Genomic DNA, 72,089 nt, shown 5'->3' with positions numbered 1-72,089 from the left:
AACTGGATCTTGAACGAGGATTTGAGTTTGAAAGGAAGCCCAGCAGCTTGTGTTAGAAACCTGAACTGTGACGGTGTAACGTCCTGCTTTTGGAAGAGACACATTAATGCTCCAGTCTTCAGTTGTCCTGTTTAATACAACTGCGTCGTCCAAACTCACAGTCCAACTCTTTGACCCTGTGCAACTGGTATCACTGGCAACCCCCAGACTGAACTCTGCTGTTGTTGAAGCCACTGATGTCCAACTTCTAGAAGGCCTCAGGATGCACATGTCGGTCGTGGAGGCAAAAGATACTACCAGGTGATACTGTCCTGCAGTGGAGGGGAGGTGACAGTGAAGACAGAGTGGCAGATGGTAGCTTGAGTGATTGAAGGTGTGGAGGATGTGGGTATGAGGGTGGTGATGTGAGATGGTGATCTTCTGCTGCTTATGTGATATGTTTCTGTTATCTTCACTGCTGAAGTCTCTCTGACTCTCACAGCTGTGGTTGTGATCTGCATTCTGTGAGGGGACAAGTCTTTGCTTCAAGGTTGTAAAGAGCTCCAAGTGCACAAAAACACCATGTCCACCAGGCAGCTGATCTTCAGATACATTCTCAGAAACTACACAACATGTAACCACCTACAAGAGAGCACAGACAACAGGCCACACACACGAGTGAGATTTAGGAATAAATAGGGTTGTGTTTTATAGTTACAGCACAATGGAACAAATATTGTCTAATATATATGTTATTTCATGAAAGTAATTAAACAGCCATTTTCACTTTAACATAACATTTGCTAAAGCACCAAATAGGAGTTCATCTTTACCTGGAAGTGATATATACACATAGTGCACAATTTCTTTTTGTTTTTACACGAGTACCAGCGTCTGATTGGTTTCTGGTGTGTCTTTGTGTGTAAATGGTGGCTGTAAAGCATGCTTTCACATTGCAGCGCGTGTGTGTTTGGATTATATAACAACAAAGATGTTTAAATAAATTATAAAACTTTATATTTACAAAATTTCAATTTTTATATTATATTTTTATTAATAATCCTGCAAAATAATATATTTTAATGCTTAAACTTCCCGTAAAGAAAATCATTATTCCTCCAGGGACATTAATGGGTTAAGCTATAGATCTACGGAAAATGTTTTGCTACATTTACTTTCCTCTTGTTGCTTTGATATTAAGAAACAAAGCGAGCTATTGTGTTTTTTTTTTAATTGCATGTTTGCATTGTGTTATTGCATATTTCATACTCCTGGAGGACCATAGTGGGTGTCATGCTTGAATTACCAGATTTGTTATGTGCTCCTCTATAATAATAATTTTGATATCAATTTGATTGATTTGATTGATATAAGAAAAAGCAGCTCACAACGACCTACAATTTTTCACTATTTTCACTTTTTAAAAATGTCTTCGGTTTGTTAGGTTATGTTGATTTATGACAAATCCCACACTGAAAAAAAAAATATGTGCTTAGGTTTAACTCACCACAGTGCTGTTCAGACAGTCTGAGCTTGAAAGAGAGACCAGCGTGTTTTTTAGTTTCTCCTTGTGAGTACACCACCAGTCGAACTCTGTTGCCAGACCTTCACTCACAAAGGCCTGCAGTGTAGCAGGGTCACGGTGTGCACAGTGTGCTGCTTTGGTAGTTACGTTAGTGTCAAAGCGTACAATGGGGATGCATGAGGGGGCGTTGAGGGGGATATGGAGCAGAGAGATCATTAAACTGCCTGGAGAATGTTGCAGGACGTACAGTGGGAGGGTGGAGGAGAGTGTGGAGAGAGGGCCTGAGACAAGGACATCTAAAGAAGAGAATAATAGGAATAATTTAAAATAACAGGCTAAAATAACAGATAGGCCTTTACATGTTGTGTTTTACACTAAATAAATAAAATAAGTCCAGTCTTACTGATTTTATATTTGGCTGGAGATTTAAAAACCCCACCAGTCCTCAAAGTAAAGGATCCGTCCTCCAAAACATTGACACGATGTGAACTTTGACCCTCCGAGGTCGTCTCCAACAACTCCACAGTGACGTGGGAATAGTCCCTCCCTCCTAGACCCACAGTCCCGGGAGATCACAGGAAAAAATGACATGAAACATAAAAAAGGACTCTGATACATATTTCTTACAAAAATATCTTAATACTCAAAAATCTTTATATTATTATTTGTGTTTCATCAAATTAAACACATTATTCAGATAGTAATATCATCACAGTATGCCTTTTTTTAGAGTAACATAAAATTTTAATACAGAATTAATTTTATGTTGTAATATAGAAAATAAACCAATTTGTATTTTATGCTTTTTTATGTCATTGCACTTTTTTAATATTTTTGACATATAAAGATCAACTATTTTATTTAAATGCAATAATTCTAAACTTCAGTAGAAGCATGAAATACTGCATTATTAATGTAATTTAAAACAATCACAAATAAATGCAGTAAAAAATGTTCAGAAGTAAATGACAATGTAAATTTTTCTCATAAGTTAAGTATGGAGCATTTTCTCACAACAAACATCTGTAAAGGCAGAAGGTATTTATAGCACATCTGTTCAGTAGCAGCTGACCTGTAGGCTGTCCGGGGCGTCCTGCCAGATTTCCAGCAACCTCTAAGACAAAACTCTTCTCAGACTGTCCTCCCTCTGAGGACACAGACACACTAATGTTGTGCAGAAAGGGTCCTTCGGTTCTGTAGATTGCCATGGCTCCTTCTGGTTTCTTTCCACGAGGCAGAGACGATGCACTATATCAAAAACAAGGAATTCACAGAGCAGGTCAGTGATGTGCTGATCTGTTTTTTTTTTTTTTTTTGGTTCAGCACGTCTCACCTTTGTCTCTCACCCCCTCCACTGACGTCTTTTGTTCCTTCACTGGATGTGTTAAAACACTCACTGACCACCAATCCTTGAAGCTTGTTGCCACAGTAACACATTTCTGAAGACAATGCTGCAAACTGGTACCTGCATCAACAACAGTGGAAATGATCATAAAACAGAGTTTAAAATACTGAGCACTCAGTCTGACACATACACAACCAAAGCATGTCTTATCATGCTGATGTTAGAGCCCACAGATAATGCACTGGAGTGAAACTCTTTGCTTGAATATCATCGCAAATGACAAAATATTATAACATCTCTCTCTCTCTGAATCTAGAGGAACCGAAGTACTCACTTTAAAATGTAAGTCAATTTTTAAAAACGTAAAAAAATAGCATGCCATATATTTAATGTTGTAGTTTGAAATTAAATTAAAATATTTATAACACCGTGGCTTCACAGTTCCAGCACAGAACACTTGTGTGAGGAGTTCTGGTTTTGTAACCGTGTTCTCGCTCTGTTCAAGATTCAAGAAGTTTATATTCATCTGCACAGCAAAGGTTACTTCTGTGCGAGTTCCCTTTGAGTACAGAACTAAACTAAACCGAGATAAAAGAAATAATGCAATAAATCAGAAGTAAACGTACTTAAAGCTTAAACGGCACAGTTCCGTTCTGACTCTAAAAGTGATTTTACTTTTACACACACACACAAAAGTCCCCGCTTTACCGGCCCATGAGTTCTTCTTTTAAACTTATGGTACACAGATTTCCCTCCAACTTACCCCTGTTCCAGGCAGCGCACAGAGCAGGTTACCGGGTCAAGGTCAGGGGCAGCTTTAGGTGCATAAAGTCTGAGGGAAGATGCGTAACTGGCGCACCCGATGAACCACGGTGAACTCGCCTGACCCGGACAGGAGGCCGCCGCAGATAAACGATGAATATAAGGCTGGAAAGTTATGATCGTGAGGAAAAACACACGGAGCATGTCTGCTGCTGCTGCTGTCCCGGGACAAAGGCCGCAGCTGAACTGCATCAGACAGAGGAGGGGGAAAGTAAAACAGGTGCAGCACAAGGTGTGTGTCTGTAAGGTGAGACAAGAGAGGGCAACTGTGTGCAAATGATGGAGGCTGTCAGAAACTTCAGCACCCTGTTGATACAGAAAGACGCCACGTACATTAAAACCGGATATCATGACCCTCACAGTTAAATATAGCAACAAAGGCTCAGTGCTGGCTGCTTTTAACCAGACGTCTGTAAAACTGATGGGGGTGTAGCGGTTTACTGGTCGTCTGTTAATTTGGCATAATTATGTTTGACAATTTTAAGTGTGCATCTGACCTGTAAGTGGGCCTAGAAAAAAATATGACTTTAATGGAATAGCTAGTTTTATGATACCTCCTCAGCTCCTGAATTGAATAAATAAAGCGGCGGCCTTCACTGTGGTCTCAGCTGTTTGTTCTGCGTCCCAAACTCTGCAAAATAAAATCACCTAATGAGGCAGAAAGTCCTGACCATCAATCAAACTCAACACACTCGGCCCCTCAATGCGCACATTTTTAATATAAAGATCACAGAGCTGGCCTGCGTGACCTGTTCACGCACCTACGTGTAGGTTTGTAAACTATATTTTTTTAAGTAAAATTACAGCTTTGATCCACAGCCGGTTAGGGCACAGATGGCCGAGATTTCTATTAAAAAAAAAACAAATATCTGGACAAGGATAAAAAAAATCTTGATGCTTAATGTTTCACTGTATCTTTAACAACCTGCTGTCAAATTTTATTTTGCAGGGCCAGGTTTGGATCGTTCTCCAGTCGACCTGTATGTGCCATTCTGTTGTTAAAATAGAATTAACAAGTGGCAAATATCAATGTCTACCAATGTCTATTTTTTCTGACAGTAAAATGACAACACGGTGACGCATCTGTTGGCTAAGATTGATCTGTAGAGTTTAAAGTTGTCCCTCCTGTGTCACGTATTTGTGTCATTTAAAAAAAATGTTGACATGCGTCATTTTAAACTGGAAATGAGAAGGGGATATTTCACCAAGTGTTGTTTTTGGCTCGCTGTAAAACATGTGGCTGCCATCAACTTGGAAAACCTTAAATATTATCTCAGTGGGTTTTTTTCGCAGACAGAGTTCTGTGTCAGGTTTTAAACAAAAAACGCCCACTAACACAACGGAACCGGGGCATCTAACTTGCCCCGTGAACCCTTTGCTAAAAACACACGTCCTCGCTGTGCAGCTAACTCCACCGGTCCACCTTAAAAACTCTTCCGGTTTCCTAGACATCCCCTTTAAGAGCAGTTTCCACGCCTCCCTGCGATCAGCAGGGGGCGCTGTCAGACCGCGCCATCTCTCCGAGCTGACTGTACCAGTGAGGGGCACAGCGGGGGAATCAAGCACATTTTCTCTCCTCATTTTTATACGGAATACGCGCATATTTTGTCGATTTCGTTTCCTACCCCCACCTAAGAATCCTCAGACGTTTTCACGCAATGAAAACTCACAGTAGATACGCGTATAATCGCACAAACCCAAATTAAACGTGTTGGATTTCCCCCAAAACTAACCGGGGGGATATTTGTTGTTGATTTAATATCGAATCAGCTGAGTGTGACAATAAAACATCTGTGGGAGTGGAACCTATAACTGAAGCCAAGGCTACGCATCAAATTAAGATATCTCCGTGTAAATTAATTCACTTTGAAAACACCATGTACTTCAGCACCGGGACCCCCTGGAGCCCCTCCAAGGACCCCTGGTGTTTCCCGGATCACAGTTTGTGAAGCATTTTCCAACCAAACCCCTCAGACATCAAACTAAAGCGCTGCTGTCGTGACGGTGCATAAAAACCCACAGTGGGCCTACTAAGCTCGAAAACCTGATTCATTCGTTAAGCGCGTGCTGTGGTTTCCACGTGTGCACGCGCCGGTGCAATTAACAAACGATCAAGTCAACGAAATCTTTACGAAGAAGCCGCCGGGTCCGCGTTACGGCGCTGCGTAACGGAGAGTCAAGGAGAAGCGTTATGTAAGCGCCTGCAGTCTGCGCCCCTGCCGAGGACGCGGAGAGAGTATAACACGACTGACTCCGGGAGGCTGTGAAGACGAGTGGGTGGGGGGGGGGGAGCAATAGTGAAAATAAATATGAATGATTTTTGACATATTGATGCAGAGCAGTTTAAACATCGCACAAAAGCAGGTTGATCATTTTTTTCTTTGCGTAATTTATCGACTTTAGTGGCTGCAGTCAATCCTGCAGAGGGAAATTTAAGGACAGGAGACATGTTGATGTGTCAGAGAGGAGGGTGTATAAAAATGAAACTACAGCTGAGCTATGTGTTCCGAGTATAAAGTTAATGAGACCTATTCTTCTAAATATAAACCTGTTACAGAGGGCTCCACATGAAGACTTCCCCTTTTTTAACCAAATGATGTTTGGTTTTCTGGAGGAATTTTAACCTTTAACAGACGTTCTTCTGGACAGTCTGTCTTCACGGTGATTTTTCTATATTAATCTTGAATATAATAAGACCTGATATAACAGCTGCAATAGTCCATTGATGGTTTGGTGAACGTTTTTTTCCAATAGCCTACGTTTTCATGAAATGAGCCAGTTCCTTAGAGCCAAAATTGAATCCTGAAGAACACATGTCCCATCACGAAATAAGAATAGATTAAGAATGTGGGAATAAATCATTTGATGCTAAAAAAAAGGTGACAGTATATGATCACACTCGTCTCTATGCGACAACTTTCTGGCTCTTGGGGTGAAACTTTAGAAACATTTGAAGCATGCAGTGCTTCCTGCCCGTTTATCTAGCAGCAAGGAAATTTTGAAGATTTCCAAAAATCAGTGATGGCAGCGATATTCATGAGAGCAGTGACGCAAAATCCTTATTCAGGAAAACTGATCGATGAATGAAAAGTGAAGTCTGAAGTGCATCATTTGAGTTTAATCAGCAGAAGTTCTTGTTCCTTTCTGTTGTTCACCTCTATCGCACATTTTTCGGTCTGCTGTAACATGTTTACTTTGTTATGACACTGTTCTTTGGCATAGTGCTGATGTCATTTTTTGTAATCTCTATATTTTGTAACCTTCATTTTTTGTGTGGCCTGAACACACTTAAAAGTAAACAGTCAGATTGACTCTGCAATATAAATTCTTATTATCTTTAAATTATTCATATTAAAAAACGCGATAGTTTTGTGTCCGTTAATAAATGGAAGGCATACATTAATTTATTAATGTCTATCATGCAGCTTTCTGCGCTAAAGCTCTTCAGATGTCCTCCTGTCCAAAAACAGAACAATACCCGATTCTCTTGCGCGCTGCAGCTTATTAAAGGGTCTATAGGCTGCTGGTTTGTTGTGTTTGCTCCAAACTCCCTGCATCTGTTCCTCTGGTTCGTGCATTCATTAATTCATTTACACGCTGCTCGACCTCCAATAGATAAAGGAGGCCTGAGAGCGCAGGAAAAATGTGACCAAATCCATCAGTTAACCACAGTTCTCCATCTCCAGCGTGGTGATGTGCACAGAAAGCAGCCACATTTATCGATATATAGATTTAAGAATCAGAACTTTAATGCAATTGAGCAAAGAATCACATGAAATAATCCAGAAAAAAACAGTGCATTAATTGTTTAATAGGTCTGTTGGGATTCATGGTTCTATTAGACCCCGGTGCTTTATCAAAACCTGAGCATCATTGTGCTCAAACATATACGTTAAACATTCTTATTTAAAAGCTATTTGCCGGCGCTCAGTCCTGGGGGAGAGAAGGAGAAGAGGAAAGATTTCTTCAAGCTCATATTACTCAGCAAACAAGCCGCCAGATTATTAATGAAGATCACTGTAACATGCAGATCTGGTCAGGTCTCATTCTGCAAATTAGGTTTTACAACTGACTCACCAAAATGTGGAAGCAAACAGAAGCTGTTTGAATTCATCAGCTGTTGATACTCAAATTCTCCATAAGGCAAGCTTTCTGAGATGCTGTAAGATTACATAAATAATAGAAGAAATGAATGCAAACTGTTAAGCAGCAATGTCTACTATTACCATAGATTGATAAACAATAATATGGCAGCAATGTAGGAAATATTGAAGAATAAGTGCTATCACTTTCCCCTTTGTCCCACATTCCGAGCACCCAATATGAAGAAGTGGGTGAAAAATGCTGCTGAAACCTTATCTGCCAAAGGCCCAGACACTCCAGAAAAACTGTCCTATTATATTTCTCACCCGCCCAATTTAAGAAACTTCACTTCAAGTGAAGAAGAAAGGAAGCTCATCCACTCAAATGTGTCTTTGACACATGGTGTCTCCTGCCTCTGTGCCCTGCAGCAAGGCAAGAGGCTGTGTTTTCATCTGTCTGATGTTTGACAAATAGGTGAGAATATCTGTCGACTTAGGCTCTGACATACTAATCAATAATCTAACAAGCTGTGGCCTGAATGCATTTAGGCCACTGGTAGAAAACGTGCTAATTTTGGGCTTGTAGTATTTTCTGTGTGTGTGTGTTGTGCCTGTGTTCCTTGTCCCATAACTCCCTGGTATGAGGGGGGTCAAAGGTCACTACTGCTTGTGGCCATGTTCAAATCCCTCTATAGTGTGTAACGTTCTCGACTGACCTGTCATTTTATATAAAAGGGGGAGCAGAGTGTCCACATATTACTTTTCAGACCGTGGAACATTTTAATCAGCTGATCTGGGCCGGCTTTAAATTTCATTTAGGCCCCTTGCTTCAGGACAGCAAACATGTTCACCCCAATTTGATTAAGTTGAAATGCAATTTATGTGTTGAAAATGTCTAAGGTAAAAAAAAGTGCTGCTCATAAAAATGGCCAGATGAATAAGTTTAGTGTAAATGCATTGTGAGAATAATTTTCTAGTAATATCCTCAGGATGATACCTGAAACATGCTCAAACATGAGGTGTGTTCAATCATTCATGTGATAGGATTAGGATAATTTTAACAGTGAACAGGAATTTATCTTTAGACTATATGGGTATTGCTCAGTTAGCTGACAAAAAAATAGATTTTTTTAACATGTCACAAATATATTTTTTAAAAGATGCCTAAAAAGTGATTTTTGGATCAAGAGGGTGTTTATTAATTTCCATTAAATACCCCCCCCTCCAAAAAAAAATACGAAAATGTTTTACATAATGTGAACAAGTTAAATAAGGCATGCTTTATTTATTATGCTTTATTGTTTTTATATTTTGAAAAAAAAACGCGCATGGAACAACAGAAATGAGATGAGACCTGTTTGTCCTCATGGTTCTGATCATAGGGTCACACGCCTCCACACAGGCCTGTATACTTGAGGCCATCATCGAACCGGTCGTGGTGATTAACTGATTGAATTGTATGTTAAATGTTACTCCAGACTCCACTCTTCAGTCAACGTTAGGCTACATCTGGCTCTCTCCTGTCCCCAGAAAAGCCTTTACAAATGGAGTTGAGCTCCATGACGGAGCAGAAGCCCTCTGGCGCTGGTTTTCCCCCCCTCTGCCCTCCTCTTCCCCCCTCCTCCAGCGCCCCATACACCCTTGTCCCTCTGGCCAGGGAAATCCACCAGACTTTTTAGCTCTTTGGACTCCCTGTGTCTTTTCTAAACACGTTTTTAGCGCTCTAGGGCCAGTTATTAACTCGAGAGCATTCAAATTTAATTTACACACACACACACACATGCTGCAGAATACACATGTGTCCTCACTGAAAACATCAGGCACACGGGCACTGATAATAATAATAAATTCCAGTTAATTTTTCATTGTTATTCTGATTGTTATAAAGAGAAATTCAAGTAAATATGTAACCATAACGACTAAATTTAAAAGCTGATCTAAATGTGTGAGTCCCCAATGTTTTTTATTTTATTTTATTTTATTTTATTTTTTTTTTATAAATTCCCGTGGCAAGTGACCGATCTTGTACTTATAAATAAAACACACCACTGCGTTTTCAACCAGGAAAAAGTGGCACCACTAGCAGGAGCAGCACGATTCCCATCTGCTCTCCACACAGGCCGCCGTCCCTCCCTCTGACCCCCGGGTCTGTGCAGGGCGATGTCGGGTAAAGCAGGGCAGAGGCACCGCTGTTTCCCCCGTGTTTCCTCCTGCGTGTTGATGGAGGCTGAACAAGAGTGAATCAACGATGGCGACGTTTAGGAAGAGTGTTATCAGTTGTGTATTGTGAGACACGGTGGCTTTAGCTTTGTAATCTGAAAGATGAGGGAGATTAAACTTTTTTAGTGATATATTTATGTGGGACCAGCATGATTTACTTTATTTTAATTCTCAACGGTTTCAAGCTTCTAAATTATACAAACATACACACATGCTGAGAAAAGACTGTGGCTTATTTCTTTAAAATTAACAGTTCAAAGTACTTTGGCATAAAATTAGTGATGTGAATATGGAAATTTTGTAAGTGGTAGAAGAAAAAGAGAATTTTTCTCTGCACAAAAGGGTTAAGAGAGAAAGTTTTTTTATTTATTTAATCCTTACATGTCTGTGTACACTCATATCATTACCATTATATTACACTCTGTGAAGTCAGTTTCTCATGATATTTGACTAAAGCCTGTATTTTGATATCACATATAAATGTTATCCACTTATTCTCTGTTACGCCCAGCCTCTCCTAGGTTTTACACAAGCTTATCTACATGTCCAGTTACGCACAACTGTGAGTGTTTACATAACGATGCTGTGTATTAGAAGCCAGCCCAGAGACTGTGCTATGATCATGATCAACACACTAAACCCCTGCAACGATAATGGCAGCACTATAGTAGCCTAATTAATTGCTTCACATCTAAAATACAGGATTATTTTAACTTTTGGTTCTCGGTGCAAATGCCCCCTCCATCTGTGGAGGTCTGTGCAGCACACACGCTGCATGTCCAAAACAAGCGATTCTGTGCTTGCATTCACCAAAGTTTGAAGCCCGGCCTGGGCTGCTTTATCATGCAGAGCCCTTTGGGGACTCTTCTGTTCCCTGACGCTCCCCTGCTTCACCACAGCTCACCAACTCATTCAGAAAGCGCAAGACCGCTGAAAGAAAGAGGACCACGGCTACAACGTTATTAATACAATAAGATCCCCTTTCTCCGAATGTTCTCAGAGTTCGCACTGATTTGTTGTTTGTTTATATTTTACCCTCGCGTGATCTCGTGAGTGACCTTGTGTAAAGAGACGAGTGACAGCAAATACTTTACAGTCGAGAGATTACACATAAAAACGTCCTGACAGCTTTTATCGGGCTCCGTGTATTTAATTGTCTCAAAGATCAATGCATAGTGCTGACCCCTAACGCGGCATGTGTCTGTCAGCATTACCCATAACTTAGTTTTCCCAAACATGCAGCCACTGACAAATATCATTTTGAGCGCAATGAACCCGGCCGTTTGGAGAATGCTGTTTTCTTTCAAAGAAACAGACTTGTTTTGTTCTTTTTTTATGTATTCTTTCTATTGTTATTCTATAGAAGTTACAGTCTACTGGTTCCCAATCCGCACTGGAATTTAACCCTGAAACGCCAGCAGCAGCATAATGGCTTGTCTCTGCTCCTAGTATGGCCCCTCCAGGCTTCAGCAGCAGCAGCAGCCTTAGCCGGGGCCAGACAACCTGCGAGCCCCCTGTTCCCCTCTATCAGCCCTTATGGAGCTTTGGCCTGGAACTTATACCGCAGGGTCTCATTAATCAGGGCAGCATCGCGTCAAACATGGCAGATTGAGTGAAGGGCAAGTTTGGTCAAAGCTTCTTAGAAAAGTTGCAGGGTCCTGCGCTGCACACATTATTCTGAATCAGCCTCTAGGGAGGTTTAGCAGTTTTCTCGGCTACGAATTGTTGGTGTGTGTTGCATTATATTATAATCACATTAACTATTACAGTTTGTGGAATCGTCTCTTTCTATCATGTTCTGTCCGGTTTTCTGCTTGTGGAATGGAACAATGGCGCTTTATTTGGCACATTAGCTATCTCTGCCTCTTTACGCACATGCGTGTCAGTTATAATACCTACTGTTTTCAGTTCCCTGTTAGTGTTATGTAGGCCAGCTCACTGAGGTTTCTCCCAGCTCCATGTATTAAACCGAGGAGGCTTGCATCACCTCATGTGGTTGGAAATGCTGCATGCGTAAATGTCTGCGGTTTGCCTCGTGTTATTATTGCAGGCTTCAGAGGCCTACCATTTCTTCCGTCCCACGCCCCCCTCAAATACACCGGGAAGGGAATCCCTCATACTGTAAGAGTATTAAACGAGATTTGGGGTTCCCATAGAAGAATATTTTCCCTTAGTCATTATTATTTCTATTGTTAAATGTGCACGATGTGGATGTGGCCCTACTGTGCTTCCATTCTTTCTTTTTTCAAATCGTCCTTTGCCTCAGGACAAACCACTTATCTGTTATTTAATAGAAGACTGCAGCCCCTAAACGTTTCTGAAATTACTCATTTGAGTGAATGAAAAGATGGAGTACATTGTATAACACAATATCACAAATATATCAGAAGATAAAGAGCAGCTGCGTTCCCCAAATAAAAAGAGAGTTTGCAGAATCACTGTTTTCAAAACGCAAACCCCAGTGAAAATTCTCCACCATGAAATCTGTTTAAACCCCCATCCAAGCAGCAAATGACTGAAAAGAAAGAGAAGCAGTCTGATAATTACACTCAGTCCCGTTTAATGAATGCTTCATAATTAAAAAAAAAGAAAGGGAAAGTGCTTCAAGATCCACCGTTCAAGTTTCCATTTTGAGTGCAGTTGCATGAATATTCACAACAACAACAAAAAAAAATCAATGTACAAGAAACCCCATAAAATTCACAAAAATAAATATTCAGTTTCATATAAACAACCAGTGACTTCAAATTCCATGTCAAAAACCTGACCTCAAGTATTGTATCAAAAAAGCGAAGTAAATGAGGAGGGCAGGGAAGTATGGGGGGGAGAGGAGGAGGAGGAGGAGGAAGAGGGGGGGAGAGTACATGCAGCCTCTAGCTGCTGCACGATGCAATTGTTTACATTGATAGCGTCACTGTCAGAGTGCTATTTGTCTTAACGGTGGAAAGGCCCTCCCAACAGGCCATTACCACCATCGCCGTCACTCAGTCCTGCATTGTGAGCACTGTGTGAGAATAGGCTGGTGCGTCAGGGGGGCAAAGCCGCGCAAGCTTTGGGCACACGGGCTTTTCCTCTCCTTCCTATGCCGTGCAGCCTATGCTTTTGACATGCGGATTAAAGGTTGAAAGCTTCGCTCTTGCAACACAGCTACTCCCCCAGCTCTCAACCTTGTGAAACACCCTCTCCATTTTTACTGCTGTATGGCCTGTCTGCTTGTGTCATAGCTTCAAGGGGGAAAAAAAACACCTACAGGCTGAGAATATAAGTTCAAGTTTGAATTGTCGTTCCAGCCTCAGATATAAGGCTCATGGTGAGCTGGGGCTTCATGGCTGCAGAGTGGTGCTTTAATCACATGGCTAAACATCCACCATATGTATCCACACCGGTGTAGGCAGACGGAAACCCACTTTTTGTACATTTTTTTTTTACAATCACCCATTACATAGTTTCTACAATCCTCTGAATGAATGCACCCTTTTGCTGAGCTTGTGTGAGGAGTCTGACATCATTCACGGGCTTTGGGTTTGTTGTGATCTGGCTCGCCATAAGCTGGGCCTCTTCTTTGTCGCAGGCAGAAAAGCATGCCAATTAGCGGAGCGCGTCCTGCACTGCCATTAAAACACACACACGCACATACACACATCTACACATCCACTAAAAAAAATGCCTATACGGAGGTGCAACTTCAACCACTTGATTTAAAGGCGGAGGTGCACTGACGTCTGCTGGATTCAGAGGCTACATGAAACAGGTCTGGGGTTTTACTACTACGTTGAGCGGCCATGTTCCAAAGGCTACATTCAGGATGGTGATGACACATAAAGAAAGCAACGTTTGATTGTATTTTAGGGAAATAATAATAGTGTATAACTCTTAACCAGTTGTTTTAAAGTGATGAACGGGGAATTAGTACAAACTGACAGAATCCTAAATATTCACAGGACAATCATACGTTTGCAGTTTGGCTTTTGTCTACATCCAGATTCTCATCTTTAGTTGGTCTCCTTTAGTCAACATTTCACAGGTTAGTCAGGAAACCCTAAAGCTGGAACAAGACTATCAGTGTGCAATGCATTTAAGCATTTGTCTTGTGCTTTGTCGTGTTGTTTGAGTAGTCAGGTGGTGTTTTACGCAGTTTTGGTGAAGCTTTTCCAACTATCTTGGACGAAATGTGTGTGTTTCAGATATCTATGCGTATTGTGGCCTACAGTATGTGCTCTTAAAGCACACACACGTACCCTACAACAATAAGGAGGAGCAGATGACAGACCCAGAGGGGACACGAAGGTGATACCCTTATTAAGAAGTAGCCTTATTCCTTTTGATTGTCTGTACATAAGGCCTGTGTTGTGTCTGGGCCTGCGTCTATATGCAGGCACACACACTCACATATACACACACACACACTCTTGCAAACCAGGAAATACTCGGCAGAAATAAAAACAAGACTGAAAACCAGATCACAAGCACCCTTAAAAAACCCACAACCACCAAGAATAAATTCCTGTCAAATCTAATAAAGGCTTCACTGTGAGCATATAACCAGACATTAATAAATCAATGTTCAATTCTGTGAAACTGCAACATTTGGGCACAGAGATCACTGTGGCCAACCTGGTTTAGCAATACAGTTGTGAGGAAAAAAATGCAGCGTATATACACAATGGGAAACCCTGATTTTTTTTCTTTCTTTAATTTATGTCACACTTGTTCTCAGTTCCTGTCAGATTAAAATAGTAGGGTCCTCACCAGGAATGCTGGGATTTTTTTTTTTTTTTTTTTAAACAAACCCTTTCCTCTTTCAGACAAAGCACACACCACTGAAACCCTGGCACCATACAATCCAACAGGTCGAGCATAATAGGAAAAAAAGCGAATACAAAGCGAAACAATCCAGCTCGGAAAATAGTCAAGTGAACATTGAGCACCTAACGTATTGCTAAGGATTGATAGCTTATTTTAAAACAAATGTTTTTAAGCATAAATCCATGAGCGGTGTCTCAGAGTCCTGTGGGCGTTTTCAGAGGCTCCAAAAAGGGGATCTTCTCGATCAAACTTCAAAACAAAGCGGAATGTAAATCCATTCTCGGGGGGGGGGGGGGGGGGCACAGAAGATCATAACAAACACCGACTAAAGTTGCAGTCGGACACGCTGTGGGCTTTTGTTTTGTTTTGTTTTTTGCTTTAAAAACCCCGGCTCAATATTTCCTAGTTCTCTGAGCGTGTGGGGGAGGGAGAATCTGGCCGCCTGGCTGCCACCTCCACACGGGGTGGGACGGAGGGGGAGGCCCGGGGCCCCTTAGCGAGTTCAGGGAGTAAGCAGGGCACAAATCCCCGTCGCTGCCAACAATCAACGACGGCGGGGATGGGAAATTTGCCATCAGGCTGAACGGCTTTTTAGCAGGCGATGCTACTACCGTGGTCGCGTTGCTGCGTTTACGTCGGCTCGGTAAATCCTCGGTGGCTACCTCCTCGTAGGCCGGGGTACGAGAAGAGGAGGAAGAAGAAGAAGAGGAAGATGAGGAAGAGGCAGTCTTGTTGACCCTGGGCACGTTTTGTTTTGTTTGCGTCCTGGAAACTCTGGGTTTCTTATTCACCAGCACCGGAGCCCTGCAGGTTTTGTTCCTGTGCTCTCCCTCTTCCATACATGGGGTGTCCTGGCTGCTCCTGCATTCCTGAGGACCACAGGGGGACCTGGGGGCCTCATCAGGGCTCTTCTCTGTGGCTTTAATCCCGCTGTTGAAAACGTCTGCTTGTTTGATGGCTCCGCTGGGGTATTGGCCATAGCTGCTCTCTGCCTTATCTCCTTTACATTTGACCACAGTGGCCTGGCTGTGGTATTCATATTCATCACAGCTTTCTTCCACTTTAACTTTCACATTGTAGAGGTTGAAGGGTGGTGTCCTAGCCGTCCTACCACTGTCCAAGTAGGGGGTGGCGGTCACAGAGGGTTCCTCTGACTCCGTCTTTATTTTTTTTAGTGGAGTGGGCAGTTTTAGACTGGTCGCTTCCCTTTTTTCGACACATTTTAGGAGCTTGGTGTCTTTGTTGTGGCCACACTGTGCGCTCAGTCCCGAGAGGCTTTTAGTAGGTTGTCCCAGCGTCCTGCGTGAGAGGTGAAAGGCCTTACTCCAGTTATCCACAGTGTTATCCCTGTTTGGGTCAGCTTCACGCTCGGACTCGGTGAAAAAGCTCCCCCCCACTGAGTTGAATTTCGGTGGCTGTAATGGTCCCAAGTCCTTCCCAGTTTCCCCGAATTCACATTTCTGACGTTTGTCCTGCTTGCTGTCCTCTGTATGCGAGGCGGCAGCACTGCCCAATGTCCTGTGCTGTTTGTCTTGCTGCTGCTGTTGGTGGTTGTAGTGAAACGTGGGCTGCAGGACCAAAGGTGCTTTGAGACTTTTGGCGAGAGAACCGACCCGAGCCCGTCTGAACCGAATGCTCTGGACCGAAACACGACTCGAAACAGAGCTGGAGTCGGACTGAGAGGAGCTCTCCTCCTCCTCTGAGCTGACCTCTGAACTCTCTGACTGTGTGTCATCTTCATCATCGCCCTCATCTTCCTCTTCAGAGCTACCGGAGTTGCTGCTGGTGGAGAAACCGGACCCGAAGTCCGAGTCCGGATACGCACGCTCTGAGTAGGTGCTGGATTCGGTGTCGCTGCTGTAACTCTCCGGGAAACTCGCCTCGTGGTGATGATGATGATGGTGATGATGATGAGGGTGCTGGTGGTGGTGATGGTGATGATGGTGAGGTCGAGGGTCAAGATAGAAATCCGGACTGAGGTGGAAAGCGCCAAAAGTCGTCCCGTGACTGCTGGACGATTTGGGCTGCACCAGCAGCACCGGTGGTACATGGTGGTGCGCGTGTCTGCTCCTGCTCCACGAGTGCCTCGCGCTGTCCTTGCCGCCGCCCCCCTCGCGCCTCCTCTTCCTTTTGTGAAGTAGGTCGCCGGCTGAGCGCGAGAGCCTGGACTGAGCAGCTATGGCGGACTGAAGCACCACCGGCTGCCGGCTCACCGCGCTGCGGAAAAACGAGTGCCTTTGGCTCCAAGTAACGCGGTTCCCTGTTATTTTAGCTGTTTCATAGTTTTTAAAGTGTTTGTGACTGGACTTAGTCGCTGAACGGTAATCCCGTCCGTGGGTTTTGTGATAAAATTGAGGTAGTTTGGAGTCGGTAAGGCAAGTAGTCAGCTCTCTCCTCTTGCCCGTGTTGTTGTGAATCGCAAGAGTCTCCGGGACACCGTGCAAACTAAACCAAACTTTTTCTTTCCATAGTTCGGCGTCCGCACGCAGGAGCCCCGAGGACGCATCGTCACCCCCGGGGGAACACACCGCTTTCGCTTTCCTTTTGTTGGACTTCAACACCCGCTCCGTCTTGCAGGAGAAATACAGAGCCTCCACATCCTCCCGCGATATGAGAGTGCATTTAGCGGCATGGAAAGCTATAGAGTTTATTGCTTTGAGCTTCCGCAGCTCCTCTAGGTCGCAGTGGTGCTTCTCCACCTTCAGGTGGTCCATGCGCTTGTGCACCGTGGTTCGAGGAATGTTCTTCAGCAGGTCTGTGAAGACCTGAGACAAAGCAAACATTTGCTTGCCTTTGATGAGCAGGTATCCCAGTCTCACTCCTTGCATTTCCTCAAAGCCACACTCCAGGTCTCCCATGTTTTCCGCTACAATGTATTAATCCATGTAGTCACTCTCAGTATATTGTGGATTACCAGTAAATGGCACAGGGTCGCGAGCTCAAGGCATCCTGATCATACCTTTAATCCATTCACGCTGCTGCTGCGTCATGGAAATGCAAACTTTGACATGCGGAGTCTAATAAGTTGCTATGAGCCGACAGCATCCACTCCTCGCCTCTTGCCCCGGTCCGGCATGGTGGAGGAATGCGACTGATGCGTCCTCCAAACCGGGGCTGCTGCTACCTGCCTCTGCCGACTCCACTCCCCTCTGGTCGGCAGCAGGGCGAGGGGTAGGTGTACACCACTGCTTCAGCCAGAGGGATAAAATAGCGAGGAGAGAGAGACAGAGAGAGAGAGAGGGAGAGAGAGAGTTGTGAGGGTGGGGAGGGAGGGAGAAAGAAAGAGAGAGAGAGAGAGAGAGAGAGAGAATCAGAGACGGAGAGGAACAGAATAAGAGCTAAAATGCAGCTGCTATTCTGGCTGCTGGTTGAGCCACAAATAAAATGAGAGAGAGAGAGGGGAGGTGGGCCAGTCTGGAGACACCTTCATCAATTAATGCCCTCGGAGTCGACGCCCATTGGACGCCACTGACAGGTGATGCAATAAAAATGGATATTCCATCCCCACCCCCTCACACACCCTGCCATTATAATAGTTTGCAATTGTGCACACTGACTCTGGTGTTTGAGTAAATAACGCAGTTTTGACAAGTTCATATTTCAATCGCTGAATAAAGTGCGAGTTCACACGTCTACACGGAATAATGACCTGCAAATTGTCATGATAAGACTGGGATGTATTGTTGTTTTACCCTTTTTAGTGTCCACATCAAAATGCACGCGACAGTGGTCCTACATTATATGCCATCGATTGCATGTTGGTAAAATGACTCCACACTCCGGCTCTGTTGGTCGGGCGTGTTAACGCAGCGCTGCTTAAACAAAGACTCTTGCTTTTTACACTTGGCAAGCTGCTTTTCCATCTACGTTTAGGCTGCTTCTCTGACCAGAGATCAAACTCATCTGCTCCAGTATGACACAGAGCCATTTTACTTATGGTTTTTCCGCGGTGGTAGGATGACCTACTTATTTGTAGAGACCATAGGCCTGCGTGTTGTTCCCTCTATACCGTAATCTAGTCCTGAGCATTTTGAATACATTTTCCTGTGTGTGTGTGAGAGAGAGAGAGAGAGAGAGAGAGAGAGACAGAGAGAGCAAGAGCGTGCGTAAAAATAACAATAAACTCTAGAAATACCATTAATGTGAATTTTGTGGGGTCATGCTCAAATTGCAAATCCCCGTTAAATTGCACCGTATTTTTTCACCCTGGTAAAACAATGTGAACACTAACTGGACGGACAGGATGAAAGTGCAAAGTCAGGGTTGCTTTTCCCACATGCTTTTCTAGACAATGTAGGTTAAAGCTGTAGCCACTTCAAAAAAAAAAAATCCAGCATCGATCCCCAGTTAAGACGCATTTTCAGGACATCTTGGAACAATTACTCAATAATTTGTACAAATATTAAACAATAATATGCATAAATAAGATGCTATCAACAAGTAGTTGTGTAGAAAAAGGAAGATAACAGACACACAAGCCGGTTTTATTTGTAGGAGTTGTGTTGTGTCCATTTTGTGCACATTTTTTTGCGCATGTGTCCTTTTGCATGTACACCAACTGCATATATATGCATACGCTTTAGGAAACATGCACGTGAGCATTAGCGCACGCGCACACATACACATACACGAGATCTGACACGCGCACGTCTCATCCACACACACACGCACGCACACGCCGACAGACGAGCATAGAGCAAACGTATCTGAAGCCCCCACCCACACTGCTGTACAAATAATGTGACTGTGTAGTATAAAGGCTAATTGTTTGAAGCAGCAATAGGTCTACAGTAGGCTGTGTGGATTAACTATGTGATTCGCCCCTAAGCCACATTTTTCCAATGCTGCGTGTGTTATGTTCCATGTTTTTATCTACAAAACACGTGGATCCTTTGTGGCCCCGGTGCTCACGATGGGGTCAAACTCATGCTCATCTGCACGCCTGTTTGCTTATTTACAGACTTGCCACTGATGAGCATCGACGTTACCTCGGTGTTACGTCAAACAGCGTGTCAAATATGTAGGCGTTGTTGTTGTTATTATAGCTCTGAATAATTTGGACACCATGTCCAGGATGTCTTTAGTTCATTAATAATCGCCAACACGATGATTACTGACTGACAAGATCATGCATTAATGGAATAACCAAATTAGGAAAAAAAAATTAGTGTACAACCATCTCTCTCTCTCTCTCTCTCTCTCTCTCTCTCACACACACACACACACACACACACACCTACCTTCGTTTCTTTGCCTGTAGCAGGTAAAACTATTGTTTTCTCCTAATGGCGTTGCTTCTATTTTAATAGTGTCATTATAATGGCTGCGCGTAATAAAGCCATAAAGCTCACGTGTAATTATATAGTAGTTGTGTGAAAGGTCACTTTCCAGTTATTTGATTAGCCACAGAATGGTGTGATTTACGCACAAGTTCGCGCATGTTCACGCTTATCTTAGGAATTGCAGATAAAAGACTACGAGAGCCCACTGTTATGTTTGCCTGTGTGTTGGTGCAGTTTTCTGTCTTACAAATGACCAGTCTCTTTAGCTCACCTCGGGGTCACTTGACCTGGATTCTCGTCGCTTTAAATACAGCATAGACATGCATGTGGAGTTATCTGTTCCCTCTGTTCGCAGCAAAACTCGTCAGTGCTGACTCACATACATTAAATACATGTACCATGCGGGATGCGGAGGGGGTGGATGTGAGAGGGGGGGGGGGGCAGCTCGTTGAGATCTAGATCCCGAGGGAATAACTCGGATCCCTGCGCCTCTGCGCACCGTGCCCGGCTAGGGAGATGCAGGGAGGAGCAGACAGTCGTCAAGACTCGTTACATCCCACGTTCTGACCACTGCACGTCTTGCCCTTTGAGTAACCCGGGTCTCTTTTGTTTGACACTCTCATTGTCTTTTCCTCTTATCATATTAACAGATGTAGATAATTTAGCGTAAACTCCAGGGCAAATCCCCTGGCTTTGAATTAAAACTGACCATTTTAAAACGTAAAATAAAATCAGTCTGCAGCCACTCAGACAGAAAGTGTAAAAGGAAAAGTTGGAACAGTTTTGTTTTTGACTTTTGATTTTGTCACGTGTCCTTTATTGATGGACTGGACTATTAATTCATGAGAAACTACAATCCCACCACGCACACACACACACACACACACACACGCGTGGGTGATTTAATTATACGCAAGAGCAAGCAGTATAGCGGGTAAGAAAATTACTAAATATCAAATTATTATTATTATTATTATTATTATTATTATTATTATTATTATAGTGGTGATAAAAACTTAGGTAATTTAAGTTAATGTTAAATTTGCAAACACATCTTAAAAGTTTTTTCCACAGTTACCTTAACCCAGGACCCGCGTCCTATAATATAATTTTCAAATAATAAATGAAACAAAATTACCGTGTGTGTAACTATATATATATATATACGTATATACACATGCATATTGAGTATTTCCAATTAAGTCCAGGGACTCTTTGTTATGCACCAGATGCCACAGGGCACTTATTCCCCCCTCTCCTGCGCCTGGTTGTCGGCCGGGACTAGAGGGAGGAAACAAGAATCGAGTGGCTGAGGGAGAGAGACCTCAAGTACGGTGAAGGTTTCTTTACAACAGTCTGCTGTGTGCTGGTGGAGCAGGGTAGATGCTGCAGACCACCAGAATCTTGTCCTTCGGGTTCATTGCTAGTTTTGAACATTAAGATACTCTTGAATAAATAAGGTATGAGGTACAGCCAGACTTCTTACACTTAAGGTACCACCAAAACCATCTGTGGGATTATATTTAGAAAGGATGATGCTTCTAAGGAGTCATCGCCATTGTAATCCAGATTTGGCATAACATGCACGATTAAAAGAAACATTCTATAAAGTCAAATATATATATTTAAAAAAACTTTACTTTTATTAAAAGCGTTGCACATGGTGGCTTTGTGTTGCCTGAGGCTGAAAATGTGAACATTTTAATTTTCCACTACTTCACAGTGGAAGTCCGAGGCTTTATATAATATGGACGAATTGCGGTGAGGACACACACACCTGGTGCTGAATATTGTGGTTTTTGTTGTATACAGTTTGGGTTGTCCCAGGTGTGTAACTGGGTAAGGAGGTGAATTTCACCACCAATTTATAACTTCTAATTATCGATTATATTTAATAGGCTTACAAAATATTCAAAAGTGTAACATGTTCGTAAAAACAGTTTCTTGGACATGCATGAACTTTTGAATTTAGTGGCTTTTTTATATTATGACCATAAAAATACGCCTGTTATAGACACGCTTCGGATCTCTTCCGAACACTCGTCAGACCAAATGTGTCAACGTGTCGCTGCTGCAGCTTCAAGTCATTTGTTTTGCATTGAGTTTTATGGAGACACTTGGTCAAGGAGGCGCATGCACTTGTAAGAGCATCGACTTTTATGACAAAAACCCACTGCCCCATGCCAAAACAATGAATTCCTCTCCACCCCAGCACAACCACCGCCACCCCGGGAGAATGTGATTTTACATGCAATCCGAGCCTAAAGTATGTGCGGACAGTGGTGGGGGGAGGGCTCTCTTCACCTTTCACCCCGCCGTGTTGGGACTGTTTGTATTTTTTTCCAGGGCCCCTGTGCTACTCGCAGACGAGAGAAAAGACTATATGATGGGTCTGCACACGGTGGACGTGTTCACGTTGGTGATTTCTATCATTCATATATATATATATATGTGTGTGTGTGCGTGTGTGTGTGTGCTGAGCACAGCAGCGTTCACTAGAAAATGACCATACATACAAAGAGTTGGTTAGTGCGCCCATCTTTATCTCCAGGTGTCCCCAATACATTCTACACACACTGCTAAAACCACATATAATAAAAAGTGCATGGTCTGCCACCACAGTTACAGCCATTAAACGATATTAACTGCCATAAACCCCTAAAACAGACTATACAATATCAAACAAAAGAGATTAAAAAAAATATTGTTACCTAAAATCACTCCAAAAACTAACATCAGGCCTATTAAATTTAAAGATGCATTTAGTGGGATGCTACAGGTGAATAATGTTTACACATAATTCATGAATTCAGGGATCCAACACTGCCTTGGAGACAAACTGCATGTGCTGGTAGTTTTCATTGTTAATAAGACTCAAGCTATATTTATATATCACAAAGCTTTTCTTAGCATAAACAATGTTATGTTGTAATTCTGTATGGCAAGTTCTACAACCCATGAAAAGTACCCACTACTTACAATAAATGGATGCAAAAACATATGGCATCTGTTTGAGAGCACAATGGTTTGAACATAAAAGTCCTATCAGCAGTCATTTGTTAAAGCTTATGAGCTCAGTCTGTGAAAACATTCCTCTCAGAGTGCTTTGGTTTTTCTACCCCCTGAGTTACACACACACACACACACACACACACACACACAGGAGATGCAATATGTACAGACAAATTCAGATTTCATTACCACCGTGCTGTTTATTTGCTCATGTGGTCTTTTTTTTTTTCCCTGCCAATTTATAAATGCCAAATAAACAAATGAAGTTTGGAGTTTGAAAAGATGGAGCCAGGCAGGCAATCTACAGGACAACAGAAACTAATAACTGCCAGGCGGTGAAGTGTATGTCCAACATTTGCGTATGCAGTGCATTTATACAAAGCTATTACATCCATGGTTGGTGGGTGTGTGGCGGCTGCTTTTCCGATACTGTCATTCCTGATTCCATTCTGCACAGAGAGACTGTGGAAATTCACCCAGGCACTTACAACATAAACCAAAACTATTTTTAAAGTCTTTCTAAAGTCAACTGTCTGACAATATGAGTACACACATTAAGTTTTTAATTGTTATATGGAATTTTTTTGGCACTCTACAAAGTTGTACACGTTTCAAAGATGTTTCTTAAGTCTTCTGTTTATTTCAGCTCTGTAGCAAAAATACACAACTGCTACTATAAACAATTAGAGAAAATATCAACAATTAGAAATAAATGAAAAAAAGAACATCTTGGGAATTTCTTTTCAACCCCTGAAAGTAAGAAGGACATGATAAAAATTGATTTGCCACCTCAGCATCTTTTATGTATCAAAATAACTGTGGCAGACCTACAGCCAGCATAAAGCTGCAGTGAGTTTCATCCCAACTGATGTACAGAGTGAACAACAAAGCTCCAACATATAGCATCTAAGAGGCTGGCTTGGTTATAATCATAGAACACCTTAAATTATATGAAAGCTCTGAGTGCTATATATGCACTTGGAGGTCACCAGCAGTCACTGGGAGCAGACAGTGTCACTGCAATTTTCTACCACAGTGAAAGCTCCTCTCTGACAACCTGAGGAACATATACATGATTTGTGCAGACTTCAAATTAATCAAGTGCAAGTTGTAAAAATCATTTGCCATTTTCAGTTTTTCAGTAGCTATATGGGCCCCTCCACAACCGCTATAGCCCCCTCCTTCGCCTCCCTTTGTTCTCTCCAGCTCTAATAGGTTTTCCCCTGCCACACACAATTCACTTTTTTCCCTTTTCCCTAGCCCCTCACCCCCTTTTAGTGCAGTGCCCAGTGTCGACCGGAGCATTTGAGCAATTTGAAATTAAAGCAAACAATGGGCAGGCACTCCCAGGGACCTCTCGCTCACCATATTACACGGAGGACGCTCGTGTGCTCTTGCGCATTATTGGCAAGTCATTACGTTTCTCTGGAAACCGAGAGCGGGAGCTCGCTCAGAGGAATCGGTGATGCAAGCAGCAGCTGAGTGCTTGGAATAGTGTGTGTGTGTGTGTGTGTGTGTGTGTGTGTGTGTGTGTGTGTGTGTGTGTGTGTGTGTGTGTGTGTGTGTGTGTGTGTGTGTGTGTTCTGGAGCATCCTTGGCAACAGCATGGGGAGCTGTCAAAACAAAACTGTATATTGACAGGCTGATATGCAGCGTGATGGGCTTCTCAAAGCACAGCTAATATCTTTTTGAAAGATAAAGGTATTCCTTCATCAAAAGGCATTTCAAATTACTGTCTCAATCCTACCGACTCTACAGTCTGAAGGTCTAAATCTTTTTCATCTTATACAATTAGTAGAAGTGGAAAAAGTATGGAGAAAAAGATGTAAAATATTTCTCCTACTGAAAGTGACAAAATTTCTCATAATTCAAATACAATTGAACAGTAGGCAGTGGACAGAACATTTAAAGCTAGAATTTGGTAATAAACAAATAAGCAATGGTGTTGTTTGGAATTAGTTTATTAAAAGACCACCTGGAAAACATTGCATAATGGTTTTAAAATGATTACATGTGTGTAAAATTACAATATGTAAAAAATATAGTACCAAAATAATGAGTAAAAGTGTGTGTGTGTGTACGTGCATGTGTGCTCCATAAAAGTATTTCTGTCGGTGTAAACACACACCATTTACCCAAGGCTGCACTAACCTGACAGATGTACAGCTTGGTTATAATTACAGAATACCTTAAATGATATAAAAGCTTTGAGTGCTATACGTACTTTGAGAGGTCAGCAGTAGTTGCTAGGAGCACAGTCACTGCAATTTTCTACCCCAGATTGAGCTCTTTGACCATCTGACAGCAGTAACATGATGATTTTTTTTTATCATTGATTATTCTACAGTACCACTGTGTTCCTTGATTAATAAATCAATTTGTTTGATCAGTGAAATCAGCTAAAGAATCAGCGTTGCCCCCACAACCCGGCCCCAGATAAGTGGTTTGAAGATGGATGGATGCTAATTTTTGACCATCACAAGCATGGTGAGAAATGTTCTTTTTTGCCAGAACTTCATGTATTATTTTGCCTCACATACCCAAAGAATTTCATCCTAGAGTCTGAATAAAATGTTCAGATGTGAGATGTATACATCAGAACTACTTTTTTATTCATGTTGAATAATATGAAGCTCATATAGTTCTGACATATTTGATTTGATACAGGAAATATTCACTCCAGCCCTTGATGGAAACAATTTGCTCAATAAACCTTCTGCTTACGTTGTCATGTGTCCTTAATTTTGCCCACCTCCGTGTTGCTAAAGTGTTGACAGTGAATCTAGAATGAAGTCTCTCTCGCTTCAAAAGTTTGAAACCATGTGGAGCCAAAATTCAATGTTGCTATCGGCTGTCCAATCACATTCATCTTTTACTTCCTGTTGGGGGGCACGCACACACGCGCCTTGCGTCTTTACGTACTTCCTGTTCTCTACGAAGTTCCCCCTCTCCTCACCATCGCGCTGTGACGGGGATGTTTTGGTGAAAAAATACGACGTCGAAAAGGGACGTAAACACGTTTAAAAGATGACATTTCGACCGAGTGGGACCTAAAGAGGCGTAGCAGGGGAACGAGGGGCGTCTTCGACAAAGGTTTTGGTCAATCTTTATGTATTCCTCCGCATGTCCGCTTTCTTCGTAGATGGTCTCCGGCGAGCGTTGTCTGGCGGCGGACTACGAGTTCTCGACTGATAACATGAAGGAGATGATTGGAGGTTGCTGTGTATGCTCAGACGAACGAGGCTGGGCTGAAAACCCGCTGGTGTACTGCGACGGACACGGCTGCAACGTCGCTGTGCACCAAGGTAAGCTTGTAATGTTGGTTTGGCTAGGAGTTAGCAGTTAGCTTACAAGCTAGTTAGCGTTGTCTTGTTGCAAGGTTATGGAGCCTCCTCCTCCGCCTGCCGTTGCCAAGGCCATGCTGAGGTCAGGCTCGGCGCGTGTAGCCGGACACTGCACTACTTCGGCTTGGCAGCTATCTGAGCCTACATGCTCCACTGTAGACGAATGTGGACAGCAGCTTTCTGAACACGTTTCTGGCTGCGACTTGTGCTCTGTTTTCCTTGACAGAAGCTGTCACGTGGGAGTTAAAGAAGGTGGGATGCTCACCTCGTGTCTAAAGGGGCAAACATAACAGAAGCACTGTGCTCACGTCATACAACACGATACTTTTCAGCGTATTTCTCTGAGTGTTGTCAAACGAACAGGCAAAACATTTTATGGCCAGTTCTATTGGCAAAACACAGATTTCTGCATGCCAGCCTCTTGCTCACCCAAGATGACTCTGATGATGACGTTTCGTGTTTACATTTTTAAGAGCTGGCCATGTGTCCACTTGGCAAATAGTGGGAGACTGGAAGCTATTTAAAATGTCAGCAACTCTGAACTCATGCCGATACACATCAGTGTATTTTGGACTTCTCCTTCTTTAACCTCGTTTTGTTTTTACGAATTTACTACACTGTTACATAGGCATGTCTGACAAGAGCATGTTTGTAAATAATCGCAAGGAGCACTTAAATTATTATGTACCTGATGACACTCAAGTCAAATATTTAAAGATATTTTTCTTTCTCATCATGTCAAATTGAATTAAAATACAGGAGGCATTTATAGATGTGAAGTTGTTCCAAATCTCACAACTGTTACTAGCTGTTACAAACTTCAGTCTGTCAAACTTAGTTTGCATGTAAAATATACTGTTTGTCTTAGAGGATGTGTATTTTATAACATTCAAGAATGCTAGCACATCTTTATTTCAAATGTATCACAGCAAGCATCACATGTAATATGTGCTCCTTATTCCTCTTATGTATATGTCACACTGTCCAGCTCTTTCCCTGACAATCTATGCTCCATCTGTAAAGCCTCTGTCAGGTGTAAATCTAATTGTTACTGTAGGTGTTTTGCAATACACTTACAGTAAGAATCGGGTCAGAGGACTTATGTTTACATATTTAAATATATTAACACATCCCTGCATGAGCTCTTCTTTGAAGCTTCAAGAAAAGCTAAAAATAACAACATAGGGTTAACACACTGTAATAGTCTGCCTGGCAATGAATAAAAATAGCACACTAGTGTTTGGATCAGCCAACTATAGTAATTTACCGTGTGCAGAGTATAATAACCAACAGGAACTTTTTTGTTTTGTCTGCAAGTTAGGTCATCGATCTCTTCGTTTGAACTCAGTAACCTTTGGGTGTTTTGTTCCCAGAAATCTGGATTATAGCTGTTTATTCCAGTGGATTATGGGCTCTGGTCAGATCAGAGATAATCTGAAAATGTGTAGAGGTAGGCTATTTAGGGTAGTGCTGCTGTATTTAGGGTTGCACCACCTGTACAGCTTCAGGTCTGTTGCTTGTAAGAATCCGTCTGTACAGGTTATGTTCAAAGGGAAAGCAACTTAGTGGGGTCCACCTTGTAAAGCTTACTATTTGCCTGTGCTATACCAAAATATAAGAAATGAAAGAACTACAAATCAAAATGCCCTATAGCTTTCCATGCTAATGTTTGCCAAATGAAAAAAATAGAAATGTTACCATATTGATGCCTGTATTTCCTGACAACAGCAATGTTTTCCCATTGATCTGCTGTTGTCCCAAATATATTGGAGCACAGCCAACACTGTCAGTGTCAGAGTGTTAGAACAATAACAGTAGTAAAAGCAATGTGTTCATCAGTCTGTCTGATCAAAACAGTGTTTTGACCTAATAATCCACTTTAGTCTAAGGTTTGCTCCCAGTGTATGTAAAAAGTAACTGGGAGTGGAGATAATGTGATACTTGTAGAGATGTTATTAAGCATTGTCAGTTTTGGTTTTGTCATTAGCATATAAGTGTGTTATGTTGTACAAGATGTAGACTTTGTTGTGGTTAAGATTATTGACAGTATTTCTCTCTCTAATGTTCCTACTCTCCACCCTCTCTCCTCAGCCTGCTATGGCATTGTGCAGGTGCCCACTGGTCCTTGGTTCTGCAGAAAGTGTGAGTCTCAGGAGAGAGCAGCCCGTGTGGTGAGTCACCAGTCCATCTACTCATTTATCATTTATTAGTTTACTCTTGGAATAACAGGGCAGACCTGCAGAGAGATCAGCATCACACATTGAATAGAGCGTCTGTTTATAAACACACTTCTTGGCACCAGATTTGGTCTTACCTGTCCCGCATGTACTGTTGTTTTTTTCATTAGGAAACATGAAGTAAGGAGAAAGTCATTATTTAGGACAACCGGTATTTCATTTGTTTTCAGCCTCTACTAACTATACCTCCTAATTTCCATGTTAGCTATGAAATGCAATATCATTAAGTCCAAATTCATTTATTGGGCTGTTAAAAAAATATTGTATCTTTTTAACATAACGATATACCATGACATAACATGGTAATTCAACTGTGGTGCAGATAAAAACATCTGGGCTGTAATAGTTTGAAATTATGTTCTCAGTCCATAGTCAATGAATTAAAAAGCCCTTTGAGCTGGTAAATAAGTTGTTGCAGTATAATTCAATGGTTAACATCTAATAAATCCATCTGCCTGTGTAAGTAGTGCTACTGTAAATCATCTGGTGGACATGGTAATGCATGTGTGTCAGCATGTTAGTTTTTTGTGATCAATCAAATTGTTCGTGCTTTTATAGTCTCACTTTAGCAGTCCGTAATTCCATTAAAAACAGTCCTACAATATATATCCCAGAAGAGCTCTCATTTTTTGTCCCGTCTTTTACCAATTTGTCATTATTTGCGAAAGGCCAATGATTCACAGCACAAACATTAGTAATGTTTTAATGATGCTCATTGCCAGTTACTTCTTTGTGATGGCTTTACGCTGCTAGAGAACACAAATAAGGAGCTTTAAACTCCATCCAATGATAGTTATTGAGCCCTGTACTAAATTCTGAATGCACTGATGTTCCAGGTCACAGAAACTGTGAATGCAACTTTCTTTGCATGCACAGGACAGCAGAACAAAGTGGTGAGTGTGTGTGAGAGGGAGAGGGGATTTAATTGGTTGATTTACTGAATATCAGCATGACGGAAACAGACAGACTGCAACCTGCATTTTCGAAAAATTACAACATTATTATAAGATTATTTAATCGTTTTCCGAATGCATATCTATTTATAGAAGCTGTCAGAATGCCGTACTTTAACGTTCTGGCCCACTTTAACCCCGGTGTATCGCTGTCTTTCTTTTCTTTCTCTCGTCTTTTCACGTGTGTAAACTGTCTGCAACTTGTATTGTAGTCGCACATTTTACCACCTGAAATGCCCAGATTTGATTGGCTGAGAGTTATCACGTGGGATAGATAAACTCGTATGCAATTGGTCTGTGCGTTTCCTCATGCGCTAAGCCACTACCGTAAAGTCAATGAAAGCTGCAGCAGTTAAAATAGAAGCGCCCCGTCAGGTTTTAAAGAATAACCGGCTATAGGTTTGGGTCCGTGTAGGACGGCTTCTGGGTCCGGACCCGGACTGCGGTCTGCCATTTGGTGACCCCTGTTCTATAGACTTGTTTGTTTCTAAAAAGTCATACCACATCACACCAAAACAACACTAAAAGGGTTTTTTGTAAACTTTGGTCTACTTTGGTAATAGTGATTTGAAACCCCCTCATTCTGAAAAAAACTTAAGGTTACATTAATAATAACTTTTATACGCTGTCTCTTTTTTGTTTATTTTTCACAACAGTTTTTTGGCAGTTAAAAAGTAGCTACTTTATTTCAGCTGCCTAAACCAGCAAGATTTTCTGTCACTTCTCCCACTGCCCTTTGCTTCATGCCAGCCTTTTAGCCCACCATCGTTATTCTGTACCAGTTACCATCACATTTTACCACCACATCCTGATTGAAAGTTTAAAAAAGATTATCAGGAATATGGGTTCAGTGTGGCTGCTTTCCAGCGGTGCCAAATATAATTTGTTTTGTGTCTCACACACTATAGTACTCAAACATGAATTTGTCTAGTCTGTATCATGAAAATGTTACAGTTCCAGAAACAACAGAGCTTCGGTAAGCCCTGTAGCTCCAACAACTGCTGCAGGACCTCTGAGCTGACCTGCTCTCTACAGACCTCTGAATCATGACACTTAAGACTGTGAAACATGGTGCAGCACATGAACTGGTATGGCTTGCTGAGGCTCAACTTAATATGACCTCGGCAAACTTCTAAGGACCTGTCTAGATTTTGTCAGGGCAAGATTTACTTGATGGAGCTGTTGATACAGGTGCTAGAATGATCTGCCTACTTTCTGTACATGTGCGTGTGGATAGCACAGATGTTCTCTAAGAGATATTTATCACTATAACATAGTTTTTCTCCTTACCCTCTGAAACTGATGGACACCAGGTTTTTCTCATAGTGGATGTTTAAACTATTGTTTAGGTAGAAGTTTGACAGTGACTTGGTTACAGGGGTAACTTGTGATGATCTGATTGACAAAGTGCATTGACTAAAGTAAGGATTAGGTGCATTAAATGTTAAAAAAAACAAACAAAAGTTTTAAATCTTCCATTTTCCAAATAAAGTATCTACTGCCTGACCTGACATCCAGAGTCTTAATCAATTAACCTGTGAAGTCGGCCTGCCATGACTGATCTGCCAAAAAAGACTTATAGAGGTAATTGGACCACTGTTAGAGGATTAAGAAATACACAAAAAATTGTTGCACATACAGCCCACACATGCTAAGAAAAATATAATTGTATTGTAATATAATAAAGTTAATTTGAAAACAGGAATGTGTAATAGGAGCGCCTTCCCTGTTACAGTGGTGATAGAGCAGCACCAGCTTATTTATCAGTTGAGGATGAGCTAAATTGTCAAAACGAGAGCAGCATAAAATATTGCCAGAAGACTTGCATGTGCCGATAGATACATGCATTTGGAGATCCTTGGTGGTAGATAGTGTGGTGTTTTCCCAGAGAGTTTCTGGCTGTGTGCCCAAGACTGGGCAACTGGCCAGCTTGTCTTGCACTCATATTTGTCATACTTCTGTTTACCTCACCCTAAGTAGATGAGGTTGACCCGTCGTTGCTGACCTGATGTTTCTTCTTTACCCAACAGAGATGTGAGCTCTGTCCCCACAAAGATGGAGCCCTCAAGAGGACAGACAACGGAGGTATAATCCTTCTCGGTTATACACACACACTCATTCACACCCACATCTGTGGTTAGCCTCTTGTGTATTTTGTCATTAATTGCATGTCACCAGCAAGTTTAAGGGGTGTGAGCGTGCTGGGAGAGTTATGTTGCTGTTTGTTGTGTGTGCTGCCTCTGTACCGTCTTTGCCAGTCAATGTTTTATGAGTGCGTGTGAGTGTGTGTGTATGTTTATGAGGGGGCGGACCAGGATGGGTATAGTGCGTGGCCTGTGAGGAGTCTCCTCTCTGGGTTCATTGGGAGGTCAGCTTGGTGGAGACTGTAAATATTCTGTGTGCATGTGAGTGTTTGTGTGTGTGTGTGTTTGAGTCAGTCAGAGAGAGGCACAGCTGTGGGATTGTGTCCAGGCCTGCAGGGAGGCATCAGGACAACACTAACACTCACCGTTTTACTACTTTCTCTTTTATTTTACCCTTCCCATGACCCCTGTCTCTCTTTTTCTCTCTCCCTTTTCTGCCTATCTCTTTCCCCTTCTTCGTGCTTCTCTGCTCTTGTTGTCACTTGTTGATCTGTGTGGTAGTTGCTGTTATTTCAGGTGGGACAGTAATAAAGCAGTAGAAAGGGATTTGTGTGAAATTGGGTGTTCGATTCAATATCTTACAATATAGAGGTCAAGAAGGAAAAAGAGCGTTGACAGTCTTCATCAGCCTCCCTTTATTATCTTATTTTGGTTATAAGTTGTATATTTATGTTCTACTTAAAGCATAAATGTTGCTGAAAGATCATTTATATATAATGGAAATGTATTTATTGACAAAATGACAAAGGATGTTCTTTATTGTAGAGTGTATTACCTGAAAGTTTGTGGTGTTTATTGTAATTATCAACAACCGATAGCCTCATTGGATATCAGCAAGATTTGGCTGGTCTCAACATGTTGGACTTAAAAACAGGAAAACAGTGCTTTGTCAGGGATAAAAGTGTAAATGCTGAGTTTTAGGAGGAAGGTTGTGCCACTTTTATAGTCCTATTTTATAGGCCTCTTCCAGATTCTTGGAGGGACTTCAAAACAACAACATGCCCCTCGTTTCACACTGACTCCCTCCCGTCCGTCCCGCCCTCTGCCCTCCTTCCCCTGTCCCGTTCACCAGGTCAAAGGCAGGTCAGGGGTTCAACTGTAAGTTTAAGCCTGTTTTTGTTTCCGGTATGGGGAAAAACAGACACCTCCAGTGTGGCAGGAGACTCCCACCTCCATTTGACCTCCCTTTCACCTCCTCCAACTCCTCCTCAGCTCCTCGTCAATTCTTCTGCCACTCCACCATGCCCCACTGTCATTTTACTGCCCCCAGTTTGTCTTTACTGACAGGCAGCTGTGTGTGTTAGGGCTCAATAAATTTGGATAGTAATGCATTAGATATGCAACATTTAAATGCTGCAGAACTGTAAGTAAAGTATTAGTAAATATGTCCAAAGCATATTTAGGTTGTTGTGGTTAGTGAACTTTACTCATTGCCTTTTGGTCTGGTTCCTTTTGAGTTCACACTGACTTGTTGCTTTTAAAAACTCAGAAGATAAACACTTGAATACATACATTTTTCTAAATGGGCTGTATTTCATTGAGTTTATAGACTTTTTATTTGATGCTCTCATGGTCACAAAAGCGTAAAGGTTAATGCTTGGATGTGAGCATTCAATGACTATATGTCATGGGTTTGCACCACATTCCATATAATAACAAGCAATGAGGTATAAAGTGGAGCACATGTAGGGTGAGAAGGGAGTATGGCTCAATTATTTGAATTGTAATGGAGAATTAACACTTTTTGATTTGAACAATAGAGCAGCTGATAAATGTGTCTTTCCCTCTTGGAATATTTCCATGTGCTGATGTTCTTCTTCTGTGTGTCTTTACAGGCTGGGCTCATGTAGTTTGTGCCCTTTACATACCTGAAGTGGAGTTTGCTAATGTGTCGACTATGGAGCCCATAGTACTCCAGTCTGTGCCACATGAGCGCTACAACAAGGTAATAATAATGATGTGCAATTTCACAAAAACACAAGCAGTGTTAACCTGTAAAGAACTAAGTCTTGCTTTGAATTAAAATGTGCTCTTTGTGTAGACGTGTTATATCTGTGAGGACCAGGGCAGAGAGAGTAAAGCAGCGACTGGAGCCTGTATGACCTGCAACAAACATGGCTGCAGACAGGCCTTCCATGTCACATGGTGAGACACTTCCACATTCACATGACATCAACCTCATTTGACAAAGGCAGACATTGTTTCCTTCAGCCATTATCTCAAACTCAAGACTTTAAGATTTGATATGCTGTTGAGCAAAGCAAATATTCTCATGCAACCAGAATTTTCTTACACAGAATATGTTTCACATTTTACTAGTATTTAACATGAGCTGTCATGGTCCTTTTCTGTTATATCTATTTCTTTATGCATTGGGTGTTATTTTGAAGCATAATCTTTACTTCTCCACTGCAGTGCCCAGTTTGCAGGGTTGTTGTGTGAGGAACAAGGGTCAGATGCAGACAATGTCAAATACTGTGGATATTGCAAATACCATCACAGCAAATTGGTAAGTGTCTTCTAAACATTTTTTTTGGGATTTTTAGTCAGAATGCTTGCGTAATAATATAACCCACACTTTCACACACCAGGTAATATATCATTTTTTACATCAACAGAAACAAAAATTCTGGTATTATGCATTATTATCTTAAATTTGGTACTGGGACTGGATTTAGTTTAAGGTTGCAACCACTCTGGTGTGTGAAATGAGGGCTGTTGCAGTGTGTAGTGTTTGCTGCACATGATTTTAGGTAGTGGACATGCATGGATCTCCTAAATGCTGCATGCCTGTTAACAGTTTGAATGAAAATTGATATATTTTTTGTTCTACTAACTACAAGCAAGGATCACTGTGTAGACATAAGTGTGGATTGCCTTCATCTTGTGAACTTCTCTGCTGTCTCAGGGGTTATGTACGTTCACCTTTTCACTGTTATTTTTCTCCAGTGTCCATCAGCCTCATCACCTCCCATGCCTTTCTCCTTCACTGTATATTTTTCCTTTTCCCCTCACTGTCTTTTCTTATCAGTCTTTTCTACTCATCCCTCTCTCACTAAGCTCCTGGTTTGTGCAGGTGATTTCTCTCTCCCTCTCTCTCTCTCTCGACCTCCCTTCATTTACCTCCACCATTTTCTTTGCCATCTATTTCTCCGTCTGTCCATCATTATTGTTATTCTTCCTGCATTGAGTTATCGAGTTCTCTCATCACTCCAGCATCACACCACTATCACTAGGTTTATTCCTATTTGCTAAGCCCAGACTGATCACATGAGGTGGAGTTTTAATGCAGGGTCAAACAGGGTAATTTTGGCTTAATTTGTATTTAAACATTTTGAAAAATTCCATTTTAATTATTTAATTCTCAGGTCTTTCATACCGCTTTGCCCGCTGTTTTATTATATTCAGTGTACAGTTGGCTCTCACTCTTCAATGGCAGATTACTGGTTCCTTGTCCACTGTCACAGAGCTGCCTAGTCTGTTTTCAGTTGGAACAGAACCTGCTCTGGCTGTACTCCTCACATAAACCGACAAGTGAATAGCCAGTTACTGTCAAGCAGGTTTTAGTCACACAGAGATGAAAAAGCATATCAATGCAAAATACAACAACTTGATATGCAGAGGAGTTGTGTTTTCAACACACACATTCTCGTAAGAGATCACCTGTTGTGTTCCCTTCAATAGATCTTTTCATGCAAATATTTAAAATATAAATGTGACTGAACTATTATGATTTGTTGAATGATAGAAAGACAAGACAGGCTTTATAGTGCCAACACACACACACAAGACAACATTTTGCAATGTTAACAAATGCTGATGGAAAGACTCATGCTGTTACATTGATGACATTGATTGCGTATGAATTGCTTTGGATGCTGTGGCATAATGTCATTAAGGTGGGACTGTATGGATGGCAGAAATGTACGGCGGAGAATCAATGATGAAGAAAGCAATGTTGTTAGCTGAATGGGTTTCATGAAATACCACTAGATGGATGTTTACGCCGTGTTAGCACCGTAGGGTGGATTCAAACTTAGATTATCCTCATGACGTCTGAACTGCATTGAAGTTTCTGTTGGGATAGAGATTTTAAATGCAGTTTTAGACTGTGCTTTTCCAGTTAGCTGGTCTGGGGATATGTGGCTCACAGTTGCATCTGATTTTTGGGCATCTTCTTTGCCAGTAATTGGCAACTATTTTGTACAACTCTCTGTTATGAGCTGTGAAACCAGGTAGCAGAATTGAGCAATGGAATGGTACAAGTTAATTCTGCAAGTTAACTTGGTATAGGTCCAGGTCTGTACATTTTGAGCAGCTTTGTGTGTTAAGTGATTGCATAAAATTTTGGAAGTCAAGTAAATGGAAGGTTTGTCAAAGGGATACGTATTTGAGGGTATGAGTGCTAGAAGAAAATATGTTGCACCAGGTTGCCTTTGAGTGTTAAAAGATGGAAATAATCTATTTCTGGTCTTAGAGCTGTGGAATACATGCTGGAAGAATACAAGTCTTGATTAATTTCCTGAATGTAATATAGGTGAAATTTGAGGATTCACTTTTATCACCATGACAACAGGTGATCTGAGTAAGAGTAAGTTGACTCAGACTCAGTAGTCAGAGTCATTCAAAAATGTCTCAGGCCACTAAATCCTAGTTCAGACAAAGAAGTCTTGAAACGACAATAAAGTGTGAGGTATGGGTGTGTTTCTTCTGTTGCCCTTGAAGTTAATCGGTATGTCAGAAAGCTGTTTCTACTCGTAATTGTCTTTGCCTCATGGTTACTTTTGGTCATAAAAGGAAAGGCCTTTTCAACACTGGAAGGAATACCAACTGCCAAAGCTTACTCCTATTACCACAGCTTATTGATGTTTTTGACTGATTTTGAATTTTGAGTTATCCTTGAGTTCAGTCAGCTTTTTTTTATTTGGGTAATTTTGTCTTAATTTTAATATCTATATTATAGAGTTCTTTTAGACGATTTTTTTCTGTGGACTTCATCCAGTAACTTGGAGTTCCTCTTTACCTTTTAGCGAAGGAGCAGGGGCCGTGGTAGTAGGTCTCAAAGCTTAAGTGACTCTTCCTCTCAGTGTTTGGATAGACTCCCAGACAAGGACAATAAGGTAAGACAGTCCTTACAGATCTTACCCCCTCTATGCCAACCATGACTGTGACTCCACCAGAAACATGCTGTAACGCCCTCACTGCTACATGCTTACACTGTGAAGGAACAGGCAAATATGCACCAAAACCATGAATTTATAATACATGTCTGTGGTATAAATAAAAAGGCAGGGCTTTAGTTATATAACAAAAATATAAATACCTAAATTACTAAAGCAAATGGAAAATATGGGTGTGGTCTACTGAAGAATTCATGGCAAAGTTAGCTTTTATTTGGGTATGTCTTTGCTGATATTTTGTGTATGACTATAGAGTTAATTGTCTGAAGAAAAGATCATCTTAACTTAATAGTTGGTAATGTAAGCATTTATCACAAAACACATCAGTGCATTTTTACATATTTATCTATTTTTCTAAACAAGGCCTTTTTCATTTATAATCCTTAAACATGGAGGACTTTATTTATTACATATATTATATAGTATATATAGTCCCAGCAGCGGTTTTTGGATTGACTTTCAGCTGCTAGTGTGGCGGCAGCCCACCTGTGCCCCCCAGTGATCACAGCCTTTAATGAATGCTACATTAGTGTGACTTAATAAGTCATGCCCGTTAGCTGAACATGTAATCACAGGCTGTGTGAAATCTGAATTTAGAGGAGGTGTCAAGTCATCGGTTCCACTTTTTGTTTTCTGCCATGTGCATCAAGGACTTGTCAGAATGCAGGGCAGAGCTCACACTGAATTTTCCTGCATTTGAATTAAGCCAATGGTTCTTAAAAAAAGGGTTGCAGCATTTATCATAATTTAATAGGTAGATTGAGATGCAGTATAGCCCAATATAATGCTCAGAAACATCTGACTGTCCCTTTACAGTTGAGTTGTGTAGAAACAGCGTAGAGTTTTCTGTTCGCTGCCATTGATTTTGCCCACCAAACTCTCCAGCAGTGTGTCCATATTGGACAACACTTTTAACAACATCCATCCTTACTCTTGGGTCATAATCACTGGGAAGAGTTTAAATAATCAAATCTAAATAATGATAAATGTAATATTAGTCTGATTTATGTTGATGTCAACTTCATCTAGCACTAGATTGAGGGCACTCAAACACTGAAATGAATGAGAACAAATACCGAATACACCCATTGGAGGCTTTTGTGTGCAGCTGTGAAAATATTTTTGTCAAGGTCATCTTCTTACAGGCGACATAAACTAAAAAGTAAGTGTTTTTCTCTGTTGTTCAGCAAATTTAAATCAGTGTCTGACAATAGTAAAATGATGAGTTCAGGGATGCCCCAGGTCATCATACTTACAATGGAGCTGCATAGATTGCACCTGGTAATAAAACTGATTCAGTGCTACCTAAATAAGACTTTATTATGTATTTAAGTAGTTCTGCACTGTTGGGAGAGCTTGAATACATTTTATTAACAGTCATAACAGCCTCACCAAATAAAGATTGTGATCCTTGAACCTTTATGGTGTAAGGAAAAAAAATCCACGTATTCATGTATAACTGTTAAAAAAACTGGTTTCAGCGTAAAAGTCTTTATCAAGGGAGAAGCAAATGTAGTAAATGATTAAATATTTTTCAATTGGCATTTAGAAAAATGCAGGCAAGTTGTGGTGCTTTTTTCTTTTTCTTCAAGGGTGCTATTGGAGTGTATATACATGCGTGCTGAAAGGGTTTCTTTGCCCTGCTGTTAGTCCCACTATTCTAAAATCAGGGAAAGTCAGGTCCTCCAGTGTTTTTTGTTACCTGAATGGCGTGACAAGTAATTGAATTCACACATAATGAAATGTTCTGATTAGATGTTTTTTTTTTGTTGCACACACGGCTCAGTTATGATTTTATTACAGATGCTCTTACAAAAAGCTTTCTGAATTTTTTTAATTTTATCTTTTTGCTGTAATTTATTGTATTTGATAGAAAAAATATGAAATAAGACAATACAGTTTTACTTCTGTCATGAACTGCGTCGCGGAATCCAAATTACCTTTTCAGAATATTGTGAAATTTTATGTGTCTATGCTTGGTCATTGTGTGACATTGCCAGCTCCAGGATGTGTGTGTGCATGCACTCTTTTGTTAATACTGCCTTATTAGCATTAGAGTAGCTCCCTCCTCTCTCACTTACACACATGCACATGTATACACACTCCATCCCCATTCTTGGGTCAGAGATCAGTGTGTTCAGCTTCGTGTGTGTAAGTGTGTGTATCCGCACATGCATTTATTATGTGGTTTGGAAGCTCAGATGTATACCCACCTCATGTTAGACCCTGCAGTCAACCAACAGCAGGGGTTTAAAGATCCCCCACACCGGCCGCTTAGAAAGGGCCTGCAGGAAACGCACACATCCATACATACACACACAATGGCTGGTCAGAAATCCTGCAGGAAACTGCACAGGGGAATTCCTGCCAGGCCAGGGCGGATTATTTTCCCCTTTACTTCCTGTTCCTTCCTTTCTACCCGTCTTCCCTCGCTTCTCCTCACCCCCTCTCCGTCTTGGTCGGCACCCCCACCATCGTTCTCTTGAGGCCATTGTGTTGAATGGTGAAAGACTGAAAATGTGTGCTGTATGAAATCATTAATGGACAATGCTTTGTTTTTCCAACAGTGGTGCAAGCATTTGAATAGTAAAATACCACATTGATTGCTTAATTTACAATCCTCCTTAGGTACAATAACTAGTTTATATAAAGATTTTTTTAAGCAAAATCTTAAAGCCTTAGCCTCTACGTGTGAGGATTTTCCACTTTTTTTCTAGTTTACTTTTGTTTCATGACATGCATCGCTTGACAAAAGAATTTAAATTTAAGATGCCTGCTATGTACACTAGGAGAGTATGAACATTTTTAGGGTGTGAAAACATTTATACAGACAAGCGTTAATATAAATCCTGAAAAGTGAGTTTTCCTTGTCTGGGGCCCGTGGTCAGCATGCGACATAGACAGAGAGGATTTCAGCTTGCTGTTGAATTTCTCATTGTTTAAGACTTTGTTGATAAATAGATGCGGTCATCATTGCGCGGCACCACTCATATGTACCCCACACAGTCTCAAAGACTGCTCAGACATGTCAAATGATCAGGCTGCTAATGGTCGGCAACAGAGAAAGAGGGGAGAGGACACGCTGAAAGGCTTTGTCTCTGCCTGTATAATCAATTGACCTGATTGATAAGAGTGTGTCAGGGTTACATTGTGTGTGTGTTGTGTTTCCCACGGCCAGTGCTGTGGGTCTTCTGAGTGTGTGTGTTATCCGACACTCTCAGCTCAGCTTCTGTCCATCAACACCTACCTTTGGAATGTTAATGAAAAACAACAAGGGAATCCCAAAGAATTTACCTCTGTCACTACTCCTTTTTTTTTGCAAAGGAAACAATGTTTGTAAAATCCACCTTGTACTTTGCTTTACCCTTCACTGTATCTGGTATTGTACATTTTTTGAACATACTTCTAAACAGTGTATTGATCAAGAAAACCTCAGAATATAAATTGATAATTCTTTAGCCTGCCATTTTCACTTAGTAAATTGTAAAACATATTTTTGCTGTTTTCTGACATGCTATAAGCTAAACTGTTGTTCTTATTTAAAAAGTAATTTAAACCCTTACTCACTTGTAAGTCTGTCAAAAAAAAAAAACACTGTGCATTCAAATGGTTTGACATTTTTAATTAATGTCTAAAGATTCAATGAACAGTTGACACGTGCTGATAGACACATATAATATAAAAACATAATAAAAATTAATGGTTTCAGTAACTTAATTTAATAGAAAAAAATGAAAAGGCAAAGCTTTGCTAATGCATAGTGAAAATAATAATTATTGTTGCCTAATTTGTTGTCTGACTGTATTTCCTCTGTAATACACAGACAGACAGAAGCGTTAGCCTTAGCGGAAGCCAGTGGGTAGTGAGGCCACAACAGAGCCTGATTTGGCTGGTGGTGTCTGTTAACTGCCACTCGTAGAGGAAGTCTAGCTAAACTGTCACAAGTCTCCATGCAATCACCCCTCAATGAAACCCTGAGGGTAAAAAGAAGAAGAGGGGGAGGGGCAGTTTCTGGTTTTTCAGAGTTGTCATGACACTAAGCATCAGAAGCATGTGGAGTCCCATGTCTTCTCTCAGGATCGCTGCATATTTTCTCTGCGTAGCTCCAAGAGTGTGTATGTGACCGTGTGCAACTGAGTGTCTATGTAAAAGTGTGGGTACATGCACCTGATGGCTCGTGCACACGTGCATAGAGGTGTCAGGGCGTACATGTAAGGTGTAAATGCGCTGGCACCCAGTCACCACCTCAGGGGTGCGAGAGGAGGGTGGCAGCGTGTGTGTGTGTCAGCGAGGGTGTAAATTGAGCTGTGATGGTCCAAGAAGAAGGATATGATTGGATGAAATGAGACCTTGCGCGCTTCAGCACGAGGCACTTAGGGGCACTCTGCTCTATACAGCAGCATGCTAAATTCCTGTTGCCTCCTGCCCCCTTTTTATCTCTCTTCCATCTCTCTTTGTTTTTGTAGCTCCTCAGGCTTTCATCTCAGATTGAGCCTTTGAAATGCAGTGCTCTTTCTTTCTACCACTCTTTCTCTCAACTAGACAAATACTCCATGTTTATATTCTAATAACTCACACATCTCTTTGGTTATCTTCCAGAGAACATGTGTGTATACGATTCACAATGTCTTCATATTCTGTTTTTCCTCTTGTCATGTTCAGTATTTTCATCCAGTAACCCAAGGATTAAAAAAAAGAATGTATTTCTCTGTTTGTTCTTCTCCCTTTACCCATGTGTTAGGCATCTTCACTTATCTCTTTTCCCCCCCTCTCCATGGTCAGAAACACAAGGAGCGCGACAGACACAAACCAAAACACAAGAAAACCTCCATGGACATGTCGCCCTCCCTCATCCTTCCAAACATCATGGTCCCAGACAAGGTAAGGGCACTTGCCAGTTCTTTGTTTTGGTGAAGTGACTGCTGTTTTTGTTCAGCCTTAATCATTTTTCATTGCTTCTTCCTCATTTTTTACCTTACACCTCCAGACCTACAACAGCAGCAACTCAGGGGGAGGTGTCACCTCTCTGCCGGCATCCTCACAGAAGCGAATAGACGATAGCTCCGCCCGGTTCACCAATGCCAACTTTCAGGAAGTGTCGTCTGCTCATTCTGGCAGCAGTTCCAAGGACGGTTTGGCTTCAGACACAGGCAAGGCAGCATCAGAGGTGAAGAACAAGAAGAACAGTGGCGGAGGTCATGCGGTGGGACAGAGGGGCGGTCGCAAGTCTCTCACCTCCTCAGGGAAACCCCTCCCCTCTGCTGTGGTCACCATGGCAACCTCCTCTACATCTGCCTCTGCTTCCACAGGGCCTTTCCATCAAGGTAAATTGATGGCTGAAAATGGTCCTGTATGTTAATTTTCCCACAACTGGGAATTAACCCAAAAGCAGTTAGAAAAATGGAAACACAATGACAAATTCTCTGCTGTTACCACCTACCAAATACAGCAGTCCCATTAAAACCCCCAAAAAAGAGTTTGATCCATGTGTTTTATGTGTGCTGTACTGTACATGTGCTGTGTCATTGACTGGATTTTGGCCAGACACCAGACTTTTGTGTGGCCGTGATAGCACTGTTTCGTCTTGACTGGCCTCTGGCTCCTGTAATCTGGGGCCCTGTCTGGGAAGAGACCAACACACACAAACACAGGCAGAGGAAACATGTGGAGAGGTCACGGCCTGAAAGGAGTCAGTGTTCACATTGTGCTCCTGTGTTTTGAACCATTGAAACCTTGAAGCCCTTGTCAGGTGGGTGTGTTTGTTCCTCAGATACATGGGAGGACTACATGATGAGGGAGGGCTGACTGTAGAGCAGATACAGAGTGCAAGAGCAGATAAACTTTTCTGGCTATCTTGTTTCTGTGCTTTCAGAATGATAGAGAGTAGTATGGAAACTAACAGCTGTGTAAATGTTCTCCTCTTTCTGTTCATCCTATCTTCACTTCTATTTGTCATTGTGTCTATTTTTCCTCTCAGGTCTCCTGTTGACGAGTGCCAGCAAGACTCCCTCTGCTCCTTCCTCTTCAGACTTCCTAAGTTTCTCAGATTCATCGTTGCGTCCCGGGGGTGGAACGACCTTCTCCTCCCCACCGTCTTTTAGCAGCTGCCTTGTGAAGCCAAGCTCAGAGGGCGGAGCCTCAGAGGGAACTACAACTCTCTTTGGTTCTCTTATATCCGCTACCTCAGCCTCTGCAGGTGCAACATTTTTTCATTCATAACTTGAATTTTAGTATTTGTTATAAATTTGTGTCGTTTTCTTTTAAAACATCACACTACTTTTAACAAAACCATATATCTTACATAGTGAGGGTCAACAAGATACAAAGCGCTTTGTAATTAAGTCTTCCATTATTTTCTTCATTCCTCATTGCAGTGGGTGGAAAGTTGTATGAGAATTCCCACAGTCACTCAGCAAGTGAGACAACAAGCCTTGTCGGGTCCACTGGCTACAAAAGGCCTCAGCCCTCCAGCTCAGGACTGGGGATCAGCGCAGGAGTAGGAGTGGAAGATGGGGTGAAGAAGAAAAAGAAGGGCAACTGGCGAAACAGATTTGGACCTTGCTTTACCACAGATGTGAAGCCTTCTGAGCCAGCTCCCTCCCTGACTCTACCCACCTCCTCTACAGCCAACACCTCCTCCTCTACTGCCTCCCCTTCCTCCTCTTCATCCTCGACGCTCTCAGGCCGGCCAGGCTTAGTATCCAGCAGTGGATTAGGAGTCGGAGTGGGAGGAGGTGAAAGGGGGCTGGGGGTCATGGGCGTCAGTGGTGGGATTCAGAAGTCCCCATCACTGCTCAGGAATGGGAGTCTGCAAAGCAACAGTAGCTCTACAACCACTGGGTCAGGTAAGGAGGATGCAGAAATAACACATACAGCATGGTTCTCAATACTGATTGGCCTCTCAGTCTGCACGGTCTCACAGCAAGAAATACTGTCACAGATGTCCATCAGTGTCAGCTGTAGCTAAGGAAAAATCTGAAAATGTTGAAATTTCCATTGGCAGGCACAATGAGGAACCATGTTGCTTTAATACAGGATCTATTTGCCAGTTATGTCCTGTTAGACCCCATTAATGCTCACCTTAGTTTCATCACAATGATCCAAAGGGTTGTAGCTCTTGTATGGCATTGTTGTAGCAGTTTTTGTTCCTCACATCCAGCTCTTGACTTTCCATTCATCACTGATAAATTAAACTGAAAATATTTGTGGTTGGCCCCTGCACAGCATAGCATTAACATTACCAATCACAAAAGGCACGGATTTGCCTCACCTTTGTAATTGGTTCCTTTTATGCATGTGTGTATATGTCAGAGTGTGTGTCTGTGTTATTTGCTCACACACGTGGAAGTGGTCTGTGTTTTTTTTTTTTTTTCACATCGTGTTCAGTTGCTTGGCAACTGTCTTTATGCTTTGGAGTTCCCCTGTGCTGATGGAAATGGCTGAGTACAGCCAACACAGCCCACATCTCCCCTTTCTTCCAGAATCATCAACCTTTGTTTCTCCCTCCTGCTCTCAGCTGCTCTCACCTACCTGCATTCTGCTCATTCCTCAAATCTCGCTCACCTGTTGATACCTTATGTAGTTGGATGTCTGATGTTTGTATTGTTACAAATCCATGCAAAAATGCTATGGATATGTCCATAATGTTCACATGTTTTTTTTCTAAAATAGGAACAAATGCACTTGTTGATTAAGCTCATATCCATTACTAAGGTCCTCATGACTCTGTCTGTTTCTCAGGCTGTTAATTTTTTTTTATTTCTCCTAAAACATTTATTCAGTAATTATTAATTGATGATGATAAGTGTTAAATTATATTTACTTAAATCCTGTAAAACTATGATCAATATTAGACCACTCTGCCAGAGGGATTCAATGGGAGTGTCCACAGAAACCTTGAACTATTAAAAAACAATGAAGAGGTTTCTAAATTGAATTGAAACAGCAAATCTATTCTGATGAAAATGTGTCTTCAGGCATTTTATGGCATGTCTGTGCTCCTTTATACTATATGTAGGAATCAGCGTGAGCCTCATATCTTTAAATCAGCCAGTTGTTACATGATGATGGTCTCATTATGACAGATGTGCTTTAATCAATTTTATATTATAGACAAATTAAGTTATGTTGTATTAAGGCAACATAAAATACAATGAGAATGACTTTGGCTATCATTTTCTTATCCATTAAAACTTCAAAATTATGTTAGAAGTAGTGACACAAGGTTTTTCAGCCTGCAAATATGTACTTTAGTGCTTTTTAATCAGGGGTAAACGCACATGAGTGTGATTTAAAAAAAAAAAAAAAAAAAAAAAAAAACTTTTTATTTATTGATTTATTTATTAATTTTGCAGCACTGGCGTCTTAAGTATATTTTTGGTTCTAAGTCTGTCCATTTCACTTTCTGGTGCTTTTTTCCAAAGCAGTGGTGGATTTTCTAACTACAGCTGGAGAAGGCACAATAGGGCAAAAAGTGGTGGTTATGTATGCCTGTGCATTATAGATACGTGTATTGTGCGTGTGAGAGAAAGAGAATCGTGCGTTCTCCTTCCTACTGTAAATATTTAGCTAAGGGTTAATGCAGGGCAGTAATGGGGAGGATCTTGGCGTTTATCTACCCCCTCTATCCTGTCTGTTGACTCCACTGTGCTGATGGATAGATAGTTAGCCTGATAGATATGTGTTGGTGGGTGGGGAGAAACAGGGGGTTAGATTTTGGCTAGGTTAATGTTTAATGGCAGAGGGGTCACTGATGGGACGGATGAGCTAGCTGAGTGCACAGTAGGTTTGGTGTGTGGGGGTGGAAAGATGTTGGCTGGAGATGAATTTATTTAGGCCAGCATGAGTGTATGTATGCAAAGAGGTAAGGAACCAGGCAAGAAAATATAAGATGCTTTTAGCAGTTTATTTTTCTGTTCATCAGCTAATCCCTGTGATAGTACTGGTAAACTTTTATTTTCAAGCCCACTTAATTTATATTTTTCTAATTACCAGCAGTTTGGTGTCACCGCCTAAAATACATGTGAGAGGAAGTTGTGAAAACCATGGAAGCATTCTGTGAACAGAATTTCATTTAAATACCAAATTAACCTTATTAGTAAAATATAAATCTCTGTTATCCTTTTTAATTAAATTTTTAGCATTGATGTTTTTAGTTATAATATTTATAACGTTCAGAGCACTGTGAGTTCTGAGGAACATAGTGCTATAACAGCAGTGCAGAACAAAACAGTCAACATGTGATACTTGGTTATATAAATACATTTCCGTCTCGGCTTTTTGTTACATTGGAAAATATATGTTTTTGAATTGTGAGTTCACATAGTGCAGTTGACGCTCAAACATTTGATTACATGAATTTTTTTTCTAAGGTACTCTTAACTTCTGGGACTGTTTTTGACTATTTAACTGACCTACTTTTATCTGATTATCTCAAACCCACATATATTTTGTGATACACACACACACACACACACACATTTGAAACAAGCTCTTAAAACTACATTCCTGTTTTATCTGTCTTGGAAATCCACATAGTGGTACTACACTTTCAAACTACAATTTAAAATGCTGAAGTAATTTAAGCCACAATAAATACTTTCTTGGTTCAGAGTCAAAATAATGATTTTCTTTTTTTGTTAAATAACAGAATATGAGGCCGTGGACATGTTTTTTCAGATTGGACAACATAGATTTCCTCTTGAGATAAAACCAGCTTGAACCAATCAAAGTGGATTTTTTAAGCTTACAGGCATATGAAGCAGGAAGGGAAAGGGAACAGGAAAGTTGTATGATGGAGGCAGTTGTGCTTCAGGGGACTTAGAAATATTGATTACGCAAATAGGTTATGTTTTGCAAGCTTAGCTTTGTGTGTTTGAGGTGTGTGTGGAAATGTCTTTGTTTTTTCTTCTCTTGTGATTCTATAGGGCGTTTTAGATGTTGGCAAAAACAGCAGTCATGTAATGATATGAATGTTTCTGAATTTCTGAAACTGCTCATTCCAGATTTGGCTTTAGTAAAAAAAGAATTAATGCATTTAAAAAAAAAAAAAAATTAGTTGTGCTTTAATTTATTTTTATAGTGACTGGACAGAGTGTGAAGCTATTGAACCCATGTAATCCTGCTTTTCATATTAACCCTGCAAATGTCACCTTATGTACCTTATGTTTAACAAAGAAAATATTTCAGAACAAAACATCCATTTAAAGATAACTAAGGCTCACATTTGTTTCTCAATAGACTTAATACTTTTATTTTCTGCTAACAAAACCAGTTAATAAAACTATTTAGTCTGATGTTTAAGGAAATTTTCATTTACACCATTGAGTGTTTCACACATGAACACTGATTTGCACATGGCACACAATTATGGGATTTTTAAATTAATATGTGTAATATGTTAAACTAGATCTTTATTTTCTTTGCGTGCACAGTTTTGTGTGTTACCCATTTCGTCAGTGGCATTAGCAAAATTCTAATAAATTGTTGGTTTGGCCTCTAATCCAGCTGCTAAAATTCTTGCTGGAGCACATGCCCCCTGAGCCTCAGCAGCACTGCTTTGGGTATCAATTTTTCTGGTGCATATTACAAAGTGTTATAAATAGTATGTAGGCCCATGTAGCGTTCGTATCTCGCTCTCTGTAGCTTTCCCTCCCCTCCACCCCTCCCCTCCTGGCACAAAGATCTCTTGTTCCCCCAGTGAATGCGTGCTGCCCTGAGCCATTCAGGCTTTTGTGGGGCTGAGGGGCCCTCTCCCCCCCACCTCCTCTGCTGAGGTCAAAGGGGGGCAGGGGCAGGGCTTATCCCTAGTTAGTGGGCGAGCACAGGGGTGTGTGAGGGGAGGAAGGAGAGAGAGCACAGAGATAAGAGAATTGAGCACATATAATGGGTGTGTGAAAATAGAGCAATATGTATGTGTAGGTGAACTATATTTGTAATTTTAATTAGCAAATTAAATTAAGTGACAAACGATATTTAATGATAGTGTTTCCTCATTTCTCCTCTGTCTGTAAAACTTACAGACTTCATACTCAGGCAACCCACCTTGCAGCCTGGATTCTTAAGCATGCATTCAACACATTTGTTAATTTTCTGTTGGACATATATTAAATTTGTAAAAGACAACAGAGCTGCAGCTTCTCTAGCGCTCACATTTCACAAATTGATGAAGACAGTAAAAAAGAAAATTAAAGTGCCTTTGGTTTCTTATGGTAGGAAAAGCAGACATTTCAACATAACCTCAGTGATGCCTTCATTCCATTCAGTTGGGGCAGTGAGCTAACATCTGTATTTGAATGGAATTCATCCATAGTAAATTTAGTTTTTACACCTCGGTGTTTCTTACTGTTGCAGCCATTAAAATCACTGGGGTATTATCTTTTGAGCAATATTAATGTGAACTGTTTTATCGTACGAAGTCAGAAGATAAAACTAAACTCTTTTATGTCTTTTGTCTCTCCACAGGTGTTTTTTCTGTTGCCGATGGGTCATCGTCCGGGACAGGGGCTGTCGCCATGGGTGGAGCCAGCTTAGAGTTGTCACAGCAACAGCAGCCCACGCCTTCTCTAGCCCCTCCTTCTCCATTCACTGCCACTGCACCACTAAACAGCACAGCCGCCACACACGTGAGTGCAAACACACAACCTGTGCTGAAAAACTCTTACCTCACTCTCACATACATAAAAATACATGCTCATTAAGTCCCACTGACACACACTCCATCTCTCTTTCTTTCACACACACACACATTCTTTCTCTTTATTCAACAACCCTCTACATCTGCTAATTCACCCTCATCTCTGGCATCTTTGAGCTGAAGTGCAGATAAACTGTGGGAACACAAATAAACCGAAGCACACTAATTAAACGTCTTCCACACCAAATCTCTTAGCACTATTGTTAATCCTCAGCATGTTAATTATGTGTGAAATGTGTGTCCTGTTCTTGTGTGGATTGTGTTTCTCAGCAAGTTATTGTATAGCTGACAGCTCAGTGCACCTGTAGAGGGTTGTTAAGTTTTATTAAGCCCACAAAAAATGGTGAGCAAGGTGTCATATTAATTAATTTATGCATATTTATACATTTATAATAATTATAAGTGCAGGAATTGTTTGTAGTACTACAACACAGAGGGAAATATAGAATCATTTAGGTTCCAATAGAACATTTAAACAGCAACAGTTCAATGGTAATATTTTTTCATGTGTTATGAGCTTATATCCAGTTTTTTGGGTGTTGACTCATGTGATTAGCTTTACCCCCTTTCAGTTATCAAAGTATCTATCTAAATACACTCGTCTTCAGTCACTGACCCTTGTGTCCATCCTTTCATAACCTCCCCAAAGACTGCGCTCTGTCTCTGTCCACCCAGCTCCGCTTTTCTCCCGTGTCCACTCACCAGCTCTCTTTTGCTTTCTCTCTCTCTCTCTCTCTCACACACACACACACACACTTTCTCTCACCCTCGACCTTCCTTCTCTCTGTCCCCATCCATTTCTCTTTTTTCCCCTCCGTTGTCCTGTGATGTAATGACATCTGACAAGCACCACAGTGGGGATGGAGAGATAGATGGTGGGAGGGAGGGGTCGCTGTGTGTGTGTGTGTTGGAGGGTTTGTACTCATGCCTTGAATTCACAGGCCTGGCCTTCATCTCGTACTGCTTCTTTCTGTTCAGCTCATATTATAGAGGACGGGAGGCCCAGGGAAGCACAGGATATCACGCCTGTTTCCAGCATGTATAGAGGAGTTTGGGCTGTAACTGTGTGTGTGTGTGTGTGTGTGTGAGAGAGAGAGAGAGAGAGAGAAAGAGAAATAAGAGCAGCAGAAACCAAGTGTGAGGCTGACTAAATAGAGGTTTTCTTTAGTTTTTTAGTTTGTAAAGCATGATGCACACATCTGGGCATCTGACAACACACACACACACTTAAAATCCGGTCTGCAGATATTACACAACTACAGAGGGATGCCAACAACAGGCTTCCCCCAGAGTGGGTGTGAGAGAATGACAGAGACCATTTACTATTTTCAGTCCGCTAGCAGACTCTTGGCCTACTGTTATTGGCTATCAGCCCAGGACAGAGAAAGGGAGTGCAGGAGAGACTTTAATGAAAAATGAATGTAAATGAAAAATAAATGTTGATGGGAAAGGGGGAGGACTGAAGGGAGGAGGACGATGGTTGTAGAAAGAAATCTGAAGTCATTTTTACCCGGGTATAACATAGACAGAGGGAACAGGTTACTTCTGTGAATTTAACTGGGATGGCAATTAGCAGGATATTTTCCAGATTTTCTCATAGTAAACATACCTTGCACAGACCTGTGCTAAATTCACAGAGGGTTTGTTCAATCATTAAAATCATTTTTTAATATTATTTATTATTTATTTAATGTATCTGTTTCTGCTTTTCAGCAAATATTATTGGTTGTTCTGATGAGAACTTTCCAACTATAGATCCAGTCTAATGACTTCATTCAAAGGATATTTTAGCTACACCACAACAAACATGTTGACCTCAGTTTTTTTGCAGTGTCACAGGCTTTACTTGTTTCGTTTAATTTTACGCTTCAGCAGTTAAAATAGTCAGCCATTTTGTTCTGTTAGGTAGACCAGATTCCCCTCCTGATGCTCCACCCTCACTATCGTCCCTCTCACTCCACCCCACCCTTCACTCCACGGTCCTTATTTGGGAAATGCCTTAATTGGATTAAACTCTATGCATCAGAAACACTTTGTCAGCATGTCAGCATACTGTCGGCATGCTGAGGCACCCTGAGCCCCATGAGTGTATATGTTTGTGAGTGTGTGTGTGTATGTGTTACAGAATAATGAGCTGTGGATACATAATATACTGTTGTGTGTTTTTGTACTTAAATTAATGGTGAAATGTCAGATATTCTTTCTTTTTCCAAACTCACTTCATGGGCTCATGGATGCTGTGCGACAATGAAGAAATTGTAAAAAAAAAAAAAAAAAAAAAGTAAAACCCTTATTAAATTGATTGATTTTCTTTGCAAAGAAGACAATGTAAATCCTGTGTTTTTTTATCAGTTCATAGCACTTTTTGGGGAATTAATTTGTAAATTCAGAGTTTTTAAAAAAAAATATATATAAATATATAAATAATTTTTTTAATATTCTTAATATATTTTATACATTAAGCAATTAGCCAAAATAATTTTCAAATGAATGTAAAATGTAGAATTAAGAATTGTGAAAATAAAATTTTATGTAGAATTGAGTTGTTTTCCAAAATGCACAGGGATACTACATTTTTAAGCCATTGCTTGATCTTGATTTCTTAACATTTAAATAGTTTGAATAGTCCTATATTGACCCGTGTATATGTGTTTCTGTCCTCAGGTGAGTGGTCTACCAGGATCTGTCTTCAATCTGGCTCCCCCTCATATGTTTGGTAACAGGCTGAACCCCAACTCGACCATGGCAGCACTTATTGCTCAGTCTGAGGCCTCACCAGCAGGTACGGCAACATGCCTAATGTGGCTGTGTGTGTGTGACAAAAGTATGCATGTATTGAGATAATGAATAGGTCACGATCTCTTGATCCCTCGGAGAGGTCAAGGGTCAGTGATATTTTTAGGCCCCTCCCACTTGGCTCCAATTACACAGCTTCCCTCTGTTGCCCTCCTTTGCTCACTTACACGCAAATGAGTGCAAGAGCTTCCACATAATGCAGATGTAAAACACAACTCATCACTTGGCTGTGGTCAGTGTGAGAAAAGAAAAGAGGAGGAGCAGAGTATGATGTGAGGGACCTTTGGGACTTCCTGCTGTAGGAAAAAAAGGTGGTCTCCGTATGTCTGTCCAGTGCAGAAGACCTGATGAGGGAGTAAGACATGGCTGTAGTAATCACAAGTAGCCACTTCCTGATGTGAGACATCTGGTTGGCTATGGAGTAGAACAGGAGAGGAAAGGAGTAGAGGATAAAGAGTGACGAAGAGGAAGCAGTTCCTGCTGCCGGTCAGCAGTCATCAGAGCCAGATCCACTCTGACCCACAGGTCATCTCACTAATCAGGCTGAATGACAGGGAGCTGTGTGTGTGTGTGTTCACGCACAACAGATCTAGACTAGCCAGGTTCTGTGGAGACACAAGCAAGCTTTTTTCTTGCTGCACTGAAATCTCACATGATAATATTTTACTTCATTGAGGAAATTTTAGATTAAAAGCGTCTTAATTACTTCTTTAAAATTTCAATTTGGGACATGAAGTAATCCTGAAGTACAAAAAAAATGTCAGCCTCTCAGATGTGTCTACCCTTCTCTGATTTTACTTTTACTTTAGTTAGTTATTTTTCTTATTTCTTACTTTTACTTAACTATTTGAATATCAGTTTAATAAGTATAGGTTAATTATTTTAGTTATCAGAAAATGGTGCACTCATGTCAGAGTGGCTAATGCCTGAGAATTTTGGTATATTGGCTTTAAAACAACTACAATGATTAATAAATTACTGCAGATTTGTTTTTTTAATGCATTTAATTGAGGTCCAGTCAGTTATAAAAAATAATCATTAACCAGCCTTATTGTATTTCATTGCCTTGAGTGTATGGCTACACTGGTGTGAAGTTCTGTTTGTTGGCTTGTAGGGGTCATGTGAGCTCACATGCGCAAGGTGTGTGTGCATATGTGTGTTTGTATGCATATAGCCTGTTTATTTTGGCAGCTGTCTCTCTTTGCTTTTGAGTATCTGGAGGGAGGTGCCAGGACGGAAAGGGTTACGACAGAAAAAAGGACTTGAAAAAGAAGGGAGTGAGGGACTAGAGTGGTGACCTGGTGGGGGTAAAAGCTGGGATTGACTGTCTTAAGTAGAGGGGAGTTTGTCCGAGTGTGTAAATGTAAAAGTGTGTGTGCATGTGTGATTCATTACTCTCACTGAGGAAAATGAAAAGAAGCGTCTGGCCAGGGGCCCAGAGGGAGGAGAGAGAGAGACTCTCACAGAAAGTAGAGAGGGAAGCACATGCAGTTTGAATGAAGGCTCGTTTGTGAAAGAGTGCAAGAGGTTTGTTGGTTGTAGAGAGAATCGCAGGATGTTTAATCTAGGTTGAGCGTTACAGTGCATATAATCCAGGTCGAAGCGGACCACGCTTTGGCGTACTGTCCATAGTGAATGTATTTATCTGCCAGAACGCACTTGAATAAATTTGGAAAACTCAGCTCTGTGTTTCAAGTGTGAATGAGGACAGTAAAGGAGTCACACACACTCCATAATGAATAATGTTAATTTTCACAAAATCAGCCTGTATTTTCTTTTTAAATAGAGCTATTGTAGGTTCCCTTTTCAAGTAAATTGTTTTCACAGTTAAATAAATCCAAATAGACATAGTTGGGAATGATGATGCTGTGAAGTCTTACTGTCAGCCACTAAATGTATTATTTAACCATTTAACCGTTTTACAGCTGGGGTTAAAATGAATCTGTCATTTTTTTGTGGTAGAATTCTCAAACATGTCAGCTGTTTATAAAAAAAACAGAAAATGTCAAGAAGTATTAGACTGTTTGATACGAGCTGTTGAAGAAGGTCTATGCAGAATATGAGCTTTAGAAAGACATCTTCATGTCTTCCTGTTTGTGTCAATATTGTGGGCGAATGCATAAAATTGTCATTGATTTTATTCAGCTGCCACATTTCAGTTCTTGAATAATAAATGCTTATATTTGTATTTAATTAACTTTTGTGATTATACAATTTAATGCTAACGAACAGCTGTGAGTCTGAGTTGGTAATTATGGAGAAAACTGTCATAGAGCAGCATAAACAAGCTGTAATCATTTGAAGAAGAAATGTTATTGTTTCTTCATTTAGGTGTTAGTTTTAATATAATATACTTTTTTAAAATCAATCTCACCTGAAACTCTACTGTGCATTGGTCATTTTCATACACAAAGTTGAGCCGGCTTAACATACTCTCAGATGTCCAATTGATTTTCTGTGTGTGTTTGTGCAGATCAAGAGGTGGGAGACAGCAGCGGTGGCGGCGGCGTTGGAGCTCAGGGCTTCTCCATAAGAGCTTCTCCCAAGACCACCCCGCGGTGAATACATACACACTCACACACACACATCCCTCCCTCACCATTTACATTCCTCACTGGCCCCCCTCCTTCACCCATCCCCCTTTCTGCTTTTCCCTGTGCTGGCCCCTCGTCTCCCCTCTCTTCCTCTCACTTCTCACACACACACATGCACACTCTCTCCTTCGCTCTTACCCCTACAGGCAATTCTCGCTCTCTCAGCCAACGATAACTTGTGTTTTTGAAGGTGGTAACCATCCTTCAAATCCAGTTAGATGTTTTTTTTGTGGGTTTAATCACTCATGGATGGACAGTCTGATTTGCTGCATCTCCTCCATTTTGGAATATTTGCATGAATTTTTCAGGATGGGAATATTTATCATTCAAATAGATATTTGTATGTTTCTGCTACTTTGTGGGATGGGTGATTGCGCTTAATAAGGTTGGTAACAGTTTATATTTTTGTCTTATATTTAAAAAGCCTAATTTATTTATGAATTAGCTGGGAGTTATTTTAAATTGAAAATATTTTAGATAAATGTGCTGACAGTGCCACTGTTGACATTAGGTATTTTACTCAAATTAATTTCTAAAGTAAAATGTAATAAACCAAATTATATTTGACAATGACTCCAAAAAATCCTTTCACCAGGAAAACATTTTTTCCTGTTACTGTCTGTTTTTATTTACTTTTCCTCCACATCGTTCACCTCTCTGTCTGTCCTCTCCACTCTCTCCTGCTGTCCCTCATTTCCCCTCATTCACACTCAACAGATTGTTTCAGCACACACCAAGATTTATCGCATCAAGTCACTGCACTTCCCTCTTTCTGTCCGTCTCTCTCTGGTGCTTGTCTTCTTTCTTTCTCTCTCTCTCCCTGTCTTTTTCTCGCTCTCACACGCAGACAGAAAGCCTGGCCCCTTTTCATTAGAGGCCACTGTAACAACAAATTGATGTAGTTTTATAGCCAGCAGTGTCTATGTTTGTCTGACGTTTATGTTGGGTCGTTAATCTCCCTATTGACCTCTCTATCTCTCCTTTTCTGTCCATGCTCTCTCTCTCTCTCTCCCTTCATTCAGCTCTCCCATTGGTGGCCTGCAGATTCGCTATGACTCTTCGGGGTCGTTGCCGGGGCCAGGGCTGGGGTTGCTAGGGGCGGGGGGAGGCGGTGGGGAGACGGTGCCCCCGGTGGCCACCAGCATTGAGCAGCTCCTGGAGAGGCAGTGGAACGAAGGGCAGAGCTTCCTGCTACAGCAGGGAGCCCAAGGAGATGGTGAGAGGACACACACTGTGTGTCATTTAACATAATTTTGTGTGTTGATTAAATTTACAACTTTCTGTTCGTCTTGTCAGCGCAGAAAAAATATTTCAACCCCATAAACTCTGAGAAATGTTTATTTTATTTACAAAATTGAACCAGATTTGACTCAAAGTGAAGATTAATAGCCTGCCTCACAGAGTTACATTTCTTATCATCTTTTTCTAAGGTCTGTTTTGAGTTAATTGATCCATGTTTCTTTTCTCTTTCGGCTGTCACACAGACATGCTCCCTTTTTGTGGTTACTTTCTCACTTTATCTGTTATTGTTGCATCTGTCGATTTCTGTCAGTTATCTGACAATCATAACATCCCTTCAGGGATCAATAAAGTGAAAATGAGAAGGGGATGTGGTAGCCTAGTCGTTAGAAAGACCGTCCTTCAACTGGTTGATTCAGGTTTGAGTTCCTGTGTCTGCACTCCCTCCTCCTCTTTGTCGAGTTGTCCTTGAGCGCTGTGCTGAGTCTGTACAGGCAGCAGGGTCACTGTAGCTGATCTTGACCTCTGACTTTCCCATGGAGTATATCTGTCTAATCAGTCACTGGGTATGTGAGCATGAGGTGTGTGGAGGCAGAGCAATTACATGGATTTGCCCCAAGGAAGGAGCGGCCTTGTGAAAAATATCACCCTAACTCTGCTATATCCAGTGTTAACATCTCTACTGTTGGTAAAACCACTTCAAGCTGTGGTGACCACACAATGTTACAGGGTGGATTTTTTTTCTTTTCTTTTGGGGACTGCTAAATGGAAAGCACAGAATGTATTCACCAAGAAACAGAAATTGATGACACTTTAATCAGTCTGTGTTTTTCTTTCTTTTATCTCTCTCTGTGACTCCCTCAGTGGTGGGAATGTTGAAGTCCCTCCACCAGCTGCAGGAGGAGAACAGGAGGCTGGAGGAGCAGATCAAAACCCTGACCATGAAGAAAGAGAGACTGCAGCTTCTCAGCGCTCAGCTATCAGTGCCTTTCACACCCAGCACAACCTCCTCTGGTATATATACACACAAACCTAGATGGGTGAATAATATATAGTAAAATATTAAAAACTTCTGAGGTAATTTTGTGTTCCAGTAACACACAGTCAATCATCTAATGCTGTGAATTTTGTCCTGCAGATGTGAAAGGAGCCCAGCTTGGAGCCACTGACTCATCTTTGCCTGCCGCAGCTCAGGTAAACACACTGGAGTCCCTGTTTGAACTCTGTATCAGCTCATAGCTCAGCTTCATTGAAAGCATCAGTCTCTCCGTTTTCTGTCTCCGTCTGTCTACCAGGACAGTGCATCATGTGGCGGTCACAGCAGTAGTGGCTCGACCTCCTCACTCTCCACCCCTCCCTCCGTCTCTCAAAGCCCACCTCAACCACAGCTTAACGGGGTTGCCACTGTGGGGGCAGCCCCGGCTGGGCTGGGTGGTGTAACAGGATTGATGGGTGCTCTTGGCGCAGGGAGCACACTGGGTATGGGGGGAATCGTCGGAGCACTAAACGGTGTGATACAGACGCCAGCGGGCACCGGCAGCCCTCACACACACACTACAGGAGGAGCGACGGGCATCACGTTACCTGTCAATAACAAGTATGTCTCCACGAGTGTTTTCAAGCCTTTTGACATTTCTGAGCTACTAAAAACATCAGAATGTCCAGAATCAAGTTTGTCTTAGTTTAAGTTCCTCCTCTCCTCTTGTTTTTATTTTTGCTTCCGTGTTGGATTCTAGCAGCACAGCAACTAGTAAAAACAGGTGAGACAGATGTTGGTGCCACATTGCAGTGACTTGTAGCTGATTCCTTTATGTGTCAGGAAAAAACAATTTTTTTCATGTCATGTGTATTCATATTGTTCCTTCTTGTAGTTTATTGTAAAATAAAATTAGGCAGTTGTTTATGTGTGTTGCATTTCTGTCCATCTCCATAATTGTGTAATATTTTATTTTGTGTTGTGAATCTAGTGCTTACCTGCTGATAGTGACGCAGCCTCACTGTGAATGTGTTTTGTCTTATCAGCACTGCGCGGCTCGGCCTGCTGTCTGAGCAGCACAGGCTCCTCCTGCAGCAGCAGCATCAGCTTCAGCAGCTGCTGTCCTCACAGCCCTCAGCGGTACGACACACACATCAGCAGACATGTGATTACTCACCACTATCACACACAGTTAAACACACACAAAGACACTGAGCTACAATTTTCCTCTGGACAATTGTCTAAATTGCAGAGCTTATTAACTCTTTTTTTTCCTCTTTTTCTTCCCCTCCTTCCTGTCACTCTGTCTCTTCTTTGTCTTTTTACCTTGTTTCCTTTCTTGGTTGAAACCTCAACCTAATCCTCTATTTTTCCCTCTGCCATTTCTTCTTCCTCCTTATTTCTTTCTCATTGCTGCATCTTCTTCCTCTCCCTCTCTCTCTCTCTCTCTCTCTCTCTCTCTCTCCCTCCCTCTCTCCCCAGGAGCAGCAGCAGGTGTTGCTCTATCAACTGATGCAGCAGCAGCAGGACCTCCAGCAGCTGCAGTCCCTTTCCTCCTCTGCCCAGATTCCCTCCATCCCACTCTCCTCCGCTCAGCTGCCCATCAACAACCTGCTGCCCGGCGCCCAGAGCCAGGGCCAAGGCGCCATCACCGCCAACCCCTTTCTGGCGCTGCAGCATGCACACGCTGACACACACGGCTCAGGGGCGCAAAAGCCTCGGCTAGCTGAGAAAGCCGTGGGCGTCGCAGGGCAGGAGAAGACATGACGGCATATGCTCTTTTGTTTTTCTTTCCTTTTTTTTTATAAATATGCAGAGTTTTTGGGATCAGCCTGTTGGTCAACTTTGTCATTTAGTGATGAGAACATTGGCTGGAGAGATATTCTTTCCAGTACTGCAGTGAGCAGAAAACAAAAGCAAGAGTTGAGCTTTTTGGGTTTTTTTTCTGAGGTTACAACTTTGCTTCAGTTTCTATTTATTTCCATCAGTTTGAATAATTTCTAGTTCTTCCTGTTCTTTTTTTTAGTTCATAGATTTTTATTTAATGTTACTGGTAGTGACGAGTGTGTATTAGTATCCATATGTAGCACCAGAGGACAAGGTGTGTTACTTCTCTTCTCAACATGTGAGTTGACTAACAGGTCGACTTCCCAGAAACCTTCCCTTTAATTGTTTTCTTCTGCTCTGTCGTCATTGTGCTTCTTTTCCTCTCTCTCTCCTCTCATTTTTGTCATGGTCTGGTCTCTGCTGTTTTCACTCTCTCAGGGGCCTCAGAACACCAGAGTTGTGCACTACAAGCTGGCACACACAGAACTGCAAACATAAAAAAAATAGCAGAAATACATGAATATAAATAATACAGTTCCCTAACATAGGACATAACAGTAGCAGATGTATGTTTGACATCTGTCTCACGGCAGTCCCACAGGGAATATTGGGTGAGTCTTGTGAAAATATCCCACATGTTCTTGCTGCTGCCTTTCTCCCCGTGTGTGTGGATCCGTTAATGTCAGTGAGCCAAGCCTCGTACAGTCACCACAGAAGCCTTGCGTTTGACTGTCTCTTCACTGGGCCAGATAACAGAGGACTCACTCAGGAAAGTGAAACGTTAAAAATGGCAAGTTGAATGTTAAGAGAGATGCACTAATCCACATTGCACAGACTCACAAAGAGAAATCTTGCAGTTGGCTGTCAGCAAGTGGAAGTCATTACATTTCATCTTCCTGATTGAGCCCCCTGCTGCACCTACCTCTCGAGCAGGACCAGCCTATCAGGACCTAAAAGGCCGACAGCAGCGGCCATTTAAAAAACACACACACACAACAGTCAGGACTGGCCAATCAGGGTCCAAACCCAAGTGCCTGAGGCCAAGGGGGGAAGGTGGAATTTTGTTTTTCCGTTTTACATGTGTGTCACCCAGTCCAATTCTTCACCACGCTACTGGTAATTAAGCTGTGTTGCTAAGGCAACAGATTACAAAACACTTGGTCCGTCAGGCTGGATGTGCCGTCTCTTTAACAAAACTAGGAAATGTAATTCTGCTGCATTCTTAAATATCAAAGCCAACTTTGTGTTGTGCTTTTTATTTATCTGGAGGTTTTGTGTAATAAGATGGGCATAAGATGATATATTTTAAAAGCCCACTGGTTTTGCAATTTAACATCATTTTTGTACTACTGTGTAAAGTTTTTTTGTGTTATTCTCCATACAGTCTATTCTTGCTGTAAACCCTTTTAATGACTTGTACTCTGTGTCATGTGTTTGAAAGCTAGAAGCTACTTAATAGTGGGCTGATTGGGGAGGGGGCGTGGCTGTACATAGCTGTTTGTAGGGGAGGAGGAAGTGTGTCAGGGGGACATTGTGTGGCACAGTTTTTACCTCGTTAAGTGTACATAGACCTTTTTTCGTTGGCCGTTAGTGTACATAAGTGATTGTTATTGGCCGTGCTGGTTTGAAGGAAAGCCAATGAAGCCTCAGTTTGTGTGAGTGTGAATCTTTAGGACCAGACAATAAGGTTGACAGTGACTGGACACACAAAAGTATTAATTTATTTTTATATGTGCAGGGACATTGTGTTTCTTTTTTTAAGTTTTGCACCATTTTCTTGATGAGAACTCATTTTATACTCTGGGCACCATGTTTTTCATCTGTGCACACATTTCTTTGGATCAGTTTTGTACAAATGCGGGGGGGAAAAAATGAGGAAGGGGAGAAAATTCTTGATATTGTATTCCAAAACACAAAAATAAAGAAACACTCTGGATAAAATAAATACAGCGCTCGCTGTGTGTATCAGGGAAACCCACCAGCAGCTTTAAAGTGGATGCACGAATCTCCAAAATGACAGAGAAGCTTGACTTTCTGATGATTTTTGTCATTCAATTTTCAGTCAGAAAATACAGCAGATAACCTTAAAATTGTAATTTTTTTATCACCATTTTATCCTTTATATTTCAGCTAAAATCTGTTTGCACTAACAACAATGTACAAAAAATTAAAAATCACTCCTAAGACACACTTTGACAAGTTCCTAACTATACTAAACGTTTTATTTAAAAATGCATTTTTCCATGTATTAGCAGCAGGAAATACACATGTATCAATAAGGATATTTTTATTCAGGCTTACAGGTCATATTGTATTTATTTATCAGGTGCAATGCACATAAGAGCTGTGTAATTAATTATATAAAGTTTGTTTTCATATGACCTGTTAAAAGCTCACCATTGACAGTGACAGGAAATTTTAACGTGATGGTTACCAATGCTTATTTGATTGTAAATGAACTTCAATGGACACGAGGTAAAGTTTGTTAAAATGCGGTATAGTGGCTCACCTGCTTTATATTATGTACCATTATTTATGGAAGCTGTGGCAGCAGCAGGATATAATTCATTCAGTTACACAAAGGGGGAGTAAAATGAATAACCATCCAGCTAAGGAGGGCCAATAGAAACTGAACATCTTTAAATTTAAACAATGTGCTTCAAGCCTCCTGCCCTAACAAATATGCTCTCTCACACACACACACACCAAAGCTGATGACTTCCAGCTGCCAAGACACCAGTGTGTGTTGTAGAGGTGGGGGCACCATTCTGCTACATCTGCTTCTGCCCTGGTAATTAAAAGCTCACTTTCCTCCTGCACCCCTGCTCCCTCTGAAATGCCCCCTCCATCCTCCTGCTCACCCCCACCAGGAACAGGAGTTTTTACCCCCCCCCCTTCCACTGCATGCACACACACAATCTAACTTGCATTCAACAACACACCCCCTCCTTTTCCCCCCTCTTTACCCAAGCACTTGCTCACTCACCCCTCCTATTCCCAAATATCCCCCCTCCCTACAGTCACTATCAGCCCTGTCAATCAAACCCAGGCTGTTTAAACAGCACTCACACCCCTCCCGCCACCTCCACCCAGGACCCTCTCTTTTATAAGCCTCCACCATCAGTGCTGCGTCCCCTCTACTCCCTGTACTAACAGCACCACCCTACTTCACACACACACACACAGCAGAGCCACTGTGTCCATCATCGATTACACTTCCCCCCCAACTAACAAACACACACACACACACCAGAAACCCACTCCTACACCATGGGGTGGGAGGGCTTTAACAGCTGATGGAGGACCCCTGTGTGCTGCCTGATCAGGTGCCTGATCACAAAGTCAAAACATTACTAAGTCCTGGTGTTAGGAGACAGGAGATCTCTCTCTCTCCTACACAAACACACACACACAGAGCAGATAGCAGGCCAGCAGGAGGGTTAAGCCCTGGATGATTAGACAAATGTAGGGCAGATAGCTGCGGCTTCAGAAGCAGGCTGAGCTGCTGTCACTAAAGAATGCTGTGCCGCAATACAGATACCTGTGTCTGTCCGAGCGGGCTGTCCCAAAGTCGTCTTAAAATGACTCTTAGAATTGTGTGTAGCTGGTCAAAAGATGGTAAAACCACAGGAAGCTTTCCAGCCAACGTGTCGCAAAATAATCTGTGTTAAAATGTATTTTTAGATAAATATCACAGTCCTTTACTGATCAAAATAAGTCACACTTGAAGTTAAAACAGTCGATATAATTTTCACATATTAGGGTATTTCTTGCCACCGTTGTTCCCTTTCCTGTCATGCTTCAGCCGAGCAGAAATGAAAGCAAAACCATAAAAGAATTTCACCAAGTGCCACTAGTAATTCCTCCACAGGTTTAGGCATATGTTTGGTAATTCAGTTAAATTATTTAATTAGACCTCAGCCTCAAAGAGTGAGAGCAAAGACCAATAAAGCAGAGAGAGGCTCCAGTGCAATAAACCATTAGCAGGAGGGGAGGCAGCCACTGGTGTGTACAGTAATGCAGTGTAAATCATCACAGAGTGGCTGCCATTAGGAGACTTAATCCTGGCCAGAAACCTGCAGTCAGCTGCCAGGGGCCCTGATCCGGTGCCGAGTGGAACCAGATCCGGCAAACAGAGGTGTTTAGGGCAGGAGGAAGAAGAGGAGGAGGAAGGGCACATGTGAGTGAAGAGGGAACAGCTGAGGAGATTCCCAGTGTGCTTGTGTGTGTGTGTGTTTGTGCACGCTTGCCCCCCACAGGTCTCTCTCCTGTAGGATAATGGTGGTGAGGAGAAGCAGCAGGATTCAGCCTCATCCCTCTTCATTCTCAGACAGCTCGTATTCTGCTAAGTGACACTCCTCTGTCACCCCTGGTACAAACACACACACACACATACATATACAGCCTTTCCCAGAATCCCCTCTCTCTGCCTACCAGTTGGAAAAACAGCTCACAACAACATATATGAAAGGACTTAGTGGTAACCACAACAAAGCTGGATTAATGACAACATATATAATAAGCAATGCACCATTTAATCTTTTACTTAGGAAGGTAATGTTTATATAGCCCAAATTCACACACTCTGCAATGTGAAAGCATGCTTTACAGCCACCATTTACACTCAAAAGACACAAGAAACCAAACATGCTCTTCTACACAATTAGTGATGAATAACTGCAGCTGATGAAGAAGCACTCAACATATTAAATCATTACTGAACACTGGAGGGAAAATTCATCTTATATGTGCCTATAGAATAACTTATAGATAGAATGTGTTGGACAAATATTTTATAAAAATAATTAAAGTGGTAGCCTACATATTTACAGATTTAAAACTGTAAATTGTGTAAAAATTTCAAATATATATAATGGAGATAGTCCGATTAACCATAAACTTAATGAAAACCACCAAACCTCCCTTTTCTTTTAGTTGTGTGTGTGTGTGTGTACCATCCATCGATATTCAAACATTTACTGGGTTTCTTCTCTATAAAAATATAAAAGTAGGAATATTCTCATGTAGTAGCTATGTTTACTTTTTTAAAAAAATATCTATTAACATTGTAAAACTACTGACAGGCGTGTGCAGAAAACCTCAAACGTATCTATACAAAAATAATAAAACGTATTTTTTATCAGTAGTTCATATTCGAGGCTCCGTGCCGGGTTCAGGGCCAGTCTGCCGCAGGGCGCCTTCATACTTTGCGCAGCAGCGAGTCACCGTGACTCAGCGGAGTCTGCTCCGCTCAGCCGCCGCGCGCAGTGAAGAGCTGCCCGGGCAGAGACACGTCCCGCTCCCGCTGCCTGCGGCTTCTCCAACCGGAGGAAAGAAAGGAGCTCGAAAAGCCGCAGAGCAGCGAGGGGGGGGGACGTTCACCGTGCGCTAAATGAGCACATTAATTCAGCGGCGGAGGGGAGGGGATACGAATAAGCGATTTTCTGTTGTCTGCTTTTCCCCTTTTGAAAAGGGGGAAATGCAGCTCTGGCTGCGGCGCTGCGGGCTGCGGGTCCCGGTCTTAGTTCATGTCAGGCTCCGCGTTAAGCCTGGCGCATGTGGACATGTTAATTCAGCTTAAATTATAAACTAAATTACCAAACAATTTCCACACAGTTTATGAAATTATTACTATTATTTTTAGGAAAAACGCTGATTGTAAAAAAATATATATAATGTGCTTTTAGCAGACAATTAATTATAAAATATATGTATATATTTTTATCATAGCTACTTCTAATATTGTAATAAAACAATGGACCTGTAATGAGGTTTAATAATCTAAACTTGTTCCTCAGTCATGCTACAATATAATATTTGTCTCTAGTACTCAGATAGCTCAGCCTCCTGTCATGGCGACCTCCAGTCTGTTGTTTTGAAGCCCATCGACCACGGCTAACTGCAGAGAAGCCACATGACCCACACAGAACTGCACTAAATTATGTATAAATTCAATTACACTCATTTAGAAATCTCTTTTCCTTAGCAGTTGGCATGTTGCATTGACTTATAAACATCAGTGACACAAATTTGACAAAATAATATATTTATTTACCAAAATCCAGAAATTAACATGCTGATTTAAATGTGTGTCATGTAACCAGGGTAAGATTTTAATTTAATTTAATTTTAATCAGTGCCACAAATTAAAGAAATTTACACAACCTAAACACACACACACACACACACACACACACACTAAACAATAGACTTCCCTTCCATACCCTGGCAAATATAGCCCATAAGAGCCTATATTGTATTTCCTGTATTTACCATCACTGTAAATGGGCTCTGGGTGAAGAATGAAGCACTATTACAAGGACAGGTGGTGCTGGCAGAGATGAATGTAATCTTGTGGGGTTATAATGAATGTCACGGGATATAGATCTGAGATGAGATCTGGTTTGATCATCAGGTAAAAATAGATCAGTCACCGGCAGATCATTACTGATAATTACTTTCAAACGGTCTGCTATGTGTGAGTCTATATTATTAAATAATTCCAGCCCTGGTTATAGTGATGGCAGGCTGAGGGAAGTTCATGTGTCCATACATGATAATTAAGAGCAGAGGAGAGGCGTGTCATTAATTGTAGGTGAGAGATGTGCAGAAATCCTGTTCCTTGTGTGTGTGTGTGTGTGTGTGTGTGTGTGTGTGTGTGATAAGCTCAGAGGAAGTAAAGTCCCACACTTACAAAGACACCTATAGAGGCTGCCCTGGATGTGGTCTAAGTGCCTTGCTCAAGGACACTGCAGTATGCTAAACAAGAGACCCCTGTAGAGACTTGAAGCTAATTTCAGGTATTGAAATGTGAACGTCAGACAGTGAGGAGAAGTCCAACCACTGCTGCTGCAATCACGATAAATGAGCGAACAACAGGCATGTAAAGAGACCTGGGATTTCTCCAGCGGCAACAGCTGTTAAGTGGAATAGACCCAAGCTGCATAATGGTACAGGCTGGTGTGTGTGTGAGAGAGAGAGAGAGAGAGAGAGAGAGACCCAACTCCCTCCCCTCCACCTATCAGGAAGCTTCATTTATTATGCAGACTGGAGACCCTTGGGCTGGACGGAAGGCTTGTGTGTGTGTATGTGGATATAAGGGAAGGGGGTGTGTACATGGGACACACACACACATCATGCAGAAGGACACACACACAGCTGATTCTTTGCTGCCAAATAGTGAGAGCATGTGTGTGCACATAATTCTGCTAAAAAGCATTAATTCAATAAAATACAAATGTGAAGGAACAGGCTACAGAAGCTGCCATGTGTCTGTCTGCATTCACATCAGACCTCGCTGATGAACTCTTAATGCAGCTTAAGAAAAAAAAAACAAGCTGCAATGGTTTTAAATGGCGTTTTCTACAAAACACTAAAGCAGCTGTGAAGCTGTGGTCCATTCAAAGGACTATTTATTCTGACAAATACACATTTTTAGTGTGTGAACAGGAGCCATGAAAATTATCCGTTATTCAACGCAACTATTTTTCAAATATGGAGCTTTGGACCTCAGAGCTACACCACAAACACTAAACTTAAGTGCAGTCATACTTCACTATGCATAATATCTTATGTTATGTACAATAGAACTTCTTGTCCTGGTGACATTTGAATCAATCTGACACACACAGTTTAGAAAAAAAGTGTAGCTGAACTTTGTTTTTATTTCTCTCTCCGCTCATTAATCATCTCACGACCCTTCAGATTTAGGTGGTGACCCATTGAAGGGGGCACGGCCCACATGTTGGTTAGAGCTCGTGTAACCCTCCTAAAATGCATAAAGTAAACCGCACATTTACGAGACCCACTCCTCTGCCACTGATAAGTCAGGAACACTTAATTCTGTCCTAGTGTTACACTGTTAAGCCCAAGATTAGACTTGAACACAGTGTAACCGCATATCTTCTTCATGTCTGCACAGACACCCATTAGATCTGAGTTACATAGAGACAGGGCTCACAAATCTGCTCCGACACACTATACATGATTATTAACGAGACTAAAATAACTAAAATAAAAGTGTATTCCCCTAGCTTCTTTGTTTAAAAAAAAATATTAAGAGTAGTGTTCTCCATTAGTCTCCCTCATTCCAAACTGTTAACATGCATTAGTGGCACAATTATAAAAGCTGTGGTCTAATCTTTTAAAAGTCCCAGGGTAATGTTGGAAATGGCCAGAGGAGAGGAGGAGAGGGGGATGGAAGAGGGATAAAGGGAGGAAGGGGAGGAGAGAAACTCAATCTAAAGCACCAGGTGCACCTTTTGTCGACATAATCTCCCAGCCCTTGAGACCGCGCACACACACTGGCCAACATATACAGCCTTTCATACGTACACATGCTGCTTTTTTTTTCCAACCCTGGGATTTGAATCCTGGGTTGGCTCTGGTCATATGTAAAAGGGACTCTTGGGTCACGTGGGAAGCCACTACAGGGTTTTGTGGTGATTTAACCACACTTAGGTAAAAATAATCAATAGGACGAAAAACTTTTAATGATCAGAAATTAAGCTCAGACACAGTTTGTGTGTACGTGTGTATCAGGTGTCAGCTTAGTGTAACAAACAAAAATCTTTGTTCTCCTTTTACGATATTGTTGCACATGTAAACTATAATTTGGAAACCAATCCATATGTGTCAGTCAGGCTGCTGCAGCCGTACTTGTTCTGTATGACCAGAATAGCTGACGGAGGCTATATTTAGCACACTTCTGTCACTTGTCTAAACTGTTCTGCCTGCTGCTGATTTGTTATTTTTTTACATTTACATTATAGTGTCTTAAAAAGCATTCATTAGTACTTTGCAAATAGAAATGAAAAATAACAGATGCAGTGGTTGAAAACAATTAAAATGGCTACATCCAAACTTTCCTCAAGTAGCTGAGTTAATGTTCTGCTGCCAACAGGCTGTATTACTGTGTTCTGTTGTTTATATTATTATACCATGGTAGCTTTAATCAGCTGCAAAGTAGTAGAACAGGAAAACATATTTCCTCCAAAGTTAAGATAAAATAAGCATAAAACGTCATTGAACCTTGATCAGAAGGATAGATCTCTCTCTCTCTCTCTCTCTCTGTGTGTGTGTGTGTGTGTGTGCAGCCATTGTGAACCTGCAGACATGTATTGATGCCTGTCAATCAGTCTCTGATTCTGCACAGCGAGTGGAAAACAAAGGACTGTCTTCAGAACAGAAGACAGTGCTGTTGTGCACATACCAGCTTGAATCACTGAAAACCTTGGACTGTGCAAAAAAAAACACACACCCTTGAATAACATTACAGGGCCATGTTAATCAATGGCTCTTAGCACAGTGGATTTAAGCGGGCCTGGCGCCCCTTGTCCACAATCCCTCACCCATCATTCTTTAAGCTCGACCCCTAAACTCCTGTAAAGCCTCGAGAGGGGACGAAGCCAAGGACGGAGCAGGCTGCTCATTGTGAATTAATCTCTCTCTGCCTCTCTCTCTACTGCGAGAACAAACATCAAATATGGCCTCCTTATCAGGCCAGCCTCGCTCTATCTATCTATCGCCAATCAATATCTCCTTGCCCGTCTGTGTGTGCCGACGTGTCTGCATGTGTGTGTGTGTGTGTGAAACAAGTCTCAGGGGCTGCGCTAACTAAGGTCAAAGATCAGGTATAACCCTCCAGCATGGAATGACAGATGTGACCTGAGGAAAGCAAGATAAAAGAGAAGAAAATGCAAGACGACGGAGATTTCATACCAGTTGCATGTGTCCTAAACAACAGATGTGAAAAAGCAGTAGTTGTTATGATTGGATCTGTTGATTCTGACTTTGCCTGGAGGCAGATCAGCTTTACCTTGAACAATAGACTGAGAGCTTTGTTGGTCCATTTTTTATTTTTTGAAAATGCCACCAGCTAAACGAGCAACTGTGTGTATGAATGTCGCTCTCTATTAAATACTTCCTTCAGTCATGGGGAAGAGGAACAAATATCAAAAGGTGTTGGCTGCTTGTGCTTCCTGTTTGCTGTGTTAGTGAGAGAAGTGCCTTTGACAACACACACACACACAGTGGGATGCTGCATCTATGCTACATAGATGCATTTGATCTCCTGGATGAATGAAGGTGTGTATGCATTAAAAGGTGGGAGTTCCTGAGGTGATATTACACTGCTTCTATTCACCATGAAACAGCTCCATAAAGCTGCAAAATGCTGCCAGAGCTGCAGCAGGAGATAGATGGAGAAGGAGAGAGAGAGAGAGAGAGAGAGAGTGAGGGGGGCAATCCTTTGTTCTGTCAAGGACTTAACACAATCAGAGTGTACAGTGTGTCAGGAGCGCACAGGCATATATCAACTTCAATCTCTTTTTAATGAAAAATCCTGCCCTCTCTAATATGTGCAAATTAACCTCTTCTCCTCCCTTCCTCCCTCCCTCCCTCCTCCCTTCCTGCTGTCTCTCTCTCTCCCTTACAGAGGCCCCTCGACTCCCTCTCTCTCTCCGCCCTGTCCCTCTTCTTCCTCCGTTTTCCCCTCTTTTGCTTCACTCTCCCCAGTTTTTCCATCTCTGTCTGATTCAGAGGTGCAGGGCACCACCAGAGAGAGAGAGAGGGGCTCCTGCTTTCCATTAGCTTGTTGCTTTAGTCACCCAACCCCCACAGCAATTATCTAGATCAGTTAGTTGTTTAAAAAAAAAAAAAATTAAAAAAACTAAGCAGAAAAACAACCAAAGTCAGTGTCCAGCAGCAGCAGCAGCAGCATTAACATTCTCCCTCCATCCTCCTCCTCTGCTCTCTTTGCTTTTCATCTCCAACACACACTCACGCCAGATCATGCTATTACCCTGATTATCCTGATGAGCTGGTCAGATACTCGCCTTCTCATTCTGCCCATGCTGATTGTAATTTAGAAATTACACCTAATGAGGAATTTTTAAAAACACAGCGGCCACTCCGTGCTGCCAGCTCCACGCCGTTTCCCGGCTCTAATGGATTTCCTGGTATGGAATCCATTTTTTTCCTCACTCCCTCCTCCCTTTTGCCTAGCAGGGGGTCCAGCTATAGCCAGCACACCCCCCCCCCACCCCCACCCCTCCTTACCCCCCCAACTCCACTAATTGGGAGCGACTGGTTTTGGTGAAAAGAAGTCATAATCATTGTTTCTGCTGCTAATTTAAGTGGTTAAGTGTACAGCCTGTAGAATGAGGAAATAAGTAGGATTAAATTTACATTTTTAAAAATCTTAACAGCTAAAATGCAGGTTTCCTTTTTAGGATTTTGCTGGAGTTGAGCTCCATATGGCAGATTATACAAGATAAATACCCAAATGTAGGCAAAATAGATCAATCACACCTATCAGGTGAAATGTGCCTTTAAAAACCTCCACAATAAAAGCATGCATATACTCCTGTCTTTATCTTACAGAGGAATTTATGGTGGCAACCTGTCCTTCTAAGAGTTGCACAAACACCTGTATGATGTGTGATGAGTGTGTTTTAAGGGGTAATTCTCAGAAATGAGCAGGGGGGACACAAACACACACTCACACACAAGCATGCATGCAAATCAAAGCCATCAACAGCTTGTGATGAAGTGAGACGTCGTGGCATAAACAGAGTGTGTCGTTACCATGGAAGCCACTTTCACCTCACAGGCCGAGAGACAAAAAAAAAAAACACAAAGAGGAGGGAGTGACAGAAAAACAGTAACAGACAGACAGTGTTGAGCTCTTCTTCAGGAACATTTAAAAGCGCTTTCTGAGCGTTTTCACTTGTTTCCTTTCTCCCAGGGAAGACATGATTGTACAGTAAGAGTTCCAAAGGAAAGGGAAAAGTTCATTGAAAAGTTGTTTGATAGCTGGTTGAACATTCACAACTTTAATGAGCACATGACAGAGCTGCAGAAGCAGACAAACAGCAGCAACTGGAGGAGGTTTCTGGAGCCACATTGGTCCCCTTCCAGCCTTTAGCTTCCAACTACACGTCTTCTCATACCTGGCTATACAGGCCCAGTGTGTCTGCTCCCAGATGTGTTCATGTGATTTATTTTATTGTCACAACTGCCTTTCACACAACTGAACAGTCAGTGTTTAGTATAGTCTGGCTCCCATTTAGAGACGTCACCTTTAAGTTACACTTAAAGTGAGTCTTTTTTAGTCATCTATCAGTTTGTAATGACAGATTTTAACCCTTTGCAGTGCATGTTCCCATGGTTCGGTATCCTTGGCCATGATTTCTAATGATTCAAAATGACCAAGAACTGGAACAAATCCTTGTCTGTAATTATCTGCATAGTATTGAATGTCCACTCCACTGACCAGTTCATCATAATCAGGCCCTTTACAGGAAATTGAACCATGTCTTTCTTCCTGGTCGCTGGCCATCTGGGTGGAGAAGCACCCAGAAGAGTTTACTCCTGACTCCCCTCATTTGGCAGAGATTTTGATGACAAATCTCCTTCCTTTATACTTTATAAATGATTCATCTTATCCAAATGGAAACCTTTATCTGTGTAATCCTGCTCATTTCCTCTCTCTGAGATGTAACAGCAGGTTACATAACTTCTCTGAAGAGCAGCATGCAGATTGAAAAAGAAGAAATTAGCCGTGCCTTTAAAATGTTCCACCGGTGTGGAGGTTCAAAGAACAGAGAAAAATGTTCATCTCTACTCATGTTTTTTTTTTTAACTCCAGGTCACTGTGTTTGGTTGTCATTTCCTCACGCATCTTTTAAGTTAGGTTTTTTTATACCTGATTGCTGCTGAGTGAAAGAAGCAACTAGACTCCGTACCTTCTACGAAAAGGTCGGCCGAGTGTGGCCGTTGTAGCAATGCTAGCTTTGAAGGTTTGCCAGGGAGGCTACAGGAGGTAATCAGAGGAAAAATATGTCCTCTCCTCCTCCCCTTCTTTTAGACCTCCATTAGACCAGCCTGCGTCTGTCTGAGAAAATTGATTTTCTCCCTCCCCTCCTCCTCTCCTCTCCTGTTTCTCCTCTTTTTTTTTTCTTCTCAGGTTCCATTTGAGGCTTGTTCATCCACTCTCAAGAGCAGTTCTGCGAGACACAGACAGAAAGGAGAATAGTAGGCCACGAAAGGTTGTTCACACATAGTGTTAGCCCCCCTCCAACTGCAGCCACCAGGGCTCCAGCCTCATCTGCGTCATATGCAGAGGCCGACACTCTTTCTGCTTAATCCTTTCCCTTCCTCGGCTCTTTCCCCCCCTCTCCACTCTCAGAGCCAAGTCTTGGATCAATGCACCATTGATTTTCCTATCAATGAACATTAGTATGGATCAGACTGCTGCTTGCTCTGCCCTGCCCGAAATCTTCACACAGGCACGCTTGCACTCAAACATACAAAGATATACATACACAAAATGGATGATGTCACCGCTAAGGTGAAAACACACACACACAAGGACCAGCTGGATGCCACAAAAAGTGAAAAAACAGCAACAGGAGTGATGAAAGAGAGGTTTGAGTTGAATACACAGGAGCCAATCAATGAAAGGAGTGACAGAAAAGGTAGGAAATGAAATCAGACAGAGCAGAGTTGCTGTTCCTTGTAAAGGAAACACTCATTGGTCAACTGCCTGCTAGTCGATTCACTGCAGAATAATTCAGTCTGACTGGCAACCAGTCTGATAATAGCTGCTAATCATGACACTGAATGGATGCGTGCGCCTTATATACCTTTGGGTGTCTTTCCCTTTACCTCTCTCACACACACACACACACACGTCCCTGCCTCCTCTCTCACCCTGTAATGGGCTCTGAGTCAGGTGGAGATTGACACTTTTCTTTCTGCTGTGCTCCCTTTTGTGTCCAACATTGCATTCATTCCACACAGACCGCCGGTGGCCTTTTGGGGAGCACAGTTCTGCACACATCAGCTACATTTTGCATCACCAAACAATGAGCAGATGATTACCATCTTCAATTAGCTGCACGCACACAGAACAGTAAATATCTCCTATTTATTGTGTGGTTGCTGCAGCTTGGACTTGGGCGGTCAAGAAATAATTACAGGGACTGTTTTCTGAAGTATGTTTCACTTGTCACAGGGAGAATAAGAGGG

The 72,089-nt window shown here is 41.7% G+C and overlaps 3 protein-coding genes across 6 annotated transcripts in view; 1 reads left to right on the top strand and 2 right to left on the bottom strand.

Annotated features, from left to right (window-relative positions):
* pkd1l1 (polycystin 1 like 1, transient receptor potential channel interacting) overlaps positions 1 to 2,712 on the bottom strand; it is a 16,105-nt gene extending 13,393 nt beyond the window's left edge. Inside the window, exon 1 of the mRNA XM_028433532.1 lies at positions 2,577 to 2,712. Coding sequence (XP_028289333.1) covers positions 2,577 to 2,712 — 136 coding nt within the window. The remainder of the gene's footprint in view (positions 1 to 2,576) is intronic.
* A 12,459-nt stretch (positions 2,713 to 15,171) lies between these two features.
* On the bottom strand, positions 15,172 to 17,637 carry skida1 (SKI/DACH domain containing 1). The gene has a single exon (XM_028433251.1). The coding sequence runs from the start codon at positions 17,635 to 17,637 to the stop codon at positions 15,172 to 15,174; it is 2,466 nt and encodes an 821-aa protein (XP_028289052.1).
* An 8,578-nt stretch (positions 17,638 to 26,215) lies between these two features.
* Positions 26,216 to 60,003, top strand: mllt10 (MLLT10 histone lysine methyltransferase DOT1L cofactor). 4 transcript variants are annotated; one of them, XM_028433060.1, is made up of 21 exons: positions 26,216 to 26,378; positions 28,509 to 28,588; positions 31,638 to 31,692; positions 33,587 to 33,696; positions 33,793 to 33,896; positions 34,167 to 34,260; positions 36,782 to 36,871; positions 41,714 to 41,812; positions 41,919 to 42,255; positions 42,909 to 43,127; positions 43,306 to 43,776; positions 48,395 to 48,555; positions 51,291 to 51,408; positions 53,896 to 53,980; positions 55,039 to 55,232; positions 56,120 to 56,269; positions 56,394 to 56,449; positions 56,551 to 56,852; positions 56,995 to 57,015; positions 57,278 to 57,371; positions 57,714 to 60,003. In XM_028433060.1, the coding sequence occupies exons 1-21, from the start codon at positions 26,216 to 26,218 to the stop codon at positions 57,996 to 57,998; spliced, it is 3,288 nt and encodes a 1,095-aa protein (XP_028288861.1). In that variant the 3' UTR covers positions 57,999 to 60,003. The 4 variants fall into 4 exon arrangements, with proteins under 4 accessions (XP_028288861.1, XP_028288860.1, XP_028288863.1 ...); XM_028433059.1 differs by having other exon boundaries at positions 56,992 to 57,015; XM_028433062.1 differs by lacking the exon at positions 36,782 to 36,871 and having other exon boundaries at positions 56,992 to 57,015.
* The last annotated feature ends 12,086 nt before the right edge of the window (positions 60,004 to 72,089 follow it).

This window comes from Parambassis ranga, chromosome 20 (assembly GCF_900634625.1).
Source record: "Parambassis ranga chromosome 20, fParRan2.1, whole genome shotgun sequence".
NCBI lineage: Eukaryota > Metazoa > Chordata > Actinopteri > Ambassidae > Parambassis > Parambassis ranga.
The sequence above is the reverse complement of the archived record's forward strand: the minus strand, read 5'-3'. Positions and strand labels throughout refer to the sequence as shown.

Bases quoted from the DNA above. Each gene is read 5' to 3' on its own strand.
- skida1 (XM_028433251.1), bottom strand. From the start codon at position 17,637: ATGGGAGACCTGGAGTGTGGCTTTGAGGAAATGCAAGGAGTGAGACTG.
- mllt10 (XM_028433059.1), top strand. From the start codon at position 26,216: ATGGTCTCCGGCGAGCGTTGTCTGGCGGCGGACTACGAGTTCTCGACT. The intron at 26,379-28,508 runs GTAAGCTTGTAA...CTCTCTCCTCAG, and splicing joins CAACGTCGCTGTGCACCAAG to CCTGCTATGGCATTGTGCAG. The intron at 28,589-31,637 runs GTGAGTCACCAG...TTTACCCAACAG, and splicing joins AGGAGAGAGCAGCCCGTGTG to AGATGTGAGCTCTGTCCCCA.